Here is a 72,089-nt window from a genome sequence, read left to right on the forward strand (position 1 = left end):
GTGCAGAGCACTGTACTAAGCGCTTGGGAAGTACAAGTGGGCAACATATAGAGACGGTCCCTACCCAACAACGGGCTCACAGTCTAAGTTTACCCACCTAGTTGGGTAAAGCATCTTGGAGGAGATGCGATTTTAGGAGGGCTTTGAAAGTGGGAGCTGTTGGATATATTCCATTCAATCGTATTTATTGATCACCTACTGTGTGCAGAGCACTGTACTAAGCGCTTGGGAAGTATGAGTGGGCAACATATAGAGACGGTCCCTACCCAACAACGGGCTCACAGTCTAGAATACAGGGAAGGGGAAGGAATTCCAAGCAGGGGCTGGCGGTGAGATGGACGAGATCGAAGTACAGTGAGTAGGCAGATGCTGCGTAGCCTAGTGGGTAGAGCACGGGCCTGGGAGACAGAAGGACCTGGGTTCTAATCCCAGCTCTGCCCCTTGTCTGCTCTATGACCTTAGGCAAGTCACTTCACTTCTCCCTGCCTCAGTTCCCTTCATCTGTAAAATGGGGATTAGGACTGAGAGCCCCTCCCTCCGCACATCCACCAAGCTGGCTCTCTTCCTCCCTTCAAAGCCCTACTGAGAGCTCACCTCCTCCAGGAGGCCTTCCCACACTCAGCCCCCTCCTTCCTACCTCCTTCCGCTCCCCACAGCACTTGTATATATGCTTGTACAGATTTATTACTCTATTTCTTTTACTTGTACATATTTACTATTCTATTTATTTTGTTAATGATGCGCATCTAGCTTTATTTCTATTTATTCTGAAGACTTGACACCTGTCCACATGTTTTGTCTTGTTGTCCGTCTCCCCCTTCTAGACTGTGAGCCCGTTGCTGGGTAGGGACCGTCTCTATATGTCGCCAACTTGTACTTCCCAAGCGCTTAGTACAGTGCTCTGCACACAGTAAGCGCTCAATAAATACGATTGAATGAATGAATGTGGGACAGGGACTGAATCCAATCCGATTACCTTGTATCTACTCCAGTGTTTAGAACAGTGCCTGGCACATAGTAAACACTGAACAAATACCCATTCACTCATTCAGTTGTGTTTATTGAGCGCTTACTGTGTGCAAAACACTGTACTGAGGGCTTGGGAATGTACAATATAACAATAAACAGACATTCCCTGGCCACAATGAGCTTACAGACCATAATCATTATTATTATTAGAAGTAGTAGTAGTAGTAGTAGTAAAGCAGCGTAGTTGGAAAGAACCCGGGTTTAGGAGTCAGAGGTCATGGGTTCTTAATCCCAGCTCTGCCACTTCATTCATTCATTCAATCGTATTTATTGAGCGCTTACTCTGTGCAGAGCACTGTACTAAGCGCTTGGGAAATACAAGTTGGCAACATATAGAGACGGTCCCTACCCAACAACGGGCTCACAGTCTAGAAGGGGGAAACGGAAAACGAAACAAAACACGTGGACAGGTGTCAAGTCATCAGAATAAATAGAAGTAAACAGAAGAACAGAAGTAAATAAATAGAAGTAAAGCTAGATGCACATCAAGTCACACTTGTTAGTTGTGTGACTTTGGGCAAGTCACTTCACTTCCCTGTGACTCAGTTACCTCATCTGTAAAATGGGGATTAAGACTGTCAGCCCCATGCGGGACAACCTGATCACCGTGTATCTCCCCAGCGCTTAGAACAGTGCTTGGCACATAGTAAGTGCTTAACAAATGCCATCATTATTATTAGTATTGGGCTGGTGTTAGAGAAGCAGCGTGGCTTAGTGGCAGGAAGACTTGCTATGAAGGGCCTAGAAAAAAGTCAAAAAATGTGCTGCTGTAACAATTGCCACAAAAATACAAAAACTGTCAACTCTATGGTGTTTCCAGTGACAAGATAATGATCTGAAAGTTGGACAGTGAAAAAAACAGGATAGAACATCGATTCTTTTGAAATGTGGTGTTGGAGAAGGCTTTTGTGAATACCATGGAGTGCCAGAAACACAAACAAATTGATTTTGTGGCAAATTAAACCAAAGCGGTCTTTGAAAGGCCAAATGACTCGACTTAGGACACATAATCAGGAGGACGAATTCTCTGGAGAAGACACTAATGCTAGGAAAAGTCCAGGGAAAATGTGGAAGAGGCAGACCAGCAGCTAGATGGGATAGAGAACATAACGATAAGGGAAGAACCGTTAGATAGGTTGCAGATTATGGCAGAGGACAGGACGTTCTGGAGAAAGTATACCCACGGAGTCGCTAGGAATAGGAAATGACTCGATGGCACATAGTAATCATATTTCTAATAAACCTTGAGAACAACAGGTGTCTATTCACAGCAGGTTAGAAACTCACACCTGCCCATTAGCTCTTTTAAGAAGATGAGGAGAAGTAGCAGGGCCTCAAGGAAAGACCACAAGCCCGGAAGTCAAAGGACCTGAGTTCTAATCCTAGCTCCACCACTTGCCTGCTGGGTGACCTTGGCCAAGTCACTTCATTTCTGCATCTATTCAAAGCAGGTTAGAAGAAACTCAAACCTGCCCATTAGCTCTTTTAAGATAAGGAGAACTAGCAGGGTCTCAAGGAAAGACCACAAGCCTGGAAGTCAAAGGACCTGAGTTCTAATCCTAGCTCCACCACTTGCCTGCTGGGTGACCTTGGGCAAGTCATTTCATTTCTCTGTGCCTCAGTTTCCTCATCTGTAAAACGGGGATTTGCTATCTGATCTGCCTCCCTCTTGGAATGTGAGCCCCATTAGGGGCAGGGACTGTGTTCATTCATTCATTCGGTCATATTTATTGAGTGCTTACTGTGTGCAGAGCACTAAGTGTGTGGGAAAGTACAACACAACAATAAAGTGACATTTCCTGCCCACAACGAGTTTAGAGGCTGGAGGGGGAGAGAAAGACATCAATACAAATATATATCTGTAATTTTACTTACAACCCGATTATCTTTACCCTGGCACTCAAAACAGTCCCTGGCACATAGTAAGGGCTTAACAAAGGCCACAATCATTATCACAGAATAGGAAACTCTAATCAGTAGAACCAGGTCTAGACATGAGAGCACACCTTTGTTATAAATTTAGGTTCTATTTTCCACCCTTTCAAAGCTTTGAGTCCCATGAGGGCCAGGGACTGTGTCTGACCGTATTACCTTGTACGTACCACTGCGCTTAGTACAGTACTTGGCACATAGTGATCAGTCAATGGTATTTACTGAGCATTTCCTGTGTGTGGAGTGTTAAGCACTTGGAAGAGTTCAGTGCAATAATAGACAGACACATTCCCTGCCCACATCGAGCTTAGAGTAAGCACTTAAATACCAAAATTAATATAATTCGACAGACTTAGTAAGAAACGTTCCCTGACTCCGATGAGTTTATAGTGCAGAGGAAACAAATACAATTATTATTAACTTTAGTGAAGCCAGGATTGAGAAGATGACTGCATCTAAGGACCGGACAAGGAATATTCTGTCCCTTACCTCTACTGCAAATCAAAATGGGGTGAAAACCAGATTGCTCAGACATCTATCCGCATTTTAGATAGAGCCAACTAACTGCAAAGCTCACAACAGGAGGTGATGGGCAGAATACAGTCACCATTGCTGGCCAAGGGTAGACAGAAAACCAAACAGAACAAAAGCTTCCTTTTTCTGAATTACAGCTGGAACATTCTGTGACACTTGCTTTTTCCATTCCAAAACTCCCACGTCACTTATCAAAATCTTCCTCTCAGAATGCCAAATTTTCATAAGTTATGGAAGAGTTCTTGGAAACTCTCCACCAACTTGGGCCTGAATTTTATTTTGTTCTCTGGCAAAGAAGTTTAATAAAGTAGACCAAAGCTCCGGGGCAACCCTGATTTTCAAAAGTGAATAATTCCAGATTTCAGTGCACTCCAGTAAAAGTGGGTTAAATCGCTGTAACACAGGATTTGCGATTATTTTGGGGCAGGTACTCAATTGGTAATGGTTATTTGGGGTTCACAGAATCCTTATTAAGGATTTATCTCAAGGGGCCACACAAAAATAGAAGCAGGAAGTTTAAGTTATTTGTGGGCAAATAATGAATCACTCTTTATTACTTTCCCAAGTACTTGGAACACAAACATGCAAATATACATGGAGAAGCAGCAAGGCTTAGTGGAGAGCACAGGCTTGGGAGTCAAAAGGACATGAGTTCTAATCCTGCTCTGCCACTTGTCTGCTGTGTGACTTTAGGCAAGTCACTTATCTCTGTGCCTCAGTTACCTCCATCTGTAAAATGGGGATTAAAACTGTGAGGCCCCTATGGGACAACCTGGTTACCTTTTATCCACCCCAGCACTTAGAACAGTGCTCAGCACATAGTAAGCACTTAAAAATCATTATTATTATTTAAACACTACTTCTACTACTACTGTGGAAGTCTTAGATCTTTCAGTGCTTTCCAAGTTCCTTGTTATGTTGCCCTACCCAAGCCAAGTTCATTTATTCATTAAATTGTATTGAGTGCTTACTGTGCGCAAAGCACTGTATTAAGCGCTCAGAGGAGTACAACATAATAGCAGACACATTCCTGCCCACACCAAGCTCCCTTCTAGTTCAAAAGGAAAGAGATTTAACCATCTCTACGACTGGTTATTTGGCTAAACAGCTGATACTAATGGCCTAATGGAAAGAGTATTGGGAGTCAAAGGGCCTGGGTTCTAATCCCAGGCTTAGACCACCTATTAAATGTAAAATCCTGGATTCAAAGCATACCCAGCGCTTAGAACAGTGCTTGGCACATAGTAAGTGCTTAACAAATACCATTATTATTACCAAGGCAGTGGGTCCTAATTTATGTTTAACAGCAGTCTAGTGGGAAGGCCTTTTTGACTTCCCATTTTCAAAAGTGAGTTCTTTCATTTGACTTGTAAAAATAAAGGGAGGCGCCTCTACTGATAAAGGATTTCCTCAGGGCTGAGGCCGCGAACTGTGTCTATTTATTCTACTGGACTCCTCCATGCGCTTAGTACAGTGTTTAGCACAGAGCAGGCGCTTAATAAATGCAATTGAATGAATGAAAGACTCCAGGAGACCCCCATCTCTCAGCCCCCTTCTCCGCCCAAGGGAAAATCCTAAATAAAGGATCTTCTAGAATTGTAATTAGTTGGGGGCAGGGGACTCGTACTAGGCTCTCCCGAGCGCTTAGTCCATTGCTCTGCACACAGTATGCGCTTAATAAATTCATTCCTTCACTCATTCCTATTTACTGAGCAATTCCTATGTGCAGAGCACTGGACTAGGAGCTTGGGAAAGTACAAACAACATTCCCTGCCCACAACGAGTTCCAGACTAAATACTATTAACTGATTAATAGCATGGCCTTTTTGGAGCATTCACACATTCAATCAATCGTATTTATTGAGCGCTTACTGTGTGCAGAGCACTGTACTAAGCGCTTGGGAAGTACAAGTTGGCAACATATAGAGGCAGTCCCTACCCAACATCATCATCATCAATCGTATTTATTGAGCGCTTACTGTGTGCAGAGCACTGTACTAAGCGCTTGGGAAGTACAAATTGGCAACATATAGAGACAGTCCCTACCCAACAGTGGGCTCACAGTCTAAAAGGGGGAGACAGAGAACAAAACCAAATATACTAACAAAATAAAATAAATAGAATAGATATGTACAAGTAAAATAAGTAAATAGAGTAATAAATATGTATAAACATATATACAGGTGCTGTGGGGAAGGGAAGGAGGTAAAATGGGGGGATGGAGAGGGAGACGGGGGGAGAGGAAGGAAGGGGCTCAATCGTATTTATTGAGCACTTCCTGGGTGCAAAGCACTGTACTAAGCGCTTGGAAAGTACAATTCGGGAACAGAGACAATCCCTGCCCTCAGTAACTGGCCCCTGTGAAAAAAAGCTTTGGAAAGAGGTCTGCTGCTCACCTCTTGGTGAACTCGCCGGCTTCTCCACTGTAAACACTACCACTGGCCTCCTCCTCCTCCTGGAGCGCTTAGTAGAGTGTTCTGCACACAGGTGGCGCTCAGTAAATACGACTGATGGACTGATCTTACTTCCTCCTCTTCCACCCAAACTGAGGTCAAGCAGAGTCAGCTGCCCAGCCTTGGCTTTTGAGGAGGGGCTTCTGGCCCACGTGGAAAGTGGAGCCTGACTTCTTTCCCACGTGGGGGATGGGAAGGGGCGTTTCCCCCACTCCGGGATAGACTAGCCACCTGCCACAGCCCGGTCCTGGGTTCTAATCCCTCCTCCATCCACCTGTCTGCTGTGGGAACACGTCTCTATATGTTGCCAATTTGTACTTAGTACAGTGCTCTGCACACAGTAAGTGCTCAATAAATACGATTGATTGATTGACCTTGGTCAAGTCGCTTCACTTCTCTGGGCCTCGGTGTCCTCATCTGGAGAATGGGGATTCGACCTGGGAGCCCCACTTGGGACGATTGGCGTGGAGGCCGCCCCAGCGCTTAGCACAGTGGCTGGCACAAAGTAAGTGCTTAACCAGTACTACCGTTTTTTATTATAATAGTAATAGTAGTGAGAGATTATTATATAATGTATATTATTGTGTCTGCAATTTATAATAATCATGGGGGTAGGGAGGGGCATCTCTTCCACTTTAGGGTGAAGAGTGAGTCTTCTCCCACGTGGGAATTGGCAGGGGCGTCTCTCCCACGTGGGAACTGGGAAGAAGCATTTCTCACGTGGCTGGGGATGTGGTCTCTCTTACAGGTGAGGAATGGGGAGCCTTGGGGGTGGGGATGGCCTTTCCAAAAATGCAATTTATTAAGCCCTTATTGGGTGCCAAGCACTGTTCTAAGCACTGGGGTGGATCCAAGCTAATCAGGTTGGACACAGTCTCTCCCCCTCGTCCCCCTCTCCATCCCTCCTTCCCTTCCCCACAGCACCTGTATATATGTTTGTACATATTTATTACTCTATTTATTTTACTTGTACATATCTAATCTATTTATTTTATTTTGTTAATATGTTTGGTTTTGTCCTCTGTCTCCCCCTTCTAGACTGTGAGCCCACTGTTGGGTAGGGACTGTATATGTTGCCAACTTGGACTTCCCAAGCGCTTAGTACAGTACTCTGCACACAGTAAGCGCTCAATAAATAAATAAATAAATAAGTCTTCATCCCCATTTTTATTTCACATCTCCTCCAAGAGGCCTTCCCTGACTAAGCTCCCCTTTCCTACTGATAATAATGTTGGTATTTGTTAAGCGCTTACTATGTGCTGAGTACTGTTCTGAGCACTGGGGTAGATACAGTGTAATCAGGTTGTCCCACGTGGGGCTCACAGTCTTAATCCCCATTTTACAGGTGAGGGAACTGAGGCACAGAGAAGTTAAGTGACTTGCCCAAAGTCACACAGCTGACAAGTGGCAGAGTAGGGATTAGAACCCACGACCTCTGACTCCTAAATCTGTGCTCTTTCTCATCACCCTGATTTGCTCCCTTTATTCATCCCTCCTCCCATCCCTAAGCTGTCATTTATTTATTTCTGTTAATGTCTGTCTCCCCCTCTAGACTCTAACCTCCTTGTGGGCAGGAGATGTCTCCGTTTATTGTTATAGTGTCCTCTCCCAAACGCCTAGTACAGTGCTCAGCACACAGTAAGCACTCTACTAAATACGATTGTGTCCAACCCTATTTGCTTGTCTCTATCCCAGCACTTAGTACAGTACCTGGCACGTAATAAGTGCTAAACAAATACCATAAAAGTAAATTTAAGTTCACTTGGGGCACAGAGAAGTTAAGTGATTTGTCCATGTCCAAGGTCACACAGCAACTTAGGACTAGAACCGGACACCCAGGATAATGTTGTCATTTTATTTAATAATAATTTTGGTATTTGTTAAGCGCTTACTATGTGCAAAGCACTGTTCTAAGCGCTGGGGAGGATGCAAGGTGATCAGGTTGTCCCATGTGGGGCTCATAATCGTAATCCCCATTTTACAGACGAGGTAACTGAAGCACAGAGAAGTTAAGTGACTTGCCCAAAGTCACACAGCTGACAGGTGGTGGAGCAGGATTTGAACCCATGATCTCCGACTCCCAAGCCTGTGCTCTTTCCATTGAGCCACGCTCCTTCTCAGCGAGGAAAGTTCTGGCCTCTCAGAGAGGAAAGTTCTGAAATGCCAGCCCCACAGTGTGTGTGTGTGTGTGTATATATATATATATATATATATATACACATAATGTGTATATATTATTATTATTATTGTTATATATTATTTGTATATATATACAAATAAAGAAAATTAAATGTATATATTTATTATATATATAGCATTTATCTGGTTACAGTTTATTTATTGGTAGTAAAAAAAATATAATAATAATAATAATGTTGGCATTTGTTAAGCGCTTACTATGTGCAAAGCACTGTTCTAAGCACAGGGGGGGCTACAGAGTGATCAGGGTGTCCCCCGTGGGACTCACAGTCTTGATCCCCATTTTACAGATGAGGGAACTGAGGCTCGGAGAAGTTAAGTGACTTGCCCAAGGTCGCACAGCAGACAATTGGCGGAGCCGGGATTCGAACCCATGACCTCTGACTCCAAAGCCCGGGCTCTTTCCACTGAGCCATGCTATATATATATATATATATATATATATATATACACATATATATATATATATATATATATATATATATACATATATTTTGTTCAGAGAGTGGGCCAATGAAGTTTTTTTTTTTTTACTACCAATAAATAAGCTGTAACCAGATAACAAATGCTATATATATAATAAATATATATATATATAATTTTCTTTATTTGTATTGATATCTGTCTCCCCTCTAGACTGTAAGCCAATTTTGGGCAGTGAATGTCTCTGTTGTTGAATTGTACTTTCCCAAGTGTTTAGTAGAGTTCTCTGTACACAGCAAACATATGAATGAATAAATGAAATGCACATACATTTCAAGGAGGGCAGGTCTACCTTTGCTTATCTCTAATTAGATTACTAATTACTCCCTTTTACTACTCCTAGTAGGTAATTGATCTGGCTCAGCCTGTGGGGTTACGGGGTCAAATGCAGGCAGAAATCATACACACCTGCTCCCTGCTCCCTCTATTCAGTCCCCAGTTTACAGATGAGGAAACCAAGGCACAGAGAAGTTAAGTGACCCGGTCAAGGTCACAGAGTAGAAAAGTGATGAACCCGGGGCTAGACTCCTAAGTTTCCAGACTCAAAGGTCTGTCCCAATCAATCAATTAATCATATTTATTGAGCGCTTACTGTGTGCAGAGCACTGTACTAAGCGCTGGTAAGTACAAGTTGGCAACATATAGAGACAGTCCCTACCCAACAGTGGGCTCACAGTCTAGAATAATAATTTTGGTATTTGTTAAGCACTAAACAAATATCATTATTATTATTACAAGGTGACCAGGTTGTCCCACGTGGGGCTCACAATCTTTAATTCCCATTTTACAGATAAGGTAACTGAGGCCCAGAGAAGTGAAGTGACTTGCCCAATGTCACCCAGCAGACATGTGGCGGAGTCAGGATTCGAACCCATGACCTCTGACTCCGAAGCCCGGGCTCTTTCCACTGAGCCACGCTCCTTCTCAAGCTCCCAAGCTCTTTCTACCTGGCCACTTTTCTCCATTAGTGGCAGGGAAACTGCCTTTTTTTTTTTTACGGTATTTATTAAGCGCTTACTATGTGCCAGGCACGGTACTAAGCCCTGGGGTAGATACAATGTTGGATCCAATTCATGTCCCACGTGGGAGTTACAAAGCACTTAGCAGAGTGCTCTGCACACACTAAGTGCTCAAATACAATTGAATGAATGTATGAACCCTAATTCCCACTTTATAAATGAGGAGCAGGCACAGAAAAGTTAAGTGACTTACCCAAGGTCACACAGCAGACCAGTGATGGAGCTGGGATTATAACGCAGGCCCTCCTGACTTGCAGGCCCATGCTCTATCCACTGGACCAGCAGCGTGGCTCAGTGGAAAGAGCCCGGGCTTTGGAGTCAGAGGTCATGGGTTCAAATCCCGGCTCCACCACTTGTCAGCTGTGTGACTTTGGGCAAGTCACTTAACTTCTCTGTGCCTCTGTTACCTCATCTGTAAAATGGGAATTAAAACCGTGAGCCCCCCGTGGGACAACCCGATCATCTTATAACCTCTCCAGCACTTAGAACAGTGCTTTGCGCATAGTAATTCCTTAACAAATACCATTATCTGAAGCAGCGTGGCTCAGTGGAAAGAGCCTGGGCTTTGGATTCAGAGGTCATGGGTTCAAATCCCAGCTCCGCCACTTGTCAGCTGTGTGACTTTGGGCAAGTCACTTAACTTCTCTGTGCCTGTTACCTCATCTGTAAAATGGGGATTAAAACTGTGAGCCCCCCTTGGGACAAGCTGATCACCTTGTAACCTCCCCAGAGTTTAGATGCTTTGCACATAGTAAGCGCTTAATAAATGCCATCATTATTATTATAGACCATATTGTTTCTCTATTATGTTCCTATGTATTCCTCAGGCATCTAGTACAGTGCAGTGTACCTAGTAGGTACTCACTAGACACCACCACTTCTATTGGTAAATGAGGTTGGGCATAGTTTAGCCAGATTCCACTCCCATCCCAAAGACATCAAGTCTCCAAACCAGCCTGGATAAATTAGACTTTCCAACATTGCTCTAGACAGTAAGCTCCTTATTAACAACCGTAATGATAATAAAAATAATAATAATTGTGGTATTTGTTGAGTGTTTAGTATGTGCTAGGCACTGTACTGAGCGCTGGGGTGGACATAAGCAAATCAGGTTGGACACAGTCCCTGTCCCAGCTGGGGCTTACAGTCTTAACCCCCATTTTAAAGATGAGGTAACTGAGGCACAGAGAAGAGTGAAGTGACTTACTCAAGGTCACACAGACAAGTGACGGAACCAGGATTAGAACCCAGGTCCTTCTGATTCCCAGGCCCGTGTTTTATCCATCAGGCCACGCCGCTTTCCTTGTTGGCAGGAAACACATCTACCAATAATAATGATAGTAATAATAATTGTGGTATTTGGTAAGAGCTTACTATGTGCCAGGCACTGTCCTAAGCACTAGGGTAGATACAAATTAACCCAGTTGGACACAGTCTCTGTCTCATGTGGGGCTCACAGTCTTAATCCCCATTTAACAGATGAGGCAACTGAGGCCCAGAGAAGTGAAGTGGCTTGCCCAAGGTTACAGAGCAGACGAGTGGCAGAGCCTGGATTAGAACCCAGGTCCTCCCGACTCCCAGGCCTGTGCTCTATCCATTAGGCCACACTGCTTCTTGTGGGCAGAAAATACATCTATCAACTCCGTGATATTGTCCTCTCCCAATCGCTCGGTGCTCCACATACTGCGAGAGCTCAATAAATAGCACGGAGAGTGGACCAATGAAGTTTTTTGGGTTTGGTTTTTTTTTTTTTACTACCAATAAATAAGCTGGAACCAGATAAGAAATGCTAGCAAGTCCGTCCTGGGAGCCCTGCCTTTTTTCTTCTGTGACGTTTATCGGACTTCATTCCAAAGTTCCGGGCACAAGCCTCTGGGATGGGGGCCGGAGGCAAAGTCCACAGGAGCAATGTCCAGTTTTCAGAAATCCACACAGCTCACAGCGTCCTACGCCACACAAAGCGAAGATTCTCAGCCAACCAAGCCCCCGTACACCAGACGGAATGAACACGGGAGAAAGAGCGCACCAGGCGCACTTAGAAATATAGAATTTATTTTTGCACACACCACAGTTGAACTTTCTGTACACGGTTATCTGGAAGAGATGTATAATACTTGTGAACAGCATTGGGTATTGCATCCGCACACTGCTTAGGCTGAGGAGGGAGGAAAACTTGCTTGTTTTTCTCTCTTTTGCTTTTTTTTGTGGGGGTAAAGCTCACTTTGCTTATTTTATTCCTTCCTCCTGAGAGAAGTTCTGAAATGCATGTATTCACACATCCCAGCCTGTGCATACCTATACTCCAACTGAGATTATTATTCACTCCTTCCTTTTACGACTTCTGGGTCCAACAAGCAGCAAAAGATGGGATCTCTGGGTCGAGTACAGAGAAAGAGAGAGAGACACGTGCACACAGGAAAAGCTCCCAGCTACTTCTTCGCCCTGCTGTAGTTTCAAACACCAAGGCATTCAGGTCACCACACACTTTTCTAGAGAAATCTTAAGGAAAACAAAAATCTTGGGTTTTGTTCACATGCTCAGCTTTGGGGATGTCAGAGGGATAGAGAGAGAGGACCCCCCCTTCTCTTCCAATCTCTATCCCTCCTTAAAGCAGTAGTGGGTTCCATTCTTTTTTATTCTCTGAGAAATAAGCAGGAAATTCACAGGTGGCATCACACCTGAGAACTCTACTGAGGAGCAGGGGTGTCTATGGAAAAGAGCAGGAGGGAGAACAAGAAAAAAAATAGAAGCTAAGCTTTCTAAGTTGTGGTAAATGAAGAATTCTTAAAGCTTGAAGAAACTTGGAATGTCATCCTTTTCCACTCGGGCTCTCCGAGGGGGGAACCCCTTTTAGGCATTCAGATTCGAGGGGTGGAATCCTTCCAACTGTGAATTACATCATTTACTAGTAGTGTCCTGTTGCAAAGTCTGTTTGGGAGTTCTACCTCAGGCACATGAAGGTATAGACACTCACCTAGTAGAGAAGCCTCAAACAAGGGGAGGAAGAGCTATTTCTACTAGGGGCTAGTCCCGGGAAGCCTAAGTTTCTTCCAAAAAGTCCGATTCCGCATCGATGGATCCGTTTCTGACGATCATCTTGCTGTAGTTCTTCTGTTGCTCTTCCTTGAAGGTGCCTTTCACCGTGGCTCTCTTCAGACCTCCATCCCTGCAAACACAAGATAAAGGGGAAAATGAGACGCTCCGACTGGAGGAGGTTCACGTGCGGGTCCCAGCACGCTTTCAGGTTTGAGATGCACATCTGTGGAAGGATGGTGGGATCCTGTGACATTGGGGGTAACCTAAGCGATCGACCCAAATCCAGAATAACACGATGAACGAGAGACTTTATTGCCTCAGAGTTAATGTTCCCCGAATCCTCGATGGGCAAATAAATCATAGCTCGTAAATAACTGGAATTTTTTTTTTTAAGTCCTGCCCCGAGCCCCAGGAAGGATGTGGCAGAAGGCTTTGGGGAATGGGTAGGGAATGTATCTAATAATAATAATAATAATAATGGCATTTATTAAGCGCTTACTATGTGCAAAGCACTGTTCTAAGCGCTGGGGAGGTTACAAGGTGATCAGGTTGTCCCACGGGGGGCTCATAGTCTGAATCCCCATTTTACAGATGAGGTAACTGAGGCCCAGAGAAGTGAAGTGACTTGCCCAAAGTCACACAGCCGATAATTGGCAGAGCCAGGATTTGAACCCATGACCTCTGACTCCAAAGCCCAGGCTCTTTTCCACTGAGCCACGCTGCTTCTCTAAGTATCTGTTATATCGCACTCTCCCAAGTGATTAATACAGTGCCCCGCACACAGCAAGTGCTCAACAGAGAGGCAGCGTGGCTCAGTGGAAAGAGCGCAGGCTTGGGAGTCAGAGGTCATGGGTTCTAATCCCGGCTCTGCCACGTCTGCTGTGTGACCTTGGGCAAGTCACTTAACTTCTCTGTGCCTCAATTACCTTAATGGAGATTAAGACTGTTAGCCCCCCGTGGGACAACCTGATCACCTCATATCCCCCCCCCCCCCCACCCCCGGCACTTAGAACAGTGCTTCGCACATAGTAAGCGCTTAACAAATGCCATCATTATTATTATTACTAGATACGACCGACTGATTTGAGAGATGGACTCGGTCTTTTTAGGCTTATTCAGCCCCCTGGCACATCTGGATTCTGCACAGATGTTTGTGGTGAAGGCTTGTGGGTTAGTGAGTTCAGGGATCCTCGGTCTACACCTCAGGACCTCAGAGTTGGTGAACAGTGGAAAAATCCTGTGTGTTTCAGGGTAAACTCCACCAGGGCAGGGACCGTGTCAAACAGAATTTCCTTACTACCGGCTTTAAAGCACTCAAGCCTACCACACTGATCTCCCACTACCTCACTGATCTTCTCCACTGAGGAGCAGCGTGGCTCAGTGGAAAGAGCCCGGGCTTTGGAGTTCAAAATCCCGGCTCTGCCAATTGTCAGCTGTGTGACTTTGGGCAAGTCACTTAACTTCTCTGTGTCTCAGTTACCTCATCTGTAAAATGGGGATGAAGACTGTGAGCCTCCCGTGGGACAACCTGATCACCTTGTTACCTCCCCAGTGCTTAGAACAGTACTTTGCACATAGTAAGCACTTAATAAATGTCATCATTACTATTATTATTACTACAGCCCAGCCTGCACATCTCACTCCTCTAACTCACCTACTCACTGTATTTCCACCTGGTCTACTCTATTTATTTTACTTGTACATATCTATTCGATTTATTTTATTTTGTTGGTATGTTTGGTTTTGTTTTTGTCACCCCCTTTTAGACTGTGAGCCCACTGTTGGGTAGGGACTGTCTCTATATGTTGCCAACTTGTACTTCTCAAGGGCTTAGTACAGTGCTCTGCACACAGTAAGCGCTCAATAAATACGATTGATTGATTGATCTCACGTCTAACCCCTCACCCACTTCTTCCCCTTCTGCCTCAGAACTCCCTTCCTCTTCATCTGACAGACCTCCATCCTTCCCAATCTTCAAAGCCTTATTAACAACACATCTACAACACTTCCTCTCCCCGCCCACTCCTGTGTGTCACTTATTCACTCTGTTCTGTAACCCTAAAACACTCGATAGTCACCTCACCCTCATCCACAAAGCACCTTGGTACAAATCCGTACCTGAAGCCATTTTCCCTATCTGCAATTTATTTTAATAAATGCCTCCCGCTCTAGACTGGAAGCTCTTTGAGGGCAGGGATCATGTCTGCGAACTTTGTCATCGTATATTTTCCCATGCGCTTAGTACAGTGCTCTGATAACAGTAAGCGCTTAATAAAATAGGACTGAATGAATGAATGAATGTCTGCTGTGTGGCCTCAAGCAAGTCACATTACTTCCCTGTACCTCAGTTCCCACAGCTGTAAAATGGGGATTAAAACTGTGAGACCCATGTGGGATAGAGAACTGTGTCCAAGCCGATTATCTTTGATGTACCCCAGTGCTTCCAGCGCTTAGAACAGTGCTTTGCACATAGTAAGCACTTAATAAATGCCATCATTATTACAGTGCCTGGCACAAAGCACTTAAACACCACAATTATTATTATTATTATTAAGTACCCAGAACATTACTCGGCAAACAGCAGGCAGGTAATAAATACAACAGATTGACTGACCTCTTTATACCCTGAAAAATTTTAGGTTTAGTTACTGATACAATCTTTTTCCGAAGCCCACAGTCTGGCCCATAGTGCTGCCGGAGGGCAAGAACCTATAAGTGACAGGTGCTAAATATGGTGGAAATTCAACCCCCAGATCTCCACGAACCCAGAAATCCGCGATCCTTACCACGGAAGCTCAACTAGTCCTCCTTGGATAGCGATGGCGGACTTGACTCTATTGGCAAACTGCACGGCGTCTTCACCCTCCTACAAACACAGAGAGGGGGGCTTTCTGTTAGAGTGTAAGCTCCCTATGGGCAGGACAAGTTTCCCCTTTCTTATTTTCTCCGAGCGCCTAGCACAGTGCACAGCACCAAATGGGTGCTCAATAAATGCCACTACTACTACTACTAGCCAGAAATCAATCACTGAGTGTGAAAGGAGCCATCCACATCCGTTCAAACTACTCCCAAACCAAGCTGGGCCTGAAATTCACCTCTGAGGCGGGGGGTGGGAGGGGAGGAAGAGGAGATGAACTATTACCACTAGACCAGGGTTGACTTTCAGAAATATAGTTGAGAAGCTGTGGGGTCTAGTGGGAAGTGCCTGGGCGTCAGAGGACCTGAGTTCTAGTCCCGGCTCTGCCGCCTGTCTGCTTTGTGACTTTGGAAAAGTCACTTCACTTCTCTGGGTTTCGGTTTCCTTATCTTTAAACTGGGGAGTCTGTTCTTCCCTCTCCATTATACAAGTAAATAAAACATTATACAATTATACGTTATACAATGACAGTAAGCCCCAAGTGGGACAAGGACTGTGTGCTACGTGTTTATCTCGTATGGACCCCAGTGCTTGGCACATAGTAAATGCTTTAGAGTCTTTTAGACTGTGAGCCCACTGTTGGGTAGGGACTGTCTCTATATGTTGCCAACTTGTACTTCCCAAGCGCTTAGTACAGTGCTCTGCACACAGTAAGCGCTCAATAAGTACGATTGATTGATTAAGAGATAGCACAGTTATTATCGCTGTTATTATGGTTGACTCTTCAGAGATCAATACAACAGCTTGTTAGAATATAAGCTCCTCAAGGGCAGGAACAGGGGTCTTTGCTCCTGCTGTACTTTCCCAAGCACTTAGTAAAGTCCCCGGTTCCCAGCAGATGCTTGATAAACACCACTGGTGGGACAGGAAACCTGGATGCTAACCCTCCCTGTGACTCCAACGGAGAATCAGAGTGGCCTAGTGGAAAGAGCTTGGGCATCAGAGGACCTGGGTTCTAATCTAGGCTCTGTCTAATGTGTGCTGCATGACCTAGGGCATGTCACTTAACCTCTCTGAGCCTCAGTTCCCTCATCTGTAAAATAAGGATTAAGACTGTGAGCCCCATGTGGGACAGGGACTGAGTCCAACCTGCTAGGCCCGATGCTCCGTAGAGTGCTTGGCACATAGTGAGCGCTTAACAAATGCCATTAAAAACAAAACTTATACAACTTCCTCCCCGTATTAGCAAACAGAGCGCCTGGCTCTTCTATGGAAGCTGCGCCAGTTCTTAAACAAAGGACACTATTTTTTGAGGAAGCAGTGTGGCCCAGTGGAAAGAGCCCGGGCTTCGGAGTCAGAGGACCTGGGTTCTAATCCCAGCTCCTCCAAATGTCTGCTGTGTGTGACCTTGGGCAAGTCACTTCACTTCTCTGGGCTTCAGTTCCCTCATCTGTAAAATAGGGATTAAGACTGTGAGCCCCATGTGGGACAGGGATTGTGTCCGACATGATTCACTTGTACCTATCCCAGCACTTAGTACAGTGCCTGGCATGTAGTGAGCGCCTAACAAGTACCATTACTACTGTTATTGCGTGGCTCAGTGAGAAGCAGTGTGGCTCAGTGGAAAGAGCACGGGCTTTGGAGTCAGAGGTCGTGGGTTCAAATCCCGGCTCCGCCCCATGTCTGCTGTGTGACCTTGGGCAGGTCACATAACTTCTCAGAGCCTCAGTTACCTCATCTGTAAAATGGGGACGATGACTGTGAGCCCCACGCAGGACAACCTGATCACCTTGTATCCCCCCAGCGCTTAGAACAGTGCTTTGCACATAGTAAGCGCTTAACAAATGCCATTATCATTATTATTATTATTATTATTTATGGGTTCAAATCCCAGCTCCGCCAATTGTCAGCTGTGTGACTTTGGGGAAGTCTCTTCACTTCTCTGTGCCTCAGTTGCCTCATCTGTAAAATGGGAATTAAGACTGTGAGTCCCCCGTGGGACAACCTGATCACCTTGTAACCTCCCCAGCGCTTAGAACAGTACTTTGCACATAGTAAGCGTTTACTAAATGTCATTATTATTATTATATTATTCTTATTAATACACTGAGACTTATTTTAGGAGCTCAGGTTTCAGCTCGGGATTAGTGACCTTCTACCTACCCCAGGGTTTAGTAGAGTGCCTGACACATAATAAGCGCTTAACAAATGCCACAATTCTTATTAAGCTGGGCTAAAACCCAGTGCCTTGGGGAGCAGAGGAGGACATCCAAAGCCCAGAGGGTCTGGAGCTGGGGGCCGAGGCCTACCTCTCTGGTCTCGGGAGGCAGGTACCACACGTCGCAGACGATGGCCCAGCTGGTCATCATTCGCAGCAGGTAGCTCACCATGTTGTATTTGCTGCTGTTGTAGAAGGCGTCGCCGAACTGCGGGTCGTACTGTAACAGGGACGCGACAGTCAGTCAGTCTATCCTACGTGAGAAGCAGCGCGGCTCAGTGGAAAGAGCCCGGGCTTTGGAGTCGGAGGTCAGGGGTTCAAATCCCGGCTCCGCCACTTGTCGGCTGGGTGACTTTGGGCAAGTCGCTTCACTTCTCTGGGCCTCAGTTCCCTCATCTGGAAAATGGGGATGAAGACTGTGAGCCCCCCCGTGGGGACAACCTGATCACCTTGTATCCTCCCCAGCGCTTAGAACAGTGCTTTGCACGTAGTAAGCGCTTAATAAATGCTATTATTATTATTATTTGTCTTGTCTTCTGCCGTCGAGTCGTCTGCAACCCATAGTGACGCCATGGACGCATCTCCCCCAGAACGCCCCACCTCCATCTGCAATCTTTCTGGTAGTGGATCCGTAGAGTCGTCTTGGTCAAAATCCAGTAGTGGTTGACCACCGCCTCCTTCTGCTCTGTAAACTTGAGTCACTGCCCTCGACTCTCTCCGATGCCGCTGCTGCCCAGCACAGGGGAGTTTTGACTTGTAGCAGATTGCCTGCCACTCACTAGCCACTGACCAAGCTAGGAATGGAATAGGTAGGCCTCTACTACATCTACTGAATTAGACTCCCCCAAGCATTTAGTACAGTGCTTGGCACATAGCAAGCCCTCATTACATACCCTCGATCCACTGAAACGACATGTGAGCCTGTTGTTGGGTAGGGACCCTCTCTATATGTTGCCAACTTGTACTTCCCAAGCGCTTAGTACAGTGCTCTACGATTGACTGAATCCCAACGCTGTCATTTGCCTGCTGGGTGAGCCTGGGCACGTCTCAAAGCTTCTGTAAAATGGGAGTCCTCATCTGTAAACCGGGATTTGATACCTGTTCACCCTCCTACTTAGATTGTAAGCCCCGTGTGGAATTGCTAGTACAGTACTCTGCACACAGTAGGCGCTCAATAAATACGATTGGATGAATGAATTGGCACCGTATCTGACCTGGTGACCTTGTATCTAGCACAGCGCTCGGCACATAGTCAGCGCTTAACAAATACCACCCTTATTATCATTGGTACAGCCTCCGTTTTACCTTCATCGCAACCGGATGGATGGTTCCCCCGATCTCAAAGCTTCCCTTTTTGAACATCATGACCGACGTGTTATTGATGCAGGTACCTGGTGGAGGGAAATTTCAGATTCCTTCGGGCGGAGGTACCGGCCATATCGGGCGAGATAATTCCAATTGAGGTCAGTTAGGCTGCCAATCTGGCCCGGGTTTGTTGTATAAAGTTCCGCCAGGACCGTCCAAGAGGCCCTGCCATCTTTTAGCGGCAGTGGGAATAGATTGACTTGCCTCTGATTTGAGCTGTTTTGGGGTCAAGTCTCCCCGAGGCCTTCCAGATCCAGGGGGTACCTCCATTGGGGGCTCTTGGCTGGAACCATCGGGCAGGGGGACGGGGGGCTCTTTGCCTCTTTGCAAGAGACTGGAAGCTTTCTGAAGGAAGGAATACTTCCCAAGCACTTAGTACAGTGCTCTGCACACAGTAAGCGCTCAATAAATATGACTGACCGAATGAATGAATGAATATTCTCCCAAGCGCTTCGTACAGTGCTCTGCACACAGTAAATTGCATGCTCCTTGAAGGCAGAGATAGTGCTCGCTATCTCTCTCTCCTAAGTGCTTAATACAGTGCACTGCACACAGTTGTCTGTAAGCTCTTTCAGGGCAGGGATGGTATCCTCTATCTTATTTTGCACTCTCCCAGGGGCATAGTTTGATGCCTTGGCACGCAATGGGTGCTGAATGAATACTTTACCTTCAGGAAAAATTAGGATGGGCAGTTTTTTCTTATCCGCAATGTGTTCTTTGAGCCTGTAAAGACAGAAGAGGAAGGTTTGGAGCCTGTCTTGTACAAAAGCATTCTGGTGACTCAGGGTAGAGGAACAAGCCAGCAAAAGCCTCCATGGAAGAACTTCTATACTTCTGTTCCTCCCCTGGTTCTGGTAACTGGGACAACGCCAGGCCTACGAGTCAGAGGATCTGGGTTCTCATCCAAGGTCTGTCACTTGACCTTGCGTGAGTCATTTCACTTGCCTGGGCCTCAGGTTTCTCGTCAGTAAAATGGGGATTCGACAACTGTCCCCCTTCCCCTTAGACCATGAGCCCCAAGCGGTTCGGGGACCATGTCTGGCGCTTGGCACAATGCTTGGCACAAAGTAAGCGCTTAACAGACACCCCAACTGTTCTTCTTCTTCTCCGGGGCTCCCTCATCATTAGTCTTCCCCTCTGGGGACCATCCCTCTGGGGCTCCATTATCATCATTCAATCAGGCTTACTGTGTATAGCGCACTGTACTAAGCACTTGGGAGACTACACTAGAATAATAAACAGACACATTCCCTGCCTACAGCGAGCTAACAGTCTAGAGGTGGGGACAGAGACATTAATAGAAATAAATTATAATAATAATGATGGCATTTATTAAGCACTTACTGTGTGCAGAGCACTCTTCTAAGCTCTGATTACTGATATGGACAAAAGTGCTGTGGGGCTCTGGAGGGCGGATGAATGAGCCCAATGTTGGGTAGGGACTGTATATGTTGCCAATTTGTACTTCCCAAGCGCTTAGTACAATGCTCTGCACATAGTAAGCGCTCAATAAATACGATTGATGATGATGATAAAGGGAACACGTCAGGGCGACACAGACGGGAGTGAGGAAGAGGAAAGGAGGGCTTAGTCAGGGAGGGGAATAAATTGTATTTATTGAGCACTTAATGTGAGCAGAGCACTGTACTCAGTGCTTGGAAGAGTGCAATAGAATAATAATTGACAGGCAGATTCCCTGCCCAAAGTGAGTTTACATTCTAGAGGGGGCGAAGGACATTAATATAAATAAATAAAATTACAGATATATACACAAGTACTGTGGGACTGGGAGGAGGGGGATTAATAAAGGGAGCAGGTCCGGGTGACACAGAAGGGAGTGGAAGAGGAAAGGAGGGCTTAGTCGGGGAAGGCCTCTTGGAGGAGATGGGCCTTCGATAAGGCCTCCCCCTCCCCATCCCCCCCGCCTTGCCTCCTTCCCCTCCCCACAGCACCTGTATATATGTATATATGTTTGTACGGATTTATTACTCTATTTATTTTATTTGTACATGTTTATTCTATTTATTTTATTTTGTTAATATGTTTTGTTTTGTTGTCTGTCTCCCCCTTCTAGACTGTGAGCCCGCTGTCGGGTAGGGACCGTCTCTATATGTTGCCAACTTGGACTTCCCAAGCGCTTAGTCCAGTGCTCTGCACACAGTAAGCGCTCAATAAATACGACTGAATGAATGAATGAATGAAAGGAGAGTAATCGTCCGTCAGAGGTGGGGAGGGGGGGCTTTCCGATAGACGAGTTCATTCTTTGCCTGTGGGAGTCCATCCCCCCGACCCCGGCTTGGGGCTGGTTCCATGTGGCCCCTCACCTCTTGATGACCAAGTGGCGATCTTTCATCTCGGAGCGCTCAAACCACACGTGGGGACAGGCCTTGACCATGGCGCGCTGGATCAGCCCCATCAGCCCGCCGTGGGCCTGGCCCACCTGCAATCGATCAATCAATCAATCAACCAAATCGCATTTATTGAGCGCTTACTGTGTGCACAGCACTGTACTGAGCGCTTGGGAAGTCCAAGTTGGCAACATACAGAGACAGTCCCTACCCAACAGTGGGCTCACAGTCTAAAAGGGGGAGACAGAGAACAAAACCAAACATACTACCAAAATAGAATAGATACGTACAAGTAAAATAGAGTAATAAATATGTACAAACATATATACATATATACAGGTGCTGTGGGGAAGGAGGTAATCAATCAATCGTATTTATTGAGCGCTTACTGTGTGCAGAGCACTGTACTAAGCGCTTGGGAAGTCCAAGTTGGCAACATACAGAGACAGTCCCTACCCAACAGCGGGCTCACAGTCTAAAAGGGGGAGACAGAGAACAAAACCAAACATACTAACAAAATAAAATAGAATAGATACGTACAAGTAAAATAAATCGAGTAATAAATATGTACAAACATATATACATATATACAGTGGGGAAGGGAAGGAGGTAATCAATCAATCGTATTTATTGAGCGCTTACTGTGTGCAGAGAACTGTACTAAGCGCTTGGGAAGTACAAGTTGGCAGGGTCGCCAGAGGGTGAGAAGCCCCGCTCAGAGACCACCACTCTCTCCTCGCCCCTCACCCTCAGCGGGCAGTCTCCCCCAAAACACCCAGCCAGTGCCCCCCCTCTTGGACAGGAGAGGGGCTGGATGCTCCCAGCAGTCTGGGAAAGCTGGCCGAGAAGCAGTGTAGCCTAGTGGAAAGAGCACGGGCCCGGGCGTCAGGCGACCGGGTTCTAGTCTTACCTCTGTCAAGTCTTAGCTTATAATAATAATAATAATGGCATTTATTAAGCGCTTACTTTGTGCAAAGCACTGTTCTAAAGCGCTGGGGTAGATACCTGGTGATCAGGTTGTCCCACATGGGGCTCACAGTCTTAATCCCCATTTTACAGATGAGGTAACTGAGGCGCAGAGAAGTTAAGTGACTTGCACAAAGTCACATAGCAGATAAGCGGGATTAGAACCCATGACCTCTGACTCCCAAGCCCGTGCTCTTTCCACTGAGCTCTCTACTGTATTGCACATAGTAAGCGCTTAACAAATGCCATTATTATTATTACTGTATCTATCTCTGTGCTTAGAACAGTGCTTGGCACATAGTAAATGCTTAACAAATACCATTATTATTATTATTATTCAGTTCTCCGCACCTCAGTTCTCCTGTCCTCCCTCTTAATAATAATGTTGGTATTTGTTAAGTGCTTACTATGTGCCAGGCACTATTCTAAGCACTGGGGTAGATACTAGGTGATCAGGTTGTCCCACGTGGGGCTCACAGTCTTAATCCCCATTTGACAGATGAGGTAACTGAGGCCCAGAGAAGTGAAGTGACTTGGGCCAAAGTCACCCAGCTGACAAGTGGTGGAGCCGGGATTAGAACCCGTGACCTCTGGCTCCCAAGACCGGGCTCTTTCCACTGAGCCACGCTGCTCTTACTTAGACTATTTATTACTCTATTTATTTATTTATCTTACTTGTACATATCTATTCTATTTATTTTATTTTGTTAGTATGTTTGGTTTTGTTCTCTGTCTCCCCCTTTTAGACTGTGAGCCCACTGGGACTGTCTCTATATGTTGCCAACTTGTACTTCCCAAGCGCTTAGTACAGTGCTCTGCACACAGTAAGCGCTCAATAAATACGATTGATTGATTGATTGATTGATTGATTAGACTGGGAGCCCCACACGGGACAGGGTCTGTTTCCAACCCGATTAAGATGTATCTACCAGAGAAGCAGCGTGGCTCAGTGGAAGGAGCCCAGGCTTGGGGGTCAGAGGTCATGGGTTCTAATCCCGGCTCCGCCATGTGTTTGCTGTGTGACCTTGGGCAAGTCACTTAACTTCTCTGAGCCTCAGTTCCCTCATCTGTCAAATGGGGATTAAGACTGTGAGCCCCCCGTGGGACCACCTGATCACCTAGTATCTACCCCAGTGCTTAGAATAGTGCCTGGCACATAGTAAGCGCTTAACAAATACCAACATTATTATTAAGAGGGAGAACAGAAGAACTGAGGCGCGGAGAAGTGAATAATAATAATAATGATGATGGTATATGTTAAGCGTTTACTATGTGCCAAGCACTGTTCTAAGCATGTCCTAACCGGTCACGGGTTCTAATCCCGGCTCCGCCACGTGTTTGCTGTGTGACCTTGGGCAAGTCACTTAACTTCTCTGAGCCTCAGTTCCCTCATCTGTCAAACGGGGATTAAGACTGTGAGCCCCACGTGGGACAACCTGATCACCTTGTATCCCCCCCAGCGCTTAGAACAGTGCTTTGCACATAGTAAGCGCTTAAGAAATGCCATCGTTATTATTATTATTGCCCCCACACTTAAACAACAGTGTTTGACACAGAGTAAGCGCTTAATAAATGCCATTAAAAAGAAAAAGTCACTGGTACCTGAAGAGGAATCAGCCCATCAGCCCAACAAAGTTACGGCGTTTGAGCGGAGCCGGGCACACGTCTCCCCGAGGAGGCACCCCCCGCGGGTCGGGACCCCGGAGTCCCCCACCCCCAGAAGTTGAGCGGCCCTTACCATGGCGAAGCAGCCGTCAGTCGACAGAATGAGGACGTCGATGGGGGACGTGTGATTAGCCACACAGATGCCTCCCTTCTGCGGTCGGTACTGCCTGCAATGACAAACCGCGGTCCATCCCCCGCCAAATATGCCAAGCTACTGGATTTCCAGTCAGTTGGATTTACTGAGCGCTCACTGAGTGCAGAGCACTCTGCCTCTCTTCTACTACAGAAACAGCGTGGCTCAGTGGAAAGGGCACGGGGTTTGGAGTCAGGGGTCATGGGTTTGAATCCCGACTCCGCCAATTAATAATGATGGTATTTGTTAAGCGCTTACTATGTGCAAAGCACTGTTCTAAGCGCAGGGGAAGTTACAAGGTGATCAGGTTGTCCCATGGGGGCTTACAGTTTTAATCCTCATTTTACAGGTTACAAGGTGATCGGGTTGTCCAACAGGGGCTTACAGTTTTAATCCTCATTTTACAGGTTACAAGGTGATCAGGTTGTCCCACGGGGGCTTACAGTTTTACTCCTCATTTTACAGATGAGGTAACTGAGGCACAGAGAAGTTAACTGACTTTCCCAAAGTCACACAGCTGACAGTTGGCGGAGCCGGGATTTGAACCCATGACCTCTGACTCCAAAGCCCGTGCTCTTTCCACCGGGCCACGCTGCTTCTCCAATTAGCTGTGTGACTTTGGGCAAGTCACTTTACTTCTCTGGGCCTCAGTTCCCTCATCTGTAAAATGGGGATGAAGACTGTGAGCCCCACGTGGGACAACCTGATCACCTTGTAACCTCCCCAGGGCTTAGAACAGTGCTTTGCACATAGTAGGCGCTTAACAATTATTATTTTTACTAAGCGCTTGGGAGAGTACATTATAGCAATATAACAGACACTGTCCCTGCCCACATTGAGTTTTTACAGTCTAGAGGACTACCACCAGTTCGGGAAAAAGATACAATACTTACAATTGACTTGACTATGGTAATAAAGCCCCCCTCCCCTCCTTTTAATAGTATTTGTGAAGCGCTTCCTATGTGCCAGGCACCGTGCTAAGTGCTGGGGTAGATAGATTTACGAGGTTGGACTCAGTCCCTGTCCCACATCAGGCTCACAATCTTAATCCCCATTTTCCAGATGAGGTCACTGAGGCCCAGAAAAGTGAAGTGACTGGTCCAAGGTCACGCAGCAGGTAAGGGGCAGAGCCGGGATTGAAACTCAGGTCCTTCTGACCCCCAGGCATGTGCTCTATCCACTTCTTCTGCCCCTTTCTTTAACAACTCCCCCACCATTGGGTGGTGAGGCCCTTAAGATGAACTGCCTGTTGCCGTGGCCTAGTGGAAAGATTTAAGGACAGAGTCAGGAGGCCTGGGTTCTAATCCCGCTTCTGCCACTACTCTTCTGTGGAACCAGGGACACCTCACTTAACTGTACTGCAGTTTTCTCATCGGTAAAACGGGAGCAAGATACCTGCTTTTACTATCAACTCCACACTGGATAAGATGTACAAAAAAGGATCACCCACCCATCCTCTGAACTACAAACTGCTATATTGCACTCCTCAAGCTCTTAGTAATAATAATAATAAATAATAATGGCATTAAGTGCTGACTATGTGCAAAGCAGTGTTCTAAGCGCTGGGGAGGTTACAAGGTGACCAGGTTGTCCCATGGGGGGCTCACAGTTTTAATCCCCATTTTACAGATGAGGTAACTGAGGCACAGAGAGGTTAAGTTACTCTATTTATTACTCTATTTATTTCTCTATTTATTTATTCATTACTCTATTTATTTTATTACTCTATCTATTACTCTATTTATTTATTTATTTTACTTGTACATATCTATCCTATTTATTTTGTTAGTATGTTTGGTTTTGTGCTCCGTCTCCCCCTTTTAGACTGTGAGCCCACTGTTGGGTAGGGACTGTCTCTGTATGTTGCCAACTTGTACTTCCCAAGCGCTTAGTACAGTGCTCTGCACACAGTAAGCGCTCAATAAATACGATTGATTGATTGACTGATTAAGTGACTTGTCCAAAGTCACCCAGCTGACAATTGGCAGAGCCGGGATTTGAACCCATGGACCTCTGACTCCAAAGCCCGGGCTTTTCCCACTGGGCCATGCTGCTTCTCAAAGCGCTCAATTACTACAATTGATGTGTGAGCCACCGATAATAATATTCACGGTAGTATCTGCTAAGCTCTTATTACAGGCCAAACACTGTACTAACCACTGGGGTGGATACAAGATACAACTCCTGCCTCATGTGGGGCTGCGTCTAAGTAGGAGGGGAGAACGGGAATTGAAGGCCCATTTTTCAGAGGAGGAAGTCGAGGTTTGGAGATGCTAATTGACTTACTCAAGGTCACCCAGGAGGCAAGTGGCGGAGCAGGGATTGGAACGCAGGTCCTCCAACTCCCAGGCCCGGGATTTTTCCATTATCCATCCATCCACCTGCCTCTTCCCCCGGCCAACACCCACAGGATCCCGGGCCCAGTACTCACTTGTTGTGGTAGCGAATTGTGCCAGACAGAGCTCGGACACAGATCCGGCAGCAGGTCAGGTGGACCAGTTCACTGAGCCAGCTTTTAACCCTGCGGGGGACGGGAGACATCAGCTTGTAAGACCGGCATACAACCGGCCAACGCCTGGCGGGACTCCTTTGTAGCGGGAAGTACTGAAGAATAAAGAAATTCCCCGCCTCTGCCCACTTTCCCCCCCAACAAAGTATCCGGAGATGTGTCCAGAACGGTGGAGCTAAATGCCCACACTTGGTCCTGTGAGGGCAGGAAAATTTCCATGAGAGGATTGGCAGGAAACTGTCGAGCCTAAAAACACCATATTTATTGACATAATTGCCCCCACTCTTTTGCAATACCAAAACAAATCAATCAATCGTATTTATTGAGCGCTTACTGTGTGCAGAGCACTGTACTAAGTGCTTGGGAAGTACAAGTTGGCAACGTATAGAGACAGTCCCTACCCAACAGTGGGCTCACAGTGTAAAATCAATCAATCAAGCGTATTTATTGAGCGCTTACTGTGTGCAGAGCACTGTACTAAGCGCTTGGGAAGTACAAGTTGGCAACATATAGAGACAGTCCCTACCCAACAGTGGGCTCACAGTGTAAAATCAATCAATCAAGCGTATTTATTGAGCGCTTACTGTGTGCAGAGCACTGTACTAAGCGCTTGGGAAGTACAAGTTGGCAACATATAGAGACAGTCCCTACCCAACAGTGGGCTCACAGTGTAAAATCAATCAACCAAGCGTATTTATTGAGCACTTACTGTGTGCAGAGCACTGTACTAAGCGCTTGGGAAGTACAAGTTGGCAACGTATAGAGACAGTCCCTACCCAACAGTGGGCTCACAGTGTAAAATCAATCAATCAAGCGTATTTATTGAGCGCTTACTGTGTGCAGAGCACTGTACTAAGCGCTTGGGAAGTACAAGTTGGCAACATACAGAGACAGCCCCTACCCAACAGTGGGCTCACAGTCTAAAAGGGGGAGACGGAGAACAAAGCCAAACATACTAACAAAATAAAATAAATAGAATAGATATGTACAAGTAAAATAGAGTAATAAATATGTACAAACATATATACATATATACAGGTGCTGTGGGGTAAAACAAAGTGGGGGTAATACGTGGGGTCATAGAAGAGTTAAGACTAGGAAACAGAGGAGGAGGGGAAAAAAAGGAAAAGGAAAGGAGGGGGGAAGGAATAAAATGCAATGAGGGTATTTGATACTGAAGTAAAGTCCACTATCCTTCTCTTCTCCTCTACCTGCCCTGGAAGTCTCAGTCAAGAAACTCCCTCCCCAGTGGTAGCCTGCATTTGGGGCATTAACTTGTCCTATCCTGTTCCCTCTCCACGAAGCATGCTACTCTCACTGCTTTCAAAAATAATCTTTTCTTTTTCCTTCAACAATCGCAGAGGGCTGGGAGGGGGATTCATGCGGAGGAGGCAATTAGGTGAGTCAGTGGTATAATCGGGTTCTCTTCCTGCTCAGGTTTGCCAACCGCATTTTCCCTTACTGCTTGGAAATCTCTCGACTGAGCAGGTTCCAGGGGTGAAGAGGAAGGCACAACTTGCTGGAATGAAGCTCTGAATCGCTCCAGAAATACCCAGGTCAATGTCTACAGGGTCTCCTGGAGGGGAAGAGAGAGGCTGAGAAGCTTTACCTGCTGTCTGGCAGTTGGCCTACCAAGGTTGTTCCTACAACCAGCAAGCTGATCCCAATGAAAGCCAAGGTAACTCTGGAAAACAGGGGTACAAACAAGCCATTTATTATTCCAGATGTGCACAACGCCATCCCATATCCGCCAACACCAGTGGGGCTGAAATCTTCATGATAATAATAATTATGGTACTTGTTAAGCGCTTACTATGTGCCAAGCGCCGTTCTATGCACTGGTTGGACACAGTCCCTGTCCCACATGGGGTTCAAACTCTTAATCCCCAATTTACGGACGTGGTAACTGAGGCCCAGAGTTGCCTTATTCAAGGTCGCACAGCAGACAGGTGGTGGGGCCGGGATTCGAACCCAGATTCTTCTAACTTCCAGGCCCGTGGTCTATCCACTAGGCCAGGCTGCTTCTCTAATGCTTAGTACAGTGCTTTGCACACAATAAGTGTTCAATAAATACAACTGAGTGAATGAATGAATAATGGCTAGCATTATTTAGAACAGCAACGTGTCCCCATTTATACGGCCGCGGACTGTGTCGCTTACTACTACTGCACTCCACCACCTGCTGTGGTGCTCTGTACATACTGGGAGCACTGTATACAATGTACACTGAGCATTGTACACAACTGAAGGGATTACACAGTGGTGCTCTGTACATACTGGGAGCACTGTACACAATGTACACTGAGCACTGTACACAACTGAAGGGATTAAACAGTGCTTTTTATTGTTGTTTTTTTAAGGAAACATTTCCTAGAATGTGGGCGGGTAAGTATGGGATTAGAAGTAGACATGAGTTGGTGGATAATTAAGTTCCCTCAGACACCCACCCACCCATTCATTCATTCATTCAATTGTATTTATTGAGCGCTTACTGTGTGCACAGCACTGTACTAAGCACTTGGGAAGTACAAGTTGATAACTTATAGAGACGGTCCCTACCCAACAATGGGCTCACAGTCTAGAAGCGGGAGACAGACAACAAAACAAAAATCGAAGCAACACAAGGCACCCCTGCCCCCAAATCTCTGAACCCAAGCTCTGACCAACAGGCAGGGCAATCAGTCAATCAATCAATCGTATTTATTGAGCGCTTACTGTGTGCAGAGCACTGTACTAATCAATCAATCAATCAATCAATCGTATTTATTGAGCACTTACTATGTGCAGAGCACTGTACTAAGCGCTTGGGAAGTACAAGTTGGCAACATATAGAGACAGTCCCTACCCAACAGTGGGCTCACAGTCTAAAAGGGGGAGACAGAGAACAAAACCAAACATACTAACAAAATAAAATAGAATAGATATGTACAAGTAAAATCAATCAATAAATAAATAGAGTAATAAATATGTACATACATATATACAGGTGTTATGGGGAAGGGAAGGAGGTAAGATGGGGGGGATGGAGAGGGGGACGAGGGGGAGAGGGCGCATATCAGGAGAGATCAGTCTACCTCAGTATAACAGGTCCAATCACCCAATACATCTCCCTGGCTCAAGGGAATCCCAGCACAATCTTTGCATGATCTTGAGCAGGTGACTTCACTTCTCTGTGCCTCATTTATTCCATCTGTAAAACGGGGCTTAAGAGTGTGAGCCCCATGTGCTCAAATTATTGAGCAACAGTAAATGCTCAATAAATGACATTGATTGATAGATAGTAATAGTATTTGTTGTATACATTCTAAATGCAATCAGGGTGGACACAGCCTATGTCCCACATGGGGCTCAAATTATTGAGCAACAGTAAATGCTCAATAAATGACACTGATTGATAGTAATAGTATTTGTTGTATACATTCTAAATGCAATCAGGGTGGACACAGTCTATGTCCCACATGGGGCTCAAATTATTGAGCAACAGTAAATGATCAATAAATGACATTGATTGATAGACAGTATTTGTTGTATACATTCTAAATGCAATCAGGGTGGACACAGTCTATGTCCCACACGGGGCTCAAATTATTGAGCAACAGTAAATGCTCAATAAATGACATTGATTGATAGACAGTATTTGTTGTATACATTCTAAATGCAATCAGGGTGGACACAGTCTATGTCCCACACGGGGCTCAAATTATTGAGCAACAGTAAATGCTCAATAAATGACATTGATTGATAGACAGTATTTGTTGTATACATTCTAAATGCAATCAGGGTGGACACAGTCTATGTCCCACATGGGGCTCAAATTATTGAGCAACAGTAAATGCTCAATAAATGACACTGATTGATAGATAGTATTTGTTGTATACATTCTAAATGCAATCAGGGTGGGCACAGTCTATGTCCCACATGGGGCTCAAATTATTGAGCAACAGTAAATGCTCAATAAATGACATTGATTGATAGACAGTATTTGTTGTATACATTCTAAATGCAATCAGGGTGGACACAGTCTATGTCCCACATGGGGCTCAAATTATTGAGCAACAGTAAATGCTCAATAAATGATATTGATTGATAGATAGTAATAGTATTTGTTGCATACATTCTAAATGCAATCAGGGTGGACACAGTCTATGTCCCACATGGGGCTCAAATTACTGAGCAACAGTAAATGCTCAATAAATGACACTGATTGATAGATAGTAATAGTATTTGTTGTATACATTCTAAATACAATTAGGGTGGACACAGTCTATGTCCCACATGGGGCTCAAATTATTGAGCAACAGTAAATGCTCAATAAATGATATTGATTGATAGATAGTAATAGTATTTGTTGCATACATTCTAAATGCAATCAGGGTGGACACAGTCTATGTCCCACATGGGGCTCAAATTACTGAGCAACAGTAAATGCTCAATAAATGACACTGATTGATAGATAGTAATAGTATTTGTTGTATACATTCTAAATACAATCAGGGTGGACACAGTCTATGTCCCACACGGGGCTCAAATTATTGAGCAACAGTAAATGCTCAATAAATGACACTGATTGATAGATAGTAATAGTATTTATTGTATACATTCTAAATGCAATCAGGGTGGACACAGTCTATGTCCCACATGGGGCTCAAATTACTGTGCAACAGTAAATGCTCAATAAATGACACTGATTGATAGATAGTAATAGTATTTGTTGTATACATTCTAAATGCAATCAGGGTGGGCACAGTCTGTGTCCCACATGGGGCTCACACTCTTAAGCCCCATTTTACAGATGGAATAAATGAGGCACAGAGAAGTGAAGTCACTTGGTCAAGATCATGCAAAGATTGTGCTGGGATTCCCTTGAGCCAGGGAGATGTACTGGGTGATTGGGCCTGTTATACTGAGGTAGCTAGCTACCCCAGCGCTTAGTTCTGTGCCTGCCACATGGTAGGTCCCCTCCCGAGTGTTCAGTACAGTGTCCTGCCCACAGTAAGCGCTCAATCAATACGGCTGACTGACTGACAGAGTCGGGGCAAGACAGACAGGATGGAGGTAGAGACGGCAGGTTGACCGAGCAACGGAAGCGCTCACCGGAGAGGCAGGAGGAAACAGTAGCGAACCACGACGCCCAAGACCCAGACGGCGGTCAGGCGGAGGCTGATGTACTGGAAGTTGACGTTGGTCCGGGTGAGGAGGTTCCAAGAGACCAGCTCTTCGGAGGAGAACCGCTGGGTCACCTCGTCCTCCACGATGGCTTCGAAGCCCTTCTTGGAGAAATAGAAGACGTCCGACAGCTCGAAGTCCCCCCGCCTCGGCCCTTCGGCGTCCTTCTCCATGGGCGACTCATCTCTCTGGATGATACCTGGGTGGGAGATGTCGAGGAGTGAGGACAATTCTGGGGCACGACTGCTGCCCCTCATTTTGCCATCCCCTCCTGGATCAAAAACAGTCAGTCAATCGATGGTATTTCTTGAGCAATTATTGGGTTACTCTATTTTACTTGTACAGATTGGTATTTCTTGAGCAATTATTGGGTTACTCTATTTATTTCACTTGTACAGATTTACTATTTACTTTGTTAATGAGGTGCATTTAGCTTTAAGTCTATTTATTCTGACGACTTTGCCTGTTGTCTATCTCCCCCTTCTAGACTGTGAGCCCGTTGTTGGGTAGGGACCGCCTCTATATGTCGCCAACTTGTACTCTCCCAAGCGCTTAGTACAGTGCTCTGCACACAGTAAGCGCTCAATAAATACGATTGAATGAATGAATGAATGAATGAATAAGTGCTGGGAAGAAAGCAGGGATCACGTCTACTAACTCTATTGTACTCTCCCAACCACTTACTACAATGCTCTATGTATTGAAAGCACTTAATAATAATTGTGATATGTCGTTAAATTATTCAGTCATATTTATTGAGCACTTACTGTGTGCAGAGCACTGTACTAAGTGCTTGGGAGAGTACAGTATAGCAGTTGGTTAAGCGCTTACTATGTCCCAAGCACTGTTCTAAGCGCTGGGATAGATACAAAGTAAGCAGGTCGGACATAGTCCCTGTCCCACATAGGGCTCACAGTCTTAATCCCCATTTTACAGAGGAGGTAAATGAGGCACAGAGAAGTGAAGTGACTTGCCCGAGACCACCCAGCAGACATGTGGCGGAGCCGGGTTGAGAATCCACATCCTCTGACTTCCAGGCTGGTGTTCTTTCCGCTAAGCCCACGCCGTTTCTCATACTAATAATAATGACGGTATTTGTTAAGCGCTTACTATGTGCAAAGCACCGTTCAAATACTACAGATTGATTGAGGAGCTGGGCACAGCGCTCTGCGCACAGTAAGCGCTCAATAAATACAACTGACTACCTGACGGACTGACACCTCTGAAGACCAAAGCAAAACCACGTTTCGGAAGGAAAATCCTCCGTTTATCAGATACGGTTGACCTTCCTGGATAATTTGTACTTTACTCTCCCAAGTGCTTGCTACAGTGCTCTGCAACAGTAAATGCTCAATAAATGACACTGATTGATAGATAGTCATAGTATTTGTTGTATACATTCTAAATGCAATGCACTGAATCAATCAACAGTATTTACTGAGCACTTGCTTCGTGCAGAGGACTATGCCCAGAATCTGGGAGAGTACAATATAGTTAATGGACGCTAAAATAATCAATCAATGGTATGTGAGCATTTAATTATTGTACTATTACTTAGTACTAATGTACTAAGCACTTGGGAGAGTACAGTACAGCAGAATTAACAGATGTGTTCGCATTCATTCATTCATTCAATCGTATTTATTGAACACTTACTGTGTGCAGAGCACTGTACTAAGCGCTTGGGAAGTACAAGTCGGCAACATATAGACATATATAGACAACATATAACATATAGCCCTACCCAACGGTGGGCTCACAGTCTAGAAGGGGGAGACGGAGAACAAAACAAAACATATTAACAAAATAAAATAACTAGAATAAATATGTACAAATAAAGTAGAGTAATAAATACGTACAAACATATATACATATATAATTGTATATATATAAATACATTTATATATATATATTACAATGTATATATTATACATATTATATCATTACATATATTATAATATAATATACATTATATATAATGTACATCATACAATATAAATAATATATTATATAATATAATATTATTATATATAATATAATAATGTATATCATATGCAATTTAATAATATATTAATAATGTAATACATAGTATTATATATTATAATATATTATATTATGTGTGTTGTATATTATATGTATTATATATTATATATAATATATGACATATATTAATACATATTGTGTTATGTTATATTAGATATTGTAATATAATATATGTAATCATATATTATATTATATATACATACATATATAATGTATAATATATGTATATATAATATAATATATCATCATATAATATATAATGATATATAATATAATATATGCATATGTTATGCATTATATATAATTGTATATATATAAATACATTTATATATATATTACAATGTATATATTATACATATTATATCATTACATATATTATAATATAATATACATTATATATAATAATGTATATCATACAATATAAATAATATATTATATGATATAATATTATTATGCATAATATAATAATGTATATCATATGCAATATAATAATATATTAATAATGTAATGCATAGTATTATATATTATAATATATTATATTATGTGTGTTGTATATTATATGTATTATATATTATATATAATATATGATATATATTAATACATATTGCGTTATGTTATATTAGATATTGTAATATAATATATGTAATTATATATTATATTACATATACATACATATATAATGTATAATATATGTGTATATAATATAATATATTATCATATAATATATAATGATATATAATATAATATATGCATATGTTATGCATTATATATAATATTATAATGTTGTAAATATTATATTAATATATAGTATAATATATTGTATATGATATATTATATATTATACATATTATCTATAGATACATTATATATATATAATTGAACCCATGACCTCTGACTCCAAAGCCCGTGCTCCTTCCCCTGAGCCACGCTGCTTCTACGTGCCTGACATTGTTCTAAGTGCTAAGGTAGATACAAGTTAATCAGTTTGGCCACAGTCCCCTGTCCCACACGGGGTTCACAGTATTCATCCCCATTTTACAAATGAGGTAACCGAGGCAGAGAGAAGTGAAGTGACTTGCCCAAGGTCATACAGCTGGAAAGGGGCAGAGCCGAGATTAGGACTCAGGTCTTTAGACTCTTAGGCCTGTGCTTTTTCTGCGAAGTCACGCTGTTTCATTCTGCCTCCTCATCCTGTGCCGCCCCTCCCATCTCCAGCACTTCCTCTAAGTAAACCATGTATTTCCCAACGCTGCACTTAGGTAGTCAGTCAATAATATTTACTGAGCGCTTACCGTGTGCACAGCACTGTAGTAACTGCTTGGGAGAGTACAATATATAACAGACACATTCCCTGCTCGCAACGACATTAATAGGAAATAAATACAGATCCGGACATAAGTGCTGTGGGGCTGAGAGAGGGGAATGAATCAAGGGAGCACCCATCCAAACAGCTCTTGAGCCTGTGGCCATTTTAGTAATAATTAATCATTATGGTACTTGCTAAGCGCTTACTTTGTGCCAAGCACTGTTCTGAGCACCGGGGTAGATAGAAGTTAATCAGGTTAGATACAGTCCCTGTCCCCCATGGGGCTCACACTCTTAATCCCCGTTTTCCAGAGGAGGTGACGGAGGCCCAGAGACGTGAAGCGACTTGCCCAAGATCACACAGCAGCCAAGTGGCAGAGCCGGGGTGAGAACCCAGGTCATTTCAACTCCCAGGCCCGTGCTCTATCCACCGTGCCACGCTACTTCTCTTTTCTGTCTAGGGATCCCGTCAGTGTGCGTAAAGAGGTTTCCTGTTTGACTGGGTTCCCAGTGATGTCGAAGTCAGGGTACAGAGAGGTTGAAGCAACCCCTCGCTTACACCGGATTGCCATCACAGTTTGCGTTTTCAGTCTACCCCGGCCAACTTTTCAGGCTTCCCTTCACCCAAAGGGCAAGGTTCAAATGCGATAGGCCGGACTTCATGTCCCCGCCTCTTGTGAAATGGGGAGAAACGTTCGTCTCCTAGCCCTCCGCTTGTTAGGCAATACTGGCGGATGATTTGAAAGCCCTAACGGCTGAAGCTTTGCCCCTTCACGATCGTGAAGGATTCAAGCGCTGGCCTTCTCTCTGATGCTCTGGTTAAGGACCAAAGAACTCTAGAAACAGATCCAGGAGAATGAGGTCAGAAGGAAAGAGGATAGAGAGAGACCCCTCTACGAAGCCTGGCCTTTCTATAATTCCCGTAATTCAGATGGATGGTCTTCTTGTCTGCCTACTCTTTTCCCTCCGAGAATGTGAAGCAGGTTGGTGTCCTCCTGGGTACTGTCTCTGAGTACCGTTAGCCCTCTAAATCTTTGTACTCGGTTCTGTGAGAGCGTATACTTCGGCTAAGCGTTTTGGCTAGGACGCAGGGATGGCAGAATTATCATCATCATCAATCGTATTTATTGAGCGGTTACTGTGTGCAGAGCACTGTACTAACCGCTTGGGAAGTACAAATTGGCAACATATAGAGACAGTCCCTACCCAACAGTGGGCTCACAGTCTAAAAGAGAATTAAGAGAAGCAGCTTGTCTTTTGGGAAACAGCATGGCCTAGTCGAGAGAATACAGGCCTGGCCGGCTCTGCCGTTTGTCGGATGGCTGACCTGCGGCACGTCAGTTAGCTTCTCTGCGCCTCAGTTCCCTCATCGATAAAATGGGGGTTAAGATTGTAAATCCCGTGCGGGACGTGGACTGAGTCCAATCAGATTAGGTTGCATCTATCCCACCGCTTCGTACAGTGCGTGGCACACAATAAATACTTAAAAAATGTCATTAAAAAAAAAAGAAGAGAGGCAGGTAGGCCTCGAGAATTTCAGGAAAGTGGTTCGTGGAGCCCAGAAGTCAGAAAGGGATTAGTATTCTGTGTGTAATTCATTTTAATGCCTGAAATTTCCTCCCCCTCACACTGCCACGCCTAGACTGAAAGCTCCACGAGAGGAGGGATCCATGTCTACTGTCCATGTCATACCATTCCCTCCCACTGTCTCCCGACTGTTTGTATCGAACCCTCCCAAGTGCTCTGTAATAATAATAATAATAATAATAATAATAATAATGGCATTTTTTAAGCGCTGTGCTAAGCGCTGGGGAGGATACAAGGTAATGAGGCCACATGGTAATACAAGGTAATACAAGCCACATGGGGCTTACAGTCTTAATCCCCATTTTACAGATGAGGTAACTGAGGCACAGAGAAGTTAAGTGACTTGGCCAAAGTCACACAGCAGACAAGTGGTGGAGTTAGGATTAGAATCCATAACCTCTGACTCCCAAGCCCAGGCTCTTTCCACTGAGCCACGCTGCAGTAAGGGGCTCCGCCAATTGTTAGCTGCATGACTTTGGGCAAGTCACTTAACTTCTCTGTGCCTCAGTTACCTCATCTGTAAAATGGGGATTAAGACTGTGAGCCCTCTGGGGGACAACCTGATCACCTTGTAACCTCCCCAGTGCTTAGAACAGTGCTTTGCACATAGTAAACGCTTAATGAATGCCATCATCATCATCATCACAATATAACAACAGACACATTCCTGCCCACAATGCGTGCAGAGTCTAGAGGGGGAGACAGACATTAGTATAAATAAGTAAAGAAATTACAGATATATATATTTAGGTTTGTATGTGCTGTGGGGATGGGAGGGAGGATGAATGAGGGAGCAAGTAAGAGCTTCTATCAATAAACAGATACATTCCCTGCCCACAATGATATAATAATAATATTATTATTATAATAAGCACTTAACAAATACCATTAAAAAAACCCTCACCCAGTTCCTTTGGAGCCTTTGAGTTCCTTATGCAAGGCTCACTCAATCGGTGGTATTTTTTGAGCACTTACTATGTACAGAGCACTGTACTAAGCTCTCAGAGGAGAAAAATACAACAGAATTAGCAGACGTATTCCCTGCGCATAACAAGCTTACAGTCTAGAGGGGAAGACACGCATTAAAATGAGTAACTAAGTAATTTCTAATATATAATTTAAAGATCTGCACGTAAGTGCTAAGGGACTGGAGTGGAGCGATTATCAAATGTCCAGAGGTCACGGGTCTGGGTCGGAGGTATAAATCAGAAACGGAGACATGAGGACAGTGCTGACGTGGGCATTTTCTCAGTTTGCACCTAAAAGCGGCTCAGCTATGGCACCCTAATGGGCAGCGACTGTTCGGTTATGCAACTTGGCTCAATCATCGCCCTTTGCAATACTGGCCAGCTCCCCAGTAGGATAGAGTGAAAGCGTCAACCAGCAGGCTTGTCTTCCTCAATAGAGAGAATAAAAATCCTCTCCCATGTAGAAGACCGCCACTTGCGGAAGAGTCATAATAATAATAATAATAATTGTGGCATTTGGTAAGCACTTACTGTGTGCCAGGCACTGTTCTAAGTGCTGGGGTGGATACAATCAATCAATCAATCGTATTTATTGAGCACTTACTGTGTGCAGAGCACTGTAAAGCACTTGGGAAGTACAAGTTGGCAACATATAGAGACAGTCCCTACCCGACAGTGGGCTCACAGTCTAAAAGATACAAGCTAAGGACGCAGTCCTTGTCCCACCTAGGTCTGACATTCTTAATCCCCATTTTACAGATGAGAGAACTGAGGCACAGAGAAGTGAAGAGACTTGCCCAAGGCCCCATGGCAGACAAGCGTGGAGCCGGGATCAGAACCCAGGTCCTTCTGATTCCCAGGCCTGGGCTCTAGCCACTAAACTGAGTTTATGTTAGCGGGAGCCAATCAATGCTATTTTATGAGCACTAGAATGGGGCAGGGATTGCCACTGTTTATTTTCATGTTGTACTTTCCCAAGTGCTTAGTACAGTTCTCTGCACACAGTAAGCACTCAATATCATCATCATCATCATCATCAATCGTATTTATTGAGCGCTTACTGTGTGCAGAGCACTGTACTAAGCGCTTGGGAAGTACAAGTTGGCAGCATATAGAGACAGTCCCTACCCAACAGTGGGCTCACAGTCTGAAAGGGGGAGACAGAGAACAAAACCAAACATACTAACAAAATAAAATAAATAGAATAGATATGTACAAGTAAAATAAATAAATAAAATAAATAAATAAATAGAGTAATAATAAATAAATACAATAAATACAATAAATACGACTGAATGAATGGCAAGAGTGCCCCTTTCCCCTATGTGGAATGGGCACCTTAGAGGTGGAGAGGGAGTAGAAGGAGCGTCTCAGCCCAGATGTGTGAGACCCCATGAGGAACAAAGCAACAAGAGAAGCAGCGTGGCTCAGTGGAAAGAACCCGGGCTTTGGAGTCAGAGGTCATGGGTTCAAATCCCGGCTCCGCCAATTGTCAGCTGAGTGACTTTGGGCAAGTCAGTTAACTTCTCTATGCCTCAGTTACCTCATCTGTAAAATAGGGATTAAGACTGTGAACCCTCTGTGGGACAACCTGATCACCTTGTAACCTCCCCAGCGCTTAGAACAGTGCTTTGCACATAGTAAGTGCTTAATAAATGCCATCATCATTATTATTATTATATTCCCCAGTTACCTTTCCCATTTGCCTGGAAGCTCATTAGGGGTAGGGAATGTGTCTGCCTAGTCTGTTGAACTGAACTCTCCAAGCGTTCCGAACGGCGCTCGGCAACTGGTAAGCGCTCAATAAATACCACTGATTGATTGATGGCCACAAGTCCAATCCTTGCACAATAGCAAGGAATAATAATAATGATGGCATTTGTTAAGCGCTAACCTCTCTGGGCCTCACTTCCCTCATCTGTAAAATGGGGAAGACTGTGAGCCCCATGTGGGAAAAATGGACTGTGTCCAACCTGATTAGCTTCTATCTGCCCCAGCGCTTAGTTGAATGCCTCTCCCTCTTTCGGACTCTGAACCCGGTTGGGGACAGAGACTGTGTCCGACCTTTGAATCGAAAGAGCCTGTAAATCGTGATAGACATTAGCGCTGAGGGTGGCTTTTGGCATAGCCAGGGAAAAGGAGCACAGTAAGTGCTCAATAAATACGATTGAATAATCAAGCAGAATGGCGTAATGGACAGAGCCGGGAAGTCAGAAGGTCACGAGTTCTAATCCCGGCTCTGCCAATTACCTGCTGCGTGAACTTAGGCAAGGCACTTCACTTCTCTAGGCCTCGGTTACCTCATCTGTAAAATGGGGATTACGTGTGTGAGCCCTAGGTGGGACAGGGGCCATGTCATCTTACCTCCTTCCCTTCCCCACAGCACCTGTATACATGTATATATGTTTGTACATATTTATTACTCTATTTATTTATTTATTTTACTTGTGCATATCTATTCTATGGTTGGTTTTGTTCTCTGTCTCCCCCTTTTAGACTGTGAGCTCACTGTTGGGTAGGGACTGTCTCTATATGTTGCCAATTTGTACTTCCCAAGCGCTTAGTACAGTGCTCTGCACATAGTAAGCGTTCAATAAATACGATTGATGATGATGATGATGATGATGTCCAACCCAATTACCTTGTATCTATCCAGAGCTTAGGACAGTGCCTGGCACAGAGTAAGTGCTTAACAAATACCACAATTATCGTCATTATTATTAATAATAATAATAATCAATGGTATTTGCTGAGCGCTTACTGTGGGCAGAGCACTGTACTAAGTACTGGGGAAAGTACTATACAACAGAGTTGGCAAGGAACTGACAGTCTAATAGGGGGAGAAAAGCACCAACATAGATTAGGGAGAGGGGAAACTGTGGAAATGGGTGGGTTTCCAGCATGTTTTTGATAGTGAGCCACACTCTCTGAACAAGTTGCAGATATACCTTGGGCTAGACCCCCCCCTGCCCCACTTCAATTCCCCCCCTCCATACCAACCCCAAGTTCAATGTTACATTGTACTCTCCCAAGCACCGAGTACAGTGCTCTGCAGACAGTAAGCGCTCAATAAATACAATTTATTCCCTTCTCTAAGCCCCCCTTTCCTCTTCTCTCCCTCTTTTCTGCATCACCCTGACTTCATCCGTCCTCCCAACCCCACAGCACTTGCGTCCACATCGGCCCTTTTCTTACTTCTATTAAAGTCTGTCTCCCCCTCTAGACTGTCAGCTCGTTGTGGGCAGGGAACGTGTCTGTTTATTGTCCTGTTGTCCTCTCCCGGCGCTCAGTCCAGTGCTCTGCACATAGCAAGCGCTCAGTAAGTACAATTGATTGAATAAATGCTTGACTGTCCGGGTTTGGTTCCCCTGACATCCCACGAGACTTTGCTCCTGCCGGAGGGCACCGCACTGTCCTTGGGACTTTGGAAGCAGGGGGAAAGTGTGGCTTTGTCATTTTCAGTATCCGGGTTTAAGGTACAACATTTTCCCCAACTCCGCTGCCCAGCCCGGCCCTGGCGATTACATCTAGCACCACGCACGGGTGAACTCTGATCCCCTCCCGGCCACGTCCGTCGTGCCAACCCTCCTGAAGCTGACAACACGGGGAAGCAGCGTGGCTCAGTGGAAAGAGCCCGGGCTTTGGAGTCAGAGGTCAGGAGTTCAAATCCCGGCTCCGCCAATTGTCAGCTGGGTGACTTCGGGCAAGTCACTTCACTTCTCTGGGCCTCAGTTCCCTCATCTGGAAAATGGGGATTAAGGCTGTGAGCCCCCCGTGGGACAACCTGATCACCTTGTAACCTCCCCAGCCCTTAGAACAGTGCTTTGCACATAGTAAGCGCTTAGTAAATGCCATCATTATTATTATCAGAATCCCCTTGTGGCCCAGTGGCTGGAGCATGGGCCTTTGAGTCAGAAGGACCTGGTTTTTTTAATCCCGGCTCTGCCGCTTCTCTGCTGTGTGACCCTGTGCAAGTCGCTTCGCTTCTCTGGATCTCAGTTCCCTCATCTGTAAAATGGGGACTAAGACCGTGAGCTCCATGTGGGACTGGGACTGTGTCCAGTCTGATTAGCTTGTGTCTACCCCAGCGCTTAGGACAGGGCCTGGCCCTACTGAGAGCTCACCTCCTCCGGGAGGCCTTCCCAGACTGAGCCCCCTCCTTCCTCTCCCCCTCCTTCCCCTCTCCATCCCCCCGCCTTACCTCCTTCCCTTCCCCACAGCACCTGTATATATGTTTGTACGTATTTATTACTCTATTTTACTTGTACATATTTATTCTATTTATTTTATTTTGTTAATATGTTCTGTTTTGTTCTCTGTCTCCCCCTTCTAGACTGTGAGCCCACTGTTGGGTAGGGACCGTCTCTATATGTTGCCAACTTGGACTTCCCAAGTGCTTAGTACAGTGCTCTGCACACAGTAAGCGCTCAATAAATACGATTGAATGAATGAATGAATAGTGAGCGCTTAACAAATCCCATAAAAAAAGGGTGTTGATGGTGGGCTCATGAAGAATAAGAATAAGGGATTGGGGTTCAATTGACTCTTGGGGGGGGGACGACTGAATGTGTGTGTGTGTGTGTGTGTGTGTGTGTGTGTGTGTGAGAGAGAGAGAGAGAGAGAGAGAGAGAGTGAGAGAGACAGAGACAGAGAAAGAAAAAGAGAGAAAGGGAGAAGAGAGAGAAAGAAAGAAAAGAGAGATGCTGGGAATTATAGCTCCAGGAGCTGAACAAGGCAAGCCACTGCTCCCTGTATAATCAATCAATCAATCGTATTTATTGAGCACTTACTGTGTGCAGAGCACTGTACTAAGCGCTTGGGAAGTACAAGTTGGCAACATATAGAGACGGTCCCTACCCAACAGTGGGCTCGCAGTCTAGAAGGGGGAGACAGAGAACAAAACAAAACATTAACAAAATAAAATAAATAGAATAGATATGTACAAGTAAAATAGAGTAATAAATACTCTATATGTATATGTATGTATACATATATACATGCTTGCCACCCCCTCCAACCTAGACCCCTCCCACCCACCCCAGGAGAAGGCCTGGGGAGACCAGTTGTGGAGGGGGTCACTGCCCTTTGACCCCTGCTTCCTTTCCCCCAACCACGATGAGGTTCAAGGGGACAACCGTACGGACAGACACGACAGTCACGTGGTCGGCGTGTCAGCCCCTTGGCGGCCGGGCCTGCGTCTCTCACACGTTCCCCAACCATCTAGTACAGCCCTCCGTCCCCGGAGGTCTCCGCCAATACGGTAGACACCAGCACTTCCTTGACAGAGGAGCCTGCCCTGGTCGGCCAGTCAATCGTCTTTGCTGAGCACTTACCGAGTGCAGAGTACTGTACTGAGCGCTCGGGAGAGTACAACACAACAATGTAACAGACACGCTCCCTGCCCACAGCGAGCTTAAAGTCTAGAGGGGGAGAAAGGCATTAAGAGAAATAGAACAAATGAGGTGGCCCGTGGTTCTCTGGCCAGCGGGCAGGGGCACCCCGAGGGCGTCCTTGTTGTTGCAAGATGGCCCAGCATCGGGCTGAGCCAACATCTGGTCCCCTGAGCCCCAGTGTGGAGTAATGAGCCGCAGGGATCCATTGGCAGTTGACCAAAAATCAACTTAAGAAGATATATTCTCTCCCCCTTTTAGTCTGTGAGCCCACCGTTGGGTAGGGACTGTCTCTATACGTTGCCAATTTGTACTTCCCAAGCGCTCAGTATGGTGCTCTGCACACAGTAAGCGCTCAATAAATACGACTGATGATGATGATGAAGAATAGTCTTGGTCTTGGCCTACTTGTTTTGTTTTGTCGTCTGTCTCCCCCTCCTAGACTGTGAGCCCTTCTTGGGTAGGGACCGTCTCTATCTGTTGCCGAACTGTACTTTCCAAGCGCTCAGTACAGTGCTCTGCACACGGTAAGTGCTCAATAAATACGACTGACTGACTGACTGAATCTCTGTCCCCATTTTGGTGGTGCCGGAATTAGAACCCACGTCCTTCTGAATTCCAGGGCATCGCTCCGTCCTCTGCCCGCCCACAACCCGTCTGTATGTCTGTTTGTCCATCTGTCCGGCCTGAGATCCGTCCCAAACAGATCCCTCGAGACTGTAAACTCATCCTCCACACTGTAAGCTCGTTGTGGGCAGGGACTGTATCTGTTTATTGTCCTACCGTCCTCTCCCAAGTGCTTAGTACAGTGCTCTGCACATGGTTAGCGCTCAATAAATCAATCAATCAATCGTATTTATTGAGCGCTTACTGTGTGCAGAGCACTGTACTGAGCGCTTGGGAAGTACAAGTTGGCAACATATAAATACCATTGAATGAATGAATAAAGATCAGGAAAGCAGTGGGGCTGACTGGAAAGAGCCCAGGCCTGGGAATCAGAGGACTTGGGTGCTAATCCTAGCTCTGCCACTTAACAATCATGATAATAATAATAATAATAATAATAATAATATTTGTTAAGAACTTACTATGTGCCAGGGACTGCTCTAAGCGCTGGGGTGGATACGAGCAAATCAGGTTGGACACAGTCCCTGTTCCGTATTCGACTCACAGCCTTAATCCCCATTTTACAGATGAGGTAACTGAGGCACAGAGAAGTTAAGTGACTTGCCCAGGGTCACACTGCAGACAAGTGGTGGAGGTAGGATTAGAACCCAGGGCCTCTGACTTCCAAGCCCGTGCCGCTGAGCCACGCTGCTTCTCAGAATGGTGCTCGGCACATAGTGAGCACGCTTAGAGCAGTGCTCGGCACATAGTAAGCGCTTAACAAATACCATAATTATTACTCAACAAGTACCATAATTAGTAGTAGTAGCAGTACAGTTTTCTGCACACAATAAATGCTCAATAAATGCGATTGCTGGACTGCCGTTTGTGGCCCAAACAAGGCCAGTCTGAGGTCTCCTACAAACAGGCCGGGCCGGTGGTGCTTACCCACGGAAGCGGACGTTTTAAGCGTCGGTGCCTTTTGGACCCCTCTCTGAATCCTCAGTGTGGCCCACTGTTCAAAAACAGAAAAGGGTTTGTTAGCGCAGCCTCCCAAGTCCCCTCCCGGAGGGGCAACGTTCAATATTCCAATTGCAATTTGGGACACAAACCCCAATGAATAATAATAATAATAATGGCATTTATTCATTCATTCATTCAATCGTATTTATTGAGCGCTTACTGTGTACAGAGCACTGTACTAAGCGCTTGGGAAGTACAAGTAGGCAACATATAGAGACAGCCCCTACCCAACAGTCGGCTCACACTCTAAAAGGGGGAGACAGAGAACAAAACCAAACATACTAACAAAATAAAATAAATAGAATAGACACGTACAAGGAAAATAAATACATAAATAAATAGAGTAATAAATATGTACAAACATATATACATATATACAGGTCGATCATTATATTAAGTTCATTATATTAAGTTCGATCACTCCATGGTCAGGTCTGGCCCTGGGTGGAAATCCCCTGGCCTTACGTCTGGTGAGTCAGTTGTTCATTGCGTCTGTTCAGTGCGTCGAATGTGTCTGTGTTATTGCTATACTGTAATAATGATAATGATGGTATTTGTTAAGCACTTACTATGTGCAAAGCACTGTTCTAAGCGCTGGGGAGATGACAAGGTGATCAGGTTGTCCCACAGGGGGCTCACAGTTTTAATCCCCACTTTACAGATGAGGGAACTGAGGCACAAAGAAGTTAAGTGACTTGCTCAGCGCTTACTATGTGCAAAGCACTGTTCTAAGCGCTGGGGTGATTGCAAGGTGATTAGGTTGTCCCACGGGGGGCTCACAGTTTTAATCCCCACTTTACAGATGAGGGAACTGAGGCACAGAGAAGTGACTTGCTCAGCGCTTACTATATGCAAAGCACTGTTCTAAGCGCTGGGGAGATTACAAGGTGATCAGGTTGTCCCACGGGGGGCTCACAGTTTTAATCCCCACTTTACAGATGAGGGAACTGAGGCACAGAGAAGTTAAGTGACTTGCTCAGCACTTACTATGCGCAAAGCACTGTTCTAAGCGCTGGGGAGATTACAAGGTGATCAGGTTGTCCCATGGGGGGCTCACAGTTTAAATCCCCACTTTACAGATGAGGCCACTGAGGCACAGAGAAGTTAAGTGACTTGCTCAGCGCTTACTATGCGCAAAGCACTGTTTTAAGCACTGGGGAGATTACAAGGTGATCAGGTTGTCCCACTGGGGGCTCACAGTTTAAATCCCCACTTTACAGATGAGGTAGCTGAGGCACAGAGAAGTTAAGTGACTTGCTCAAAGTCACACAGCTGACAGTTGGCAGCGCCGGAATTTGAACCCATGACCTCTGACTCCAAAGCCCGTGCTCTTTCCACTGAGCCACGCTGCTTCTCCAAGTAGCGTGCACTCTCCCAGGCACTTAGTACAGTGCTCTGCACACAGCAAGCGCTCGATAAATTCAACTGAATGAATGAATGTCCGACATGGCAGCCGGCTTAAGGGACAGAACACTGGCCTGGGGGTCGGGAGGACCTGGGTTCTAATCCCAGCTCCGCCACACGTCTGCTGTGTGACCTCAGGCGACTCACTTCACTTCTCTGGGCCTCAGTTCCCTCCTCTATAAAATGGGGATTAAGAGCGTGAGCCCCATGTGGGGCAGGGACTGTGTCCAACCTCATTAACTTCTATCTACCCCAGTGCTTACAACAGCGCGTAGCACATAAACGCTTAACAAGCACTCTCTCCCCCTCGTCCCCCTCCCCACCCCCCGCCTTACCTCCTTCCCCTCCCCACAGCACCTGCATATTTGTATATATGTTTGTACATATTTATTACTCTATTTTATTTGTACATATTTATTCTATTCATTTTATTTTGTTAATATGTTTTGTTTTGTTCTCTGTCTCCCCCTTCTAGACCGCGAGCCCGCTGTTGGGCAGGGACCGTCTCTAGATGTTGCCCACTTGGACTTCCCAGGCGCTTCGTACAGTGCTCTGCGCACAGTAAGCGCTCAATAAACGCGATTGATTGATTGATTGATTGATTGAAGCACTATTATTATTAGGATTATTTTTACCAGCTAGGGCACCCTCACTTTCCCAGGCACAAGAGTCCTTCGAATGGGGAGCCCTGAAGGACGTGGCAATTGCTGCAGACCAAAGCATTTCAGCACAGATGTCCCCAGAGTGTGTTTCCTGAAATACACTCCAGACCACACACACACACACACACAACACACACACAACACACACACACACACACAAGAAGTTTCACAATAAACAAAAGCTGCCTTGGCCCTGCTCCCTCTGGCCACCCCCCAGCCGAGACCAAACCATGCCATTTCCTTACACACACACACAAATGCAATTACCTCATCTGTAAAATGGGAATTAAGATTGTGAGCCCCCCGTGGGACAACCTGATCACCTTGTATCCCCCCCCAGCGCTTAGAACAGTGCTTTGCACATAGTAAGCGCTTAATAAATGCCATCATCATCAAATGCAATCCCGCTTCCATACATACGGGAAAATGCCTCTTTGCGCCGTCTCAATTAGCAAACTTATTAGCAACCCCAGCAAAACCGAACATTCATTCATTCATTCAACTGTATTTATTGAGCGCTTACTGTGTGCAGAGCACTGTACTAAGCGCTTGGGAAGTCCAAGTTGGCAACATATTTCTGAACCGCTGCCGTCAGCTCATCCCCTAGGCTGTCAGCTCTTTGTGGGCAGGAAACATGCCTATCAACTCAATCAATCAATCAATTGTATTTATTGAGCGCTTACTATGTGCAGAGCACTGTACTAAGCGCTTGGGAAGTACAAGTTGGCAACATATTTCTGAGCCGCTGCCGTCAGCTCATCCCCTAGACTGTCAGCTCTTTGTGGGCAGGAAACGTGCCTATCAACTCAATCAATTAATCAATTGTATTTATTGAGCGCTTACTGTGTGCAGAGCACTGTACTAAGCGCTTGGGAAGTACAAGTTGGCAACATATAGAGACAGTCCCTACCCAACTCTATTGTATTGTCCTCTCCCAAGTGCTTAGTACAGTGCTTCGCGTAAGCACTCATAATGATGGTATTGATTAAGCGCTTACTATGTGCAAAGCACTGTTCTAAGCGCTAGGGAGGTTACCAGGTGATCAGTTTGTCTCACGGGGGGTTCGTAGTCTCCATCCCCATTTTACAGTTGAAGTAACTGAGGCCCAGAGAAGTGAAGTGACTTGCTCAAAGTCACACAGCTGACAAGTGGCGGAGCCGGCATTTGAACCTGTGACTTCTGACTCCAAAGCCTCTGCTCTTTCCACTGAGCCACACTGCTTCTTAAATACAACTGAGTGTCTTGGATCTCCCCCAGCGCTTAGTGCAGTGCTTGGCACATAGTAGGCACTTAGGAGAAGCAGCATGGCTGAGTAGAAAGAGCCCGGGCTTGGGAGTCAGAGGTTGTGGGTTCTAATCCCATCTCCACCACTTGTACTTGTACAAGTTAACTTGTACTTCCCAAGCACTTAGTACAGTGCTCTGCGCACAGTAAGCGCTCAATAAATACGATTGATTGCTTGATTGTCAGCTGTGCAACTCTGAGCAAGTCACTTCACTCCTCTGGGCCTCAGTTCCCTCATCTGTCAAATGGGGATTAAGACTGTGAGACCCACGTGGGACAACCTAATTACCTTGTATCTACCCCAGTGCTTAGAACAGTGCTTGGCACATAGTAAGCGCTTAATCGATACCATAATTATTATTATTACTTAAATACCACAGTTATTATTATTATTATGGAGCCGACAGTCTAGAGGAGTATTACGTGCTGATTGTTTGATAAAGCACCAGATGTTTATGTGACACGGTGCAGAGTGGTTAAATCGCCTTTTCAGCAGCCTGGCTTCCAGAGCCTACCCAAATGAGCTGAAAATACGTGGCTCAGTGGAAAGAGCCCGGGCTTTGGAGTCAGTGGTCACGGGTTCAAATCCCGGCTCCGCCAATTGTCAGCTGTGCGACTTTGGGCAAGTCACTTCACTTCTCTGGGCCTCAGTTCCCTCATCTGGAAAATGGGGATTAAGACTGTGAGCCCCCCCCCGTGGGACAACCTGATCACCTCCCCAGTGCTTAGAACAGTGCTTTGCACGTAATAAGCACTTAATAAATGCCATCATCATTATTATTATTACCCCTGATCTCCCTGGAAAATGGCCTTTCAGGAGAAATTCAGGGCACTCAGAAAGATACACCTCAGGAAGACAGACGGGTGAGCAAGAAGCCACCCGATCTCCAATCAATCAATCAATCAATCGTATTTATTGAGCGCTTACTATGTGCAGAGCACTGTACTAAGCGCTTGGGAAGTACAAATTGGCATCACATAGAGACAGTCCCTACCCAACAGTGGGCTCACAGCCGCCAAAGGCAACTCGATGGAGATTCCAGAAGTCTCATCATTTGAGAAGAATTAGGGCAAGAGCTCCCAGACAAGGCCGCTCATTTAGCTAGATTTGGGTAATTATTATATGTTATCATTATTAATATGTTTGTACATATTTATTACTCTATTTATTTATTTTACTTGCACATATCTATTCTATTTATTTTATTTTGTTAGTATGTTTGGTTTTGTTCTCTGTCTTCCCCTTTTAGACTGTGAGCCCACTGTTGCGTAGGGACTGTCTCTATATGTTGCCGATTTGGACTTCCCAAGCGCTTAGTACAGCGCTCTGCACATAGTAAGCGCTCAATAAATACGATTGATGATGATGATGATTATCTAGGGATATGCCGGGCGATAAATCCTGAAGGAAACCAAAAAACCACTCGGAGAACAATGCGGGAGGAAGGGGTGAGGCCTGTTGCTCCAGCTCAAGTCCACAGCAATTACAGTGACTTGAAACTTGAAAGGCCAGACCAGGTCTCAACTGCCAAACGGCTGAACCGAACTGTACTGAACGCTGGGGTGGCTACAAGCTAAATCAGGCCGGACGCAGTCCCTGTCTCACGTATCGTCTTAATCCCCATTTTACAGATGAGGAAACTGAGACACAGAGGACGTAAAGTGACCGGCCCAAGGTCACGCAGCAGACAAGGGGCAGAGCCGGGATAATAATAATAATTGTGGTACTCGTTAGGTGCCTACTATGTTAGTATGTTTGGTTTTGTTCTCTGTCTCCCCTTTTTAGACTGTGAGCCCACTGTTGGGTAGGGACTGCCAAATTGTACTTCCCAAGCGCTTAGTACAGTGCTCTGCACACAGTAAGCGCTCAATAAATACGATTGATGATGATGATGACGATGCGATAGGTACTGTACTAAATGCCGGGGTGGACGCAGGCTCTGTCCCATGTGGGGCTCACAGTCTCAATCCCGACTTTACAGCTGAGATAACCGAGGCCCAGAGAAGTGAAGTGACTTGCCCGAGGTCACAGAGAAGCAGCGTGGCTCAGTGGAAAGAGCCCGGGCTTTGGAGTCAGAGGTCATGGGTTCAAATCCCGGCTCCGCCAATTGTCAGCTGTGTTACTTTGGGCAATCCACTTCACTTCTCTGTGCCTCAGTTACCTCATCTTTTAGACTGTGAGCCCACTGTTGGGTAGGGACTGTCTCTATATCATCATCAATCGTATTTATTGAGCGCTTACTGTGCGCAGAGCACTATACTAAGCGCTTGGGAAGTACAAATTGGCAACATATAGAGACAGTCCCTACCCAACAGTGGACTCACAGTCTCTATATGTTGCCAACTTGTACTTCCCAAGCGCTTAGTACAGTGCTCTGCACAAAGTAAGCGCTCAATAAATACGATTGATTGACTGATTGATTGATCATCTCTAAAATGGGGATTAAGCCTGTGAGCCCCACGTGGGACAACCTGATCACCTTGTATCCCCCCAGTGCTTAGAACAGTGCTTTGCACATAGTAAGCACTTAGCAAATCAATCAATCATATTTATTGAGCGCTTACTATGTGCAGAGCACTGTACTAAGCGCTTGGGAAGTACAAATTGGCAACATATAGAGAGAGTCCCTACCCAACATTGGGCTCACAGCCTAAAAGGGGGAGACAGAGAAAAAAAAAAAACCAAACATACTAACAAAATAAAATAAATAGAATAGATATGTACAAGTAAAATAAATAGAGTAATAAATATGTACCAACATATATACATATATACAGCAAATATTATTATTACTGTTATACGGCAGACAAGTGGCGGAGCCGGGATTAGAACCCAGGTCCTTCTGATTCCCGGGCCCGTGCTCTATCCACCAGGACACGCCGCTTCCATTTATTTAGAACATTTTATTGAAGAGCCGAACCTTCAAAAAGGGAGACCTTCCTCAAAACAAAACATGAGATCTTCATCCTGGATAGGAGATGGCAAGGGAGACTGTAAACTCCTGGAGGGCATGGACGTTATATTTCCTAACTCTTCAAGTATTTAGTATCGTGCTCTGCTCGGCACAAAATAAGTGCACAGTAAATGCTGTTGACCGCTTTACCAAGCCCGGTCTGAAATTGGACTACAGTCAGGGAGAGATTCATCCATTCATTCAACCGTATTTATTGAGCGCTTACTGTGGGCAGAGCACTGGACTAAGCGCTTGGGAAGTACAAGTTGGCAACATGTACAGTTGGTCGCTACCCAGCAACGGGCTCACAGTCTAGAAGCAATGGCCACTGACTGAACTAGGCAACAAAAGCAATCAATCAATCAATCAATCAATCGCATTTATTGAGCGCTTACTATGTGCAGAGCACTGTACTAAGCGCTTGGGAAGTACAAATTGGCAACACATAGAGACAGTCCCTACCCAACAGTGGGCTCACAGTCTAAAAGGGGGAGACAGAGAACAAAACCAAACATACCAACAAAATAAAATAAATAGCATAGAAATGTACAAGTAAAATAAATAAATAAATAAATAAATAGAGTAATAAATATGTACAACCATATATACATATATACAGGTGCAGCGGACTAGAGCTCTAATCCCCTAATCCTGGCTCCTTTACTGACCTCCTGACTCCGAAACCCGGTCTCCATCCAATAATAATAATAACGATGATGGCGTTTATTAAGCGCTTACTATGTGCAAAGCGCTGTTCTAAGCGCTGGGGAGGTTACAAGGTGATCAGGTTGTCCCACGGGGGGCTCACAGTCTTCACCCCCATTTTACAGACGAGGTAACTGAGGCACAGAGAAGTTAAGTGACTTGCCCAGAGTCACACAGCTGACAATTGGCAGAGCCGGGCTGAGCAGTGGTGGTAGTCTTTTTTTCTCTAAACTGATTTTTTTTGAGGGCATTTATTAAGCGCTTACTATGTGCCAAGCACTGTTCTAAGCGCTGGGGAGATTACAAGGTGATCAGGTTGTCCCACGGGGGGGCTCACAGTCTCAATCCCCATTTTACAGATGAGGTAACTGGGGCACAGAGAAGTGAAGCAACTTGCCCAAAGTCACCCAGCTGCCAACCGGCGGAGCCGGCATTTGAACCCATGACCTCTGACTCCAAAGCCCGGGCTCTTTCATTGAGCACTTCCCACGTGCCCGGCACTGTACTATGCGCTAGGGTAGATACAAGCTAAGCAGGTTAGACACAGTCCTTGTCCCACACCCCCGTTTTACAGATGAGGTCACAGAGAAGTGAAGTGACTTTCCCAAGGTCACACAACGGACAAATGGCAGAGCAGAGATGACTTTAGAGCAGAGATAAGTCCCAGGCCCCTCTAGGCCACGGTCCTTGGTGCCTACTACGCGCAGGGCACTGGGTTAATTCAATGGTCTTTACTGAGCGCTTACTACGTGTGCAAGCAATGTATTGAGTGGTTGGGAGAATCCAATACAACCCTAAGCAGACACACTCCATGCCCTCGACAAGCTCACAGTGCCCTGGGACTGGACCCTGCAGCCTTGAGCAGGAGTGTGAGCCCACTGTTGGGTAGCGACTGTCTCTATGCGTTGCCAATTTGTACTTCCCAAGCGCTTAGTACAGCGCTCTGCACACAGTAAGCGCTCAATAAATACGATTGATGATGATGAGTGCAATATGAACAGAATTAGCAGACACATTCCCTGCTCCCAGTGACGAGCTTCCAGGGTGTCCTGGAGAAACTAGGCAACTGCGAGCCAAAGAAGACGCGATTCTTCAAACCGCTTATCATCGTCAGTGAGGACCCTAAAAACCAGTATATATGTATACATGTTTGTACGTATTTATTACTCTATTTATTTATTAGATTTGTACATCTTTATTCTATTTATTTTATTTTGTTAATATGTTTTGTTTTGTTGTCTGTCTCCCCCTTCTAGACTGCGAGCCCGCTGTTGGGTAGGGACCGTCCCTAGATGTTGCCAACTTGTACTTCCCAAGCGCTTAGTCCAGTGCTCTGCACACAGTAAGCGCTCAATAAATACGATTGAATGAATGAGTGACCGATAAGGGGGTCTGCTTCTTCTCCCCTTTGCTCCCAGCCCCCAAATTGTTGCATACCTTGGTAGAGACCCCCCAGTGGGGGCAGAGTCTGGCCGGGTTTGTGGGGGGGGGGGGTTGTAGTGACGAGTCAATCAATCAATCAATCGTATTTATTGAGCGCTTACTGTGTGCAGAGCACTGGACTAAGCGCTTGGGAAGTACAAGTTGGCAACATATAGAGACAGTCCCTACTCAACAGTGGGCTCGAGTCATCCCATTCCCGGGTATCCCCAATACACAGACACACACACGGCCTCACACACCCAGAGACACACACAAAGACACAGAGACACACACAGAGACACTCAGAGACCTGCACAGAGACATTCAAACTCCAAAAGAGACACCTGAGCACACCCATCAGTCAGAGACACTCACACACACACCCAGAATAATAATAATAATGGCACTTGTTAAGCACTTACTATGTGCAAAGCACTGTTCTAAGCGCTGAGGAGGATACAAGGTGATCAGGTTGTCCCACGTGGGACTCACAGTCTTAATCCCCATTTGACAGATGAGGTAACTGAGGCACAGAAAAGTGAAGTGACTTGCCCAAAGTCACACAGCTGACAACTGGTGGAAAAGGAATTTGAACCATGACCTCTGACTCCAAAGCAAGCCTGTGCTCTTTCCACGGAGCCATGCCGCTTCTCTAAGACACAGAGAGAGAGAGACACTCACTCACACACACACACACACGGAGACACATAGACACACTCACACACCCAGAGCCACTCAGGGACACAGAGACAGTCACACACTCACAGAGACACAGAGACAGTCACACACTCAGAGAGACACTCAAACACCATCAGAGACTCACACACACCTATAAGACACTCACAGAGACAGAGCCACACACAGAGAACCCACACACACTCACAGAGACACAGAGACACTCACACACCCCCGCAGACACTCACAGAGACATAGAGACAGTCACACAGTCACAGAGGGACACACAGAGACACTCAAACACCAACAGAGACTCACACACACACCCCCATAAGACGCTCGCAGAGACAGAGACTCACGCACACAGACACAGAGCGCTCACAAACACCCAGAGACACTCAAACACACCCGCAGAGACACACACAGACAGTCACACACTCACAGGCACCCACAGAGATACTCAAACACCGACAGAGCCTCACACACACCTGTGACATTCACAGAGACACACACCAAGACACACACAGAGAACTCACACCCCCCCACAGAGACACTCACACACACCCGCAGAGACACTCACTGAGAGACAGTCACGCACACACACACACACACGGACACGGACACCACCACCCCCCCCCCGCAGAGACACTGCCAGAGAGCCAGTCACACACACACAGAGACACACACACGGTCACTCAAACCCCAAAAGAGACTCACACACACCCACAAGACACTCACAGAGAGAGAAGCACACACAAAGACACACACAGAGAACTCACACCCACCCACAGACGCCCGCAGACACACACACAAACACACAGACACTCAAACAACCACAGGGACTCCCACAAACCCATAAGGCACCGACAGAGCCAGGGACACACACAGACACAGATACAGAGAGCTCCCAAACTCGCAGAGACACTCCAACACCAACAGAGACACTCACAGAGATAGAGAGACAGCTGACAGGCTCAAGAGACACTCAAACACCAACGGAGCCACTCACAGAGCCACAGAGCCAGTTGGCACGCTCAAGACGGTGCTTGGCACCTGGCAAGCCCCTCATAAATCCCGCCCCGCCTACCATGATCATTATCATCGTTATTCTTCTCATTCTAAGAGCCCCGGAGGCCCTGAATCAGGGCCCCCCCAAGGCGGTGGCCCCCCGCCCCCCGGGCCCCTATTCCCGGCCTGACCTCCAGCAGCCTGACGAGGACGGCCATGTAGAGCTCGGAGATGCCCAGGGAGAGGCCGCAGACGGAGGGCAGGAGCACCAGGGCGACCACGGCGCCGAGCCAGGTGGCCAGCAGCTGCAGGGCCAGGGCCAGGGCGCCGCCGCCGCCGCCGCCGCCGCCGGCCATGGCCACCCCCGGGCCCCTCGGGCCCCCTTGGCCGCCCTCCCGGAAACCTCCAAGGGCCCGGGACCGGGTCCCCGACGACTGGCCCACGGGGACTGGCCCACGGGCCCCTGGAGCGGCCCTGCCCGCCCGGGCCCGCCCCTCGGCCCCACCCGGACCCGCCTCCGCAACCACAGGCTAACAACTCCTCCTCTTTTCCTCCCCCTCCTCTCCTTCTCCTTTCCTCCTCCTCCTCCTCCTCTCCTCCTTCTCCTTTCCTAGTCCTCCTCCTCCTCCTCTCCTCCTTCTCCTTTCCTTGTCCTCCTCTCCTACTCCTCCCCTTCCTCCTCTTTTCCTCCTCCTCCCCCCTCCTTCTTTCCTAGTCTTCCTCCTCCTCTTTTTTCTCCTTCCCCTCCCCCTTTCCTAGTGCTCTTTTCCTCCTCCTCTTTTCCTCCTCCTCCTTTTCCCCTCGTCATCCTCTTCCCCCTCCTCCTTTCCTAGTCCTCCTCTTCCTCCCCTTTTATTCCCCCCTCCCCTTTTCCTCCCTCTCCTTTCCTAGTCCTCCTCTTCCTCCTCTTTTCTTCCTCCTCCTCCCCTCCTCCTCCTCCTTTCCTGGTCCTCTTTTCCTCCTCATCCTCCTCTTCCTCCTCCCCTTTTCCTCCTCCTCTTTTCCTCCTCATCCTCCTCTTCCTCCTCCTCCTTAATCCTCCTCCTCCTCTTTCCCTCCTCCCTTCCTCCTCCTCCTTTCCTAGTCCTCCTCTTCCTCCCCTTTTCCTCCTCCTCTTCCTCCTTCTTTCCTCTTCCTCCTTTCCTAGTCCTTTCTTCCTCCTCCTCCTCTTCCTCCTCTTTTCCTTCACCTCTTCCTCCTCTTTTCCTCCTCCTCCTCCTTTTCTCTTCCTCCTTTCCTAATTCTCCTCTCCTCCTCTCCCTCCTTCTTTCTTCTTCCTCCTTTCCTAGTCCTCATCTCCTCCTCCTCTTTTCCCCCTCCTCCTTTCCTAGTCCTCCTCTTTTCATTCTCCTCTTCCTCCTCTTTTCCTCCTCCTCCTTTCCTAGCCCTCCTGTTTTCCTCCTCCTCCTTTCCTAGTCCTCTTTTCCTCCTCCTCCTCCTCCTCCTTCTCCTCTTCCCCTTTCCTCCTCTCCACTTCCTAGTCCTCCTCTCCATTTCCTAGTCCTCCTCTTCCTCCTCTCCTCCTCCTTTCCTCGACATCCTCCTCCTTTCCTCCTTCTCTGCTCCTCCTTTCCTTCTCCCCCTTTCCCTGTCCTCCTTCTCCTCCTCCCTTTTCTGTAGTCTTTGTTAAGCCCTCACTCTGTGTCAAACCCCGCTCTAAGCACTGGGGGAGATACACGCTAATCAGGCTGGGTGCAGCCCCTGTCCCATATGGGACTCACAGTCTAAGAAGGCGGGAGAACACGGATTGAATCCCCATTTATAGTTGAGGAAACAGAGGTGCAAAGAAGTTAGGCGGCTTGCCCAAGTTCACACAGCAAGCACTTGGCAGAGTCAGAATTAGAAACCAGGTCCTCTGACTCCCAAGCCCTGGCTCTTTCTGCTACTTTCCATGCTTTCCTCCAGCTCCCCCTTCCTCATAATAATAATGATAATGGTGTTTGTTAAGCACTTACTTTGAGTCAAGCACTATTCTAAGTCTTTCTCTCCCCTGCTCCTTCTCCTCCTCTCCACCTCCTCCCCACTCCCCTCTTCCTTCTCCCCATTCCCCTCCTCCTCCTTCCCATTCCCCTCCTTCCCCTCCTCCATTTTTCTCCTCCTCCTTCCCATTCCCCTCCTTCCCCTCCTTTTTCTCTCATCTCCCCCCCCCCCCCCCCCCACCTTTCTTCCCCACCAACAACTATGAACAGGATAACTCGGGGTAGGACATTCTGGGAGTCGTAGATGGGGAGGGTGGTGGGATTGTCTACAGTGATGGGAAAGGTGGGACGAGGAGAGAATTCAGGAGGGAAGGTGAAGGAGGGGCCTAGTGTTGGACATGCTGATGTCCGGGGGTGACCGGGACATGTAAGTAGAGGTGTCCTGGGAGCAGAAGGAGGTGTGAGATTGCCAAGGAGGTCCTCTAAACTGTAAACCCTTACCAAACGACTCTGTTGGATTGTGCTCTCCCAAGCACTTAGTACGGTGCTCTGCCCACAGTAAGTGCTCAATAAATGCCACTGATTGAGCTAGGGGTCATCCTCTTAGAGATGACAGTTGAAGCCAGGGAAGCAGTTGGAGTTTCCCAAGGGAGTGGGAGAAGATGGAGAATAGAAGGGGACCCAGACTGAGTCTTCAGGGACTCCCACATTTAGCGAAGCAGCGTGGCCTTGTGGATAGAGCACGGGCCTGGACGTCTCAGAGGACCTGGGTTCTAATCCTGGCTCCGCCACTTGTCTGCCGTGGGACCCTGGGCAGTCAATTCACATCCCTGTGCCTCAATTACCTCATCGGTAAAATGGGGATTAAGACTGTGAGCCCCATGTGGGACATGGAACATGTCCAACCTGAGTAGCTTGTAATCTACCCCAGTGCTTAGTTCAGTGTCCGGCACATAGTAAGCATTCATTCATTCATTCATTCAATTGTATTTATTGAGCGCTTACTGTGTGCAGAGCACGTACTAAGCTCTTGGGAAGTACAAGTAAGCACTTAACAAATATTATTAACATTATTATTATTGGGGAGGCAGAGGAGGAGCCCGCAAAAGAGAATGAAAATGAGATAGGAAGAGAATCAGTGTCAGAGAAACCCCTCATCTCAGATTTCTTGCCTGGCTTAGGCAGAGAATGTGTCCCTTCTTTCTATCGCATGTTCCCAAGTGCTTTAGTAGGGTGCATTTTATCCAGGGGTCCTCAATAAATATTATTACTACTACTACTACTACTACTACTACTACTACTACTACTGCTGCTACTACTACTACTACTACTACTACTACTACTACTACTACTACTACTGCTACTACTACTACTACTACTACTACTACTACTGCTACTACTAAGAGAAGCAGTGTGGCTCAGTGGAAAAGAGCATAGCTCAGGGGTAGAGCATTTGACTGCAGATCAAGAGGTCCCTGGTTCAAATCCGGATGCCCCCTTGTGAATTTATCTTCTAGACTGTGAGCCCGCTGTTGGGTAGTGTCCGTCTCTATATGTTGCTAACCTGTACTTCCCAAGCGCTTAGTACAGTGTTCTGCACACAGTAAGCGCTCACTAAATACGATTGAATGAATGAATGAAAAGAGCAAGGGCTTTCATGGGTTCAAATTCCGGCTCCTCCAATTGTCAGCTGTGTGACTTTGGGCAAGTCACTTCACTTCTCTGTGCCTCAGTTACCTCATCTGTAAAATGGGGGTTAAGACTGTGAGCCCCATCTGGGGCAGGGACTGTGTCCAACCTGGGTGTCTTGTATCTACCCTCTGATCCTGTGTCTGGCACACAGTAAGCGCTTAATAAATACCATTACAAAAACCTCAATTATATTGTACTCTCCCAAGCACTTAGTACTGTACAGGAGCACACAGTAAGCGCTCAATAAATACCACTGGTTGATTGATTCCTCCGTGTGGCCTCTAGACTGTAAGCTCGTTACGGGCAGGGAACGAGTCTCCTAATTATTTTGTACTATACTCTCTCATGTGCTTAGTACAGTGCTCTGCACTCAGTGAACGCTCCATAAATCTGACTGATTGATATTAAACTAGTCGAGAGTCAGCGGGGACTGTAGGTGATGCCCCAAATAAATCACTCGGTGTCTCTCTCTGTCTCTGCCATGTCTTCTCTGGATCAGGGACTTGAAGGAAGGAAGCAAACTATCCACAGCCACAGGGAGACCTTAAAATATCCGCTTTATGTTGACTTTGGGAATAGGGTGGGGGGCTGGCTAGGCCCCAGGAGCGCTTAGCTCTGGTGCAGTAGCACAAACACAAGCGTCATCCTCACAAGCGGGGCGACAGGTCACTGCGGCTGACTGAAGGAGGAGGATATTGCGTGAGGGTTGCAGCCGAATTCTTTGTGACTAATGCTCACGAAGCAAGGCGGTACTGCACTTGCTCAGAGGGGATCCAGCCACGGAAGGGAGTGGAGGAAGAAGAAGAAGAAAAAAAGAGAGATGCTCCAAAACACACAATCCCCTTTCTGTTGGCAGGTGGGGTAATTCCAAGAATAAGAGGAAGTGAAAAGCAAAATCTCTCCTGTAAAAGGCTGGCTGGAACAGAAGGGGTTCCTACACTGTAGCGAGACATTTTACCATTCAGCACTGGGGTAGGTCGAAGCTAATCAGGTCAGATGCGGTCCCTGTCCCACATGGGGCTCACGGTCTTAATCCCCATTTGCAGATGAGGAAATTGAGGCTCAGAGAAGTGAAGTGACTCACCCAGGATCACACAGCAGCCAAGTGGCAGAGCGTGGATTGGAACCCAGGTCCTTCTGATTCCCAGTATCCACCAGATCATGCTACTTCTCGTGCTCCCGCTCCGGTGATTAGTACCCACTCATTCATTCATTCAATCGTATTTATTGAGCGCTTACTGTGTGCAGAGCACTGGACTAAGCGCTTGGGAAGTACAAGTTGGCAACATATAGAGACGGTCCCTACCCGACAGTGGGCTCACAGTGTAGAACAGGACGTGAACACCGGCCTGGGATTCAGAAGACCTGCGTTCTAATCCCGGCTCTGCACTTCCCTGCTGTGTGGCCTTGGGTGAGTCACTTTACTCCTCTGGGCCTCAGTTCCCTCATCTATAAAACTGGGATTTAATATCTGTTTTCCTTCCTATTTAGACTGTGAGCCCCATGTGAGGCCTGGTTATTTTGTAGCTACACCAGCGCTTAGTACAGGGCTTGATACCTAGTAAGCGCTTAACAAATACCACAGTTATTATTATCATTATGAGACATTACTAATAATAATTACTAAAAATGAAGTCCCCTCAGTAGGCTCTTTGTGGGCAGGGAACATGTCTGCCAAGTCTGTTGTATTCTCCCAAGCACTTAGTACAGTGTTCTGCACATAGTAACTCAACATAGTAACTCACCTCAACTTAGAGAAGCAGGGTGGCTCAGTGGAAAGGGCACGGGCTTTGGAGCCAGAGGTCATGGGTTCAAATCCCAGCTCCACCAATTGTCAGCTTGTGTGACTTTGGGCAAGTCACTTAACTTCTCTGGGCCTCAGTACCTCACCTGTAAAATGGGGATTAAGACTGTGAGCCCCCCTTGGGACAACCTGATCACCCTGTAACCTCCCCAGTGCTTAGAACAGTGCTTTGCACATAGTAAGCACTTAATAAATGCCATTAAAAAACAAATAAATAATAAAACTCAATGCTCAATACACAGCATTGATGAGTCCTACTGAGAGCTCACCTCCTCCAGGAAGCCTTCCCAGACTGAGCCCTCCTATTCCTCTGCTCCTCCTCCCCTCCCCATTGTCCACCTTCCCTCCCTCTGCCCTATCCCATTCCCCTCCCCGCAGCACTTGTGCATTTTTGTACATATTTATTACTCTATTTTATTAATGATGTGCTCTGCACACAGTAAGCGCTCAATAAATACGATCGAATGAATGATGATATTACTGTGTGAATGCCACTCTCAATTCTGGCGTACAAAACAGATTGCGGCAAGGCCTGGTGTGGAGAGAACGCACAGATAATAATAATACAAATATTCTGTTTTTCCAATAACACGTTCATATTTCCAAAATGCATTCTCTCCTTGCTATCTCACTGTATCCTCACGTTATACCTAGGAGAGAGGTAGTATCCTATTTACTGTTGTACTCTCCCCAGCGCTTAGTACAGGGCTCTGCGCACAGTAAGCGCTCAAAAAATACGATCGAATGAATGAATCTTTTCCATTTTATATCTGAGGAAACCGCAGCGTGGAGAGGGGAATGACTTATCCAAGCTCATACAGCAGGTCAGGGGCACAGCCAGGATTAGAAACCCGGTCTCTGGACTCCCAAGCTCTCAGACTGCACCCAAAGCCTATAATAAATCATCTCACTGTTGTGTTGTTGTCAAAGGAGACACTGGGCAAAAGGGTGTGAATAAGGCAGCACAAACCATCCCTACTAATGAAAGACAACTTGTCCACATCCTCCCTCTGCCCTGGAACTCCCTACTAATGGTATTTGTCAAGCGCTTACTATGTGCCCAGCATTTTTCTAAGCGCTGGGGTAAATACAGGGTAATCAGGTTGTCCCTGTTTTAATCGCCATTTTACAGATGAGGGATCTGAGGCACAGAGAAGTTAGGTGGCTTGCCCAAGGTCACACAGCAGACAAGTGGCGGAGCGGGATTAGAACCCAGCTCCTCTGACTCCCAAGCCTGGGATCTTGCCTCTAAGCCTCCCTGCTTCTCCCACTTCGTATCTGACAGACCGCCGTCTTGTACATATTTATTACTCTACTTATTTATTCATTTTACTTGTACATATCGATTCTATTTATTTTATTTTGTTAGTATGTTTGGTTTTGTTCTCTGTCTCCCCCTTTTAGACTGTGAGCCCACTGTTGGGTAGGGACTGTCTCTCTATGTTGCCAACTTGTACTTCCCAAGCGCTTAGTACAGTGCTCTGCACACAGTAAGCGCTCAATAAATACGATTGATTGATTGATTGATTCAAAGCCCTCCTAAAATCACATCTCCTCCATGAAGCCTGCCCTGACTAACCTCTTATTTCCCCACCCTAATCCACCTTCCCTCCTGCGTCATCTGTGTATTCAGGTCTGGATCCCTTAAGCTAAGCTTGTTGCAGGCAGGGAATGTGTCTGTCTATTGTTATATTGTACTCTCCCCAGCGCTTACTGCAGCTCTCTGCACACGGTAAGCGCTCAACAAATACGATTGAAAGAATGAATGAACTCTGATGCCTCACAAACTCCCCAGCACTTAAATCCATATCTTTATCCTCTGCTGCTTCCCCTCTCTAACTTATTTAGAAGCAGCTTGGGCTAGAGCAGGGACCTGGGAATCAGAGGACCTGGATTCTAATCCTGCCTCTGCCACTTGTCTGCTGTATGACCTTCGGCAAGCCGCTTAACTTCTCTGGGCCTCAGTTTCCTCATCTGTAATATGGGGATTAAATCTTATGTGAGCCACATATGGGACAGGGTCTGTGTCCAACCTGATCATTTGGTATGATCTCAGTCCTTAGAACAAGTGCTTGGCACACAGTAAGAGCTTAACCAACACCATTTTTGTTATTTTATTATTATTGTAATATCTGTCTTCCCCCACTGAATTGTTAGATTGACGGCAGGGATTGTATCTACCAAAAGTATTATATCGTACTCTCCGAAGTGCTTAATACAATTCTCTGGCCTCAGGAGGTGCTCAGTGAATACCATTAGTTGATTCTTGCCCAGCCTACCGATGGTGAGATACCTCCTATCTGCAAAACGCACAGCCTTAACCAAACTTTTCCACTAGTGGTTCTTCTTCAAGCGTGAAGAACGGCTATTTATATCCTCTCACAAGGTCATCGAAGATTTCTTGTCTGCCTTGTTAGCAAAAATGAGAGAAAAGGCCACTTCAGAGAACTAAGGCTGATTCTTCCCACAAACTTTCAAACACAGGCTTTCCCACGGGAATGTTTTTCTGCCTTATCTAAATATCAAACTCTTTTGCATCCACGGGGGTGATAAGAGTTCCTAACGAAAAGCACATGGATGGTCTTGGCTCACTTCATTTTAACCATGGGGGAAGAAAGCATGGACATCCTGTCGATCACAAATTGTCAGCTCTCTTGGCTGCATGACTCCTGTTTCTGAATCCTCCTCCTCCCCTCTCAATTTTGAGACCACTCGTGTCCAGCACATGGGAAGTTGGGGGGCTTCAGGACGCCTCCTTTTTCATTCAATTTATTCAGTCGAATTTACTGAGCACGTATTGTGTGCAGAGCACTGTATTAAGAGCTTGGGAGAGTAAAATTGAACAATAAACAGACACATTCCCTGCCCATAATGAGCTTACAGACTAGAGAGGGAGACAGACATTAATAAACATAAATATTCAACCTCAGCAGCACCCCGTCACCGGTCTCCATCGATCCATCAATCAATAGTATTTATTGAGCGCTTACTATGTGCAGAACACTGCACTAAGAGCAGGGAAACAGCGTGATCCAGTGGATAGAGCACAGACTTGGGAGTCAGAAGGAACTGGGTTCTAATCCCGGCTCCGTCACTTGTCTGCTGCGTGACCTTGGGCAAGTCACGTGACTTCTCTGGGCCTCAGTTACCTCATCTGTAAAATGGGACACGGACTGTGTTCAACCTGCCTCGTATTTACCGCAGCACTTGGAACTGTGCCTGACATAGAGTAAGAGCTTAACAAATAAAAAGACATAAAAGGGAGTACAATGCAACAGAATTGGTAGATACGGTCCCTGCCCAAAAATCGCTGTGGGCAGGGAATGTGACTGTTTATTGTTATTTTGTACTCTTTCAAGCACTTAGCACAGTGCTCTGCACAGAGTACGTGCTCAATAAATTCAACTGAATGACCTCATACTCTAGATTTCTCCAGCACCTTTCCCTTCTCACCCCTTTCCTCCGCAGTCTCGGTGGGGGAGGCGACGGGAGAAATACGCCTTTTTATGCCACCCTTGGGGCAACAGAGCCTATTGCAAAAACAGCAGTTGCAATACGCACAGGGAAATTCTGCCAAAAGACTAAGATGACAGAAATAAATTGCAAGCCCCGGTGCTAGACCGTAAACCGTTGATAGCAGGGATTTATTGATCCCTATGTTCAGGACAATATGCTGAACACTTGGGAGAATGCAAGACAGCTGCCTGACGCGATCTCTGCCCTCAAGGAGCTTACAATTTCGTGAAGAAGAAAGACCCTAAAATAAATTACAGGTAGAGGGGGGTGATAAAGTATAAAGATAGGAATATAAGCATCTCGGGGCATGGGGGCTAATCTACTGGACTCATATAAGCACTGAGTACATTGCTCTGCACAAGGCAGACCCTCAGTAAATACTCTTAATAATAACGGTGGTGTTTGTAGAGTCCAGCGCTTAGAACAGTGCTTTGCACATAGTAAGAGCTTAATAAATGCCATTATTATTATTATTATTATTATTATTATTACTTTGTGCCCATCACTGGGATACATACAAAATAATCAGGTCAGACACAGTCTCTGCCCCATCCTCCAAACTGTGATCTCTGTGAGCTCGTTGTGAGGAGGGAATGTCGCTGTTTATTGTTACATTGAACTCTGCCAATTGTTTACTACAATGCTCTGCACACACTAAGCACTTAATAAATACGACTGAATGAAAGAATATCCGGCTCACGGTTTAAGTAGGTGGGAGAACAGATACTGAACCTCCATTTTACAGATGAGGAAACGGAGGCCCAGGGAAGTGAAGTGACGTGCCCAAGGTCACACAGCAGACAGGTGGCGGAGCGTGAATTAGAACCCAGGTCCTTCTGACTCCCAAGCCTGGGCTCCTCCGGCTTCTCAGCTCTTTCTATTCTTGATGAGACCTGAGATTTTGTCTCATAGCCGCTGGCAGAAATTAATTCACGCTGGCCTCCTTAATAATAATAATGATACTGATAGCATTTATTAAGCGCTTACTATGTGCAAAGCACTGTTCTAAGCGCTGGGGAGGTTACAAGGTGATCAGGTTGTCCCACGAGGGGCTCACAGTCTTCATCCCCATTTTCCAGATGAGGGAACTGAGGCCCAGAGAAGTGAAGTGCCCATGGTCAAGCAGCAGACAAGTGGTGCTTCTATTCTATTTACTATTCTATTTATTTTGTTAATGATGTGCATTTAGCTTTAATTCTATTTGTTCTGATGACTGGACATCCGTCCACATGTTTTGTTTTGTTGTCTGCCTCCCCCTTCTAGACTGTGAGCCCGTTGTTGGGTAGGGACCGTCTCTATTTGTTGCCAACTTGTACGTCCCAAGCGCTTAGTCCAGTGCTCTGCACACAGTAAGCGCTCAATAAATACGATTGAATGAATGAAGTGACTTGCCCAAAGTCACACAGCTGACAAGTGGCAGAGCCGGGATTTGAACCCATGAGCTCTCTGACTCCAAAGCCCGGGCTCTTTCCACTGAGCCACGCTGCTTCTTCCTTGTTCCATTTCCTCCAGCCGGGAAAACAGGAAAGGAAATTCCTCCAATTAATTGCCGCACCCAGCCGCCCCCGAAGAAAAAGGAAGTCAAAGAGATTTCGGAAAGCAAGATAAGCGCCAGTGCTGCATTCCAGCTAGTGATTGTTCCCAGAATTTATTCTAAACATCTCACGGCCTGACTCAATCAATCAATCAATCGTATTTATTGAGCTCTTACTGTGTGCAGAGCACTGGACTAAGCGCTTGGGAAGTACAAGTTGGCAATGTATAGAGACGGTTTCTACCCACTCAGCTAGATCCCACCAGCTACAAATATCTGGGCGCAGTTAGTTCTAAATTTTGATTTTAAACCTTGTACTCAAATACTACTATTACTACTACCACAGCCCAGCCTGCACACTTTGCTTCTCTAACGCCAACCTACTCTCCGTCCCTCCATCTCGTCTATCTCACCGCCGACCTCTCGCCCACATCCTACCTCTGGCACGGCCCGCCCTCCCTCCTCCTATCTCACAGAAATTTCAAAGTCTTAGGAAAATCGCATCTCCTCCAAGAGGCCTTCATTCGATCATTTATTCATTCAGTCGTATTTATTGAGCACTTGCTGTGTGCAGAGCACTGGGCTAAGCGCTTGGGAAGTCCAAGTTGGCAACATATAGAGACGGTCCCTCCCCAACAGTGGACTCACAGTCTAGAAGGGGGAGACAGACAACAAAACAAAACATATAAAGCAAATAAAATAAATGGAATAAATATGTATAAGTAAAATAAACAGAGTAACAAATATGTACAAACATATATACATATGTATATATGTTTGTACATATAGCTTTAGTATAGTGCTCTGCACATAGTAAGCGCTCAATAAATACGATTGATGATGATACATATATGTATACATATAGGGAAGCAGCGTGGCTCAGGGGAAAGAGCCCAGGCTTTGGAGTCAGAGGTCATCGGTTCAAATCCCGGCTCCGCCACTTGTCAGCTGTGTGACCTTGGGCAAGTCACTTTTAACTTCTCTGTGCCTCAGCTACCTCATCTGTAAAATGGGGATTAAAACTGTGAGCCCCCCGTGGGACAACCTGATCACCTTGTAAATTCCCCAGCGCTTAGAACAGTGCTTTGCACTTAATAAATGCCATTATTATTATTATTATATACAGGTGCTGTGGGGAGGGGAAGGAGGTAAGGCAGGGGGGATGGGGAGGGGGAACTCTTAGATCTGTTCTTTCCAAGTGCTTAGTACAGTGCTCTGTGCACAGTAAGCGCTCAATAAATACGATCAAATGAATGAATACCTCACGTGCACTTAAGCAGTTATGTACACATCCTTAATTTATTTTAACATCTATCTCCTCCTCTAGGCTGTAAGCTCCTTGGAGACAGGGAACATTCATTCATTCTATCGTATTTATTGAGCGCTTACTGTGTGCAGAGTGCTGTACTAAACGCTTGGCAAGTACCAATCGGCAACAGATAGAGACGATCCCGGCCCAACAACAGGCTTTACGGTCTAGACTCTCGAGGGTTGTAGATGCCTGTGCTCCCCACTCCAGTTCCTGGGGGGTCTAGGTTATTGAGACTCTAGGTTCCCGAGATGGCTCCGACATAATAATAATAATAATAATGGCATTTATTAAGCGCTTACTATGTGCAAAGCACTGTTCTAAGCACTGGGGAGGTTACAAGGGGATCAGGTTGTCCCACGGGGGGCTCACAGTCTTCATCCCCATTTTACAGATGAGGAAACTGAGGCACAGAGAAGTGAAGCGACTTGCCCAAAGTCACCCAGCTGGCATTTGGCAGAGCCGGGATTTGAACCCATGACCCCCGACATCTGGGGGCTCCGGCGCCCCGAGGCTCTAGGTTCCTCCCGTGCCGGTGTTAGCGCCTAGATCACCGAGGGTCTGGACTCGGGAGGTTTTAGATCATCGAGGTTCTAGGCTCAGAGGGCTCTACATTCATTCGTTCATTCATTCAATCGTATTTATTGAGCGCTTACTGTGTGCAGAGCACTGTACTAAGCGCTTGGGGAGTACAAGTTGGCAACATATACGTCGCCAATGCTCTAGATCGCCAAGGCTCTAGACTCAGAGAGTTCTAGATCACCGAGGCTCCAGACTCAGGGATTTTAGATCGTCGAGGTTCTGGGCCCACTGTGAGCCCACTGTTGGGTAGGGACTGTCTCTATATGTTGCCAATTTGTACTTCCCAAGCGCTTAGTACAGTGCTCTGCACATAGTAGGCGCTCAATAAGTACGATTGATGATGATGGGCCCGTGAGGTTCTGGATCACGGAGTTTCTGGGGCAGCGAAGCTCTAGATCATTGAGGTTCTAGACTCACGAGGTTCTGGATCATTAGAGAAGCAACGTGGCTCAGTAAGAAAGAGCCCGGGCTTTGGAGTCAGAGGTTGTGGGTTCAAATCCCAGCTCCACCAATTGTCAGCTGTGCAACTTTGGGCAAGCCACTTCACCTCTCGGGGCCTCAGTTCCCTCATCTGGAAAATGGGGATGAAGACTGGGAGCCCCCCGTGGGACAACCTGATCACCTTGTAACCTCCCCAGCGCTTCGAACAGTGCTTTGCACATAGTAAGCGTATTTATTGAGCGCTTATTGTGTGCAGAACACTGTACTAGGCGCTTGGGAAATACAAGTTGGTAACATATAGAGACAGTCCGTATCCAATAGCTGGCTCTTTTCCTCCCTTCAAAGCCCTACTGAGAGCTCACCTCCTCCAAGAGGCCTTCCCAGACTGAGCCCCCTCCTTCCTCTCCCCACAGCACCTGTATATATGTTTGCACAGATTGATTACTCTATTTCTTTTGCTTGTACCTATTTACTATTCTTTGCGTTAATGATGTGCATCTAGCTTTATTTCTATTTATTCTGATGACTTGACACCTGTCCACATGTTCTGTCTTGTTGTCTGCCTCCCCCTTCTAGACTGTGAGCCCGTTGCTGGGTAGGGACCGTCTCTATATGTCGCCAACTTGTACTTCCCAGGCGCTTAGTACAGTGCTCTGCACACTGTAAGCGCTCAATAAATACGATTGAATGAATGAATGAATGTTTGCACAGATTTATTACTCTATTTTACTTGTACATATTTACTATTTTATTGTGTCAGTGATGTGCATATAGCTTTATTTCTATTTATTCTGATGACTTGACATCCGTCCACATGTTTTGTCTTGTTGTCTGTCTCCCCCTTCTAGACTGTGAGCCCGCTGTTGGGTAGGGACCGTCTCTATGTGTTGCCAACTTGGACTTCCCAAGCACTTAGTACAGTGCTCTGCACACTGTAAGCGCTCAATAAATACAACTGAATGAATGAATGAATCATAATCCTCGTGGACAGGGATCGTATCTACTGACTTTGTTGTATTGGACTCCCCCAAGGGCTTAGTATGGTGCTCTGCACACAGTAGGCTCTCAATTGGGAAGCAGCGTGGCTCCGTGGAAAGAGTGTGGGCTTGGGAGTTAGAGGTCATTCATTCAATCGTATTTATTGAGCGCTTACTGTGTGCCGAGCACTGTACTAAGCGCTTGGGAAGTACAATTCGGCAACATATAGAGACGGTCCCTACCCAACAGTGGGCTCACAGTCTAGAAGGGGGAGACAGAGAACAAAACAAAACATATTAACAAAATAAAATAAATAGAATAAATATGTACAAGTAAAATAGAGTAATAAATCTGTACAAACATATATACATATATACAGGTGCTGTGGGGAAGGGAAGGAGGTAAGGTGGGGGGGTGGAGGGGGGAGGAGGGGGAGAGGAAAGAGGGGCTCAGTCTGGTCATGGGTTCGAATCCCAGCCCCGCCACTTGTCAGCTGTGTGACCTTCGGCAAGCCACTTAACTTCTCTGTGCCTCAGTTCCCCCATCCGTAAAATGGGGATTAAGACTGTGAGCCCCAAGTGGGACAACCTGATCATCTTGTATCCCCCCCCAGCGCTTAGAACAGTGCTTTGCACATAGTAAGCGCTGTGAGCCCACTGTTGGGTAGGGACCGTCTCTCTATGTTGCCAACTTGTACTTCCCAGGAGCTCAGTCCAGTGCTCTGCGCACAGAAAGCGCTCAATAAATACGATTGATTGATTGATTGATAAATGCCATTAAAAAAATACCACTGATTAGTTGCCAAGCAGTGGTATAGACGGCCAGCTTCAACCGTTTTTGCTCTCTTTCACTGTGCCACAAGATGGCAACAAGACCCTAGCCAGTTGTCCGAAGCTGCCATGGAAATGTGGAGCCGGGGATGAAGATGTAGAAGAAAAAACACAACGCCTTTTCTAACAAAGCTTGGCAGCCTCTTCAAGGGACAAGCAGCATGGCCTAAGCGCTCGGGAAGGACAAGTCGGCAACATGGAGAGCCGGTCCCTACCCAGAGGCTCCTCTCCTCCCCCTCTGCCCTACCTCCTTCCCTTCCCCACAGCACTCGTATATAATAATGACGACGGCATTTATTAAACGCTTACTCTATGCCAAGCACTGTTCTAAGCGCTGCGGAGGTTACAAGGTGATCAGGTTGTCCCACGGGGGGGTTCACAGTTCTGTTTGTTATGACGACTTTGACACCTACGTGCTTTGTTGTGTGTCTCCCCCTTCTAGACCGAGCCCGTTGTTGGGTAGGGACGGTCTATACGTTGCTGACTTGTCCTTCCCAAGCACTTAGTCCAGTGCTCTGCACACAGTAAGCGCTCAGTAAATACGATTGAATGAATCCCCATTATCCAGGTGAGGTAACTGAGGCCCAGAGAAGTGAAGTGACTTGCCCGAAATATGTTGCCAACTTGTAATAATAATAATAATAATAATACCCTACTGAGAGCTCACCTCCTCCAGGAGGCCTTCCCAGACTGAGCCCCTTCCTTCCTCTCCCCCTCGTCCCCCTCTCCATCCCCCCATCTTACCTCCTGCCCTTCCCCACAGCACCTGGATATATGTATATATGTTTGTACATATTTATTACTCTATTTATTTATTTTGCTTGTACATATCTATTCTGTTTATTTTATTTTGTTAGCATGTTTTGTTCTCTGTCTCCCCCTTCTAGACTGTGAGCCCACTGTTGGGTAGGGACTGTCTCTATATGTTTCCAATTTGTACTGCCCAAGCGCTTAGTACAGTGCTCTGCACATAGTAAGCACTCAATAAATACGATTGATGATGATGATGATGATGATGATGATGATGATGATAGAGCCCAGGCCTAAGAGTCAGAAGGTTCTGGGTTCCAATCCCAGCTCCGCCACTTGTCTGCTGTGTGACCTTGGGCGAGTCGCTTCATCATCATCATCATCATCAATCGTATTTATTGAGCGCTTACTGTGTGCGGAGCACTGTACTAAGCGCTTGGGAAGTCCAAATTGGCAACATAGACAGTCCCAGCCCAACAGTGGGCTCACAGTCTAAAAGGGGGGAGACAGAGAACAAAACCGAACATGCTAACAAAAGAAAATAAATAGACTCGATATGGACAAGTAAAATAAAGTGAGAAGCAGCGTGGCTCAGTGGAGAGAGCCCGGGCTTTGGAGTCAGAGGTCACGGGTTCGAATCCCGGCTCCACCACATGTCTGCTGTGTGACCTTGGGCAAGTCACTTCACTTCTCTGAGCCTCAGTTCCCTCATCTGTAAAATGGGGATTAAGACTGTGAGCCCCACATGGGACAGCCTGATCACTCTGTATCCCCCCCAGAGCTTAGAACAGTGCTTTGCACATAGTAAGCGCTTAACAAATGCCAACATTATTATTATTATTATATGTACAAGTAAAATAAATAAATAAATAAATAGACTAATAAATATGTACAAATATGCTTCACTTCTCTGGGCTTCAGTTCCCTCATCTGTAAAATGGGGATTAAGACTGTGAGCCCCACGTGGGACAGCCTGATCACTCTGCATCCCCCCCAGAGCTTAGAACAGTGCTTTGCACATAGTAAGCGCTTAACAAATGCCAACATTATTATTATTATTATATGTACAAGTAAAATAAATAAATAAATAGAGTAATAAATATGGACAAATATGCTTCACTTCTCTGGGCTTCAGTTACCTCATCTGGAAAATGGGGAGCTAAGACTGTGAGCCCCATCTGGGACAACCTGACTAGCTTGTATCTTGCCCGGTGCTTAGAACACTGCTTGGCACGTAGTAAGTGCTTAAGAAATACCGGAATATGTATGAATTTGAACTCTTTTCTCCGCAAGATCCACAACTGGGTAACCTGTCTCATCAATCAATCGGTCGTATTTATTGAGCGCTTACTGTGTGCAGAGCACTGTACTAAGCGCTAGAGAAGTACAAGTTGGCAACATCTAGAGACAGTCCCTACCCAACAGTGGGCTCACCCAGAACCTGCTTTCTCTCCCGCTATATGTATAAATTTGATTTATTTTAGCGTCGGTTTCCCCTGCTAGATTGTAAGATCCTTCAGGATAGGGATGGTGTCTAGTAGAGAAGCAGCGTGGCTCATTGGAAAGAGCCTGGGCTTTGGAGTCAGAGCTCATGGGTTCAAATCCCGGCTCCGCCAATTGTCAGCTGCGTGACTTTGGGCAAGTCACTTCACTTCTCTGGACCTCAGTTCCCTCATCTGTAAAATGGGGATGAAGACTGTGAGCCCCCCGTGGGACAACCTGATCACCTTGTATACCCCCATGCTTAGAACAGTGCTTTGCACATAGTAAGTGCTTAACAAATACC

General features: G+C 46.1%; 1 protein-coding gene and 1 non-coding gene across 2 annotated transcripts; one reads left to right on the forward strand and one right to left on the reverse strand.

Annotated features, from left to right (window-relative positions):
* Positions 1–11,680: 11,680 nt before the first annotated feature.
* Positions 11,681–55,388, reverse strand: GPAT3 (glycerol-3-phosphate acyltransferase 3). Its single transcript, XM_038769319.1, has 12 exons — positions 55,140–55,388; positions 44,760–44,826; positions 31,841–32,111; positions 28,356–28,430; positions 26,669–26,758; positions 24,178–24,271; positions 21,450–21,565; positions 19,793–19,848; positions 19,066–19,151; positions 17,852–17,980; positions 15,472–15,551; positions 11,681–12,815 (listed from the first exon to the last, which is right to left on the reverse strand). The coding sequence occupies exons 1-12, from the start codon at positions 55,302–55,304 to the stop codon at positions 12,689–12,691; spliced, it is 1,356 nt and encodes a 451-aa protein (XP_038625247.1). The 5' UTR covers positions 55,305–55,388; the 3' UTR covers positions 11,681–12,688.
* A 2,906-nt stretch (positions 55,389–58,294) lies between these two features.
* TRNAC-GCA lies at positions 58,295–58,368 on the forward strand. The gene has a single exon. It is a non-coding gene; the product is annotated as a tRNA-Cys (tRNA).
* Positions 58,369–72,089: the final 13,721 nt, after the last annotated feature.

The sequence above is a fragment of the Tachyglossus aculeatus genome, chromosome X5 (assembly GCF_015852505.1).
Source record: "Tachyglossus aculeatus isolate mTacAcu1 chromosome X5, mTacAcu1.pri, whole genome shotgun sequence".
Lineage (NCBI taxonomy): Eukaryota > Metazoa > Chordata > Mammalia > Monotremata > Tachyglossidae > Tachyglossus > Tachyglossus aculeatus.

Coding starts and splice junctions, on each gene's coding strand:
- GPAT3 (XM_038769319.1), bottom strand. CDS start 55,304: ATGGCCGGCGGCGGCGGCGGCGGCGGCGGCGCCCTGGCCCTGGCCCTG. Junction 28,431..31,840: donor TGTTTCCTCCTGCCTCTCCG/GTGAGCGCTTCC, acceptor CCTGTTTTCCAG/AGTTACCTTGGCTTTCATTG. Junction 24,272..26,668: donor ACAATTCGCTACCACAACAA/GTGAGTACTGGG, acceptor TTGTCATTGCAG/GCAGTACCGACCGCAGAAGG.